General features: G+C 37.9%; 1 protein-coding gene and 2 long non-coding RNA genes across 5 annotated transcripts in view; 1 reads left to right on the top strand and 2 right to left on the bottom strand.

Annotated features, from left to right (window-relative positions):
- Positions 1-1,449, bottom strand: part of LOC104601491 (uncharacterized) — a 13,596-nt gene extending 12,147 nt beyond the window's left edge. The window contains exon 1 of the long non-coding RNA XR_016081915.1: positions 1,124-1,449. This is a non-coding gene — a long non-coding RNA (uncharacterized LOC104601491). The remainder of the gene's footprint in view (positions 1-1,123) is intronic.
- A 19,066-nt stretch (positions 1,450-20,515) lies between these two features.
- Positions 20,516-62,100, top strand: LOC104607728 (suppressor of mec-8 and unc-52 protein homolog 2-like). Of its 3 annotated transcripts, none has more exons than XR_016082046.1 (7): positions 20,516-20,687; positions 20,835-21,123; positions 22,457-22,571; positions 59,700-60,043; positions 60,311-60,688; positions 61,023-61,294; positions 61,549-62,097. XR_016082046.1 is itself a non-coding variant. In XM_088897089.1 (6 exons), exons 4-6 carry the CDS (start codon positions 59,939-59,941, stop codon positions 61,113-61,115), a joined length of 576 nt encoding a protein of 191 aa, XP_088753215.1. In that variant the 5' UTR covers positions 20,516-20,687; positions 20,835-21,123; positions 22,457-22,571; positions 59,700-59,938; the 3' UTR covers positions 61,116-62,100. The 3 variants fall into 3 exon arrangements, 1 of the variants encoding a protein (XP_088753215.1); XR_016082045.1 differs by having other exon boundaries at positions 61,023-61,377; positions 61,549-62,095; XM_088897089.1 differs by having other exon boundaries at positions 61,023-62,100.
- Positions 62,101-63,125: 1,025 nt separating this feature from the next.
- Positions 63,126-68,621, bottom strand: LOC148802285 (uncharacterized). The gene is made up of 3 exons (XR_016082813.1): positions 68,395-68,621; positions 64,812-65,558; positions 63,126-64,390 (listed from the first exon to the last, which is right to left on the bottom strand). It is a non-coding gene; the product is annotated as an uncharacterized LOC148802285 (long non-coding RNA).
- Positions 68,622-72,089: the final 3,468 nt, after the last annotated feature.

Raw genomic sequence — 72,089 nt, 5'->3', positions numbered from 1 at the left:
TCTTGGCTAAGGATAGCAGGTAGGCGGTAGCAAGAAAGCAAAGATAATGGAATGTAATACCTTTTGCAGTTTGATGATCTGTTTGCAAGGAAAGAAATAGATGTATTTTTGAAGATAAATGCAGATCTAGAAGGAAGCTGGTGGCTGATGTTTCAGACTTGGTCACTGATTGGATTCTTTTTGCATTGAGTTCAAAGATATGGGAAAGGAATATCTTGAGTGGAATCTTTTGTTGTATGTTGGGTTTAGATGCTGTACTGGTTTAAATTTTCAAAGATTTTTCTGTTTTCTGTTACACGTTCCTTATTTCTAGTGAGATCTCTTCACCTATCTGGATGTAGGCAAGATTTTATTGAAACAGCAACACCTATCTGGATATAACCCTTTTATTTTTAATATAATTCTCTTTTTATAATCTTCCAAGATCAATAAATTGAATGATAAAAAAGTTAACCATTTTATATAAGTTATTCAAAGAAGACATATATAGTGGCCGAAGACTGAAGAAGAGGTAATTTGTTGAAGTTCAAAGGTCTCTCTGAAGACATTGCAACTAGGATGAAAATAAAATTATCTCCCCGTCCCCCAATTAAATTTGTAAAACAGAGAATTGTAACAACAGCAGGTAGAAATTTAGCAATTTGTTTTATCCCTGTGTGGAAGCTCTACCACTATAAGGAATATTGCAAGGTTTTATATTTAATAATTTAAATTAATAAAAAATAAAAAAAAATGTAAAGATTCATACTTGTAGGGCTTCTGTCTGACACTTGGTTGTGCAACAACAATTGCAGACTATGATCCCAAAAGTCTGCTCTTCTTATTACAGTCAGAATGATATAGTAGAATTACAATGTTATAACAGGGCTTTTACTGTATGGACCATACAATCTTTCTTTTTTCTCTTTTTTTTTCTTTTTTTTTTCTTTTTGTTTTTTTTTTTTATCAGCAACACGTATGAACCATACTATCTTTGTTAGACTATTACAACAAAAATTTACATATGATTTAAGATCGACGTAATTGATTTCAAAACACATTGTACAGAAGGGCCTTAATTAAATCCAAAACAAATATTGTTGCGGAAAACAAAACAAAATATGAAACAGAGGACAAGTCTTACCTTGAGAGCTTGGCTTTCACTGGTTTCGGAAAATAGTGGAGCTCTGGAGGTCCCTGCTCTGCCACACGACTGTTCTCATCTATCCTTTCGATCCACAAGAAAAACTCCAATTTTAATAAACAGAAACCGCTACAAAGAAGAAGAGGAGGTAACTAATCTCTGTTGAAAACCCTCTCTCATTGAAATCCTTGTTCGATTTGGGTTGAACCATTTTTACCCAGAAATACCGCGGACATCTTTGAACCAGAAAGGTTGTCCATGCTCAAGAAGGATGCCATGCTTATTGCTTGTAGCGTTGTAGGGTGTGCAGAGTTTCTTGTTGCAGGAAATTCCGTCGCTAAAAAAATAAAAAAAAAAAAAACCGAAAAAACGAAAAACCGAACCGAACCGAAAATTTCGGTTAATCAATCGATTGGTTCAGTTTTGGTTTGATATTTGAAAAAAATTGGACATATCGGTTAACCAAACCGACTGTATGTTTATGTATAGATTATACATATATTTATGTATAGATTATCGGTTAACTAGAAAGAAAGGACATTCGCAGATAGTATAGATTATACATATATTTATGTATATTATATATTTTATATTATCTATATCTATATATTATAAATAAATACATATGTACTATATACCATAATATATTATTTTATATGTATTTCTAGTCTTTTTATAATGTAATATAATATTTAATATTTATTATATATAATATATAATATTATAAAAATAGAAAATTGAAAAGTCGATGAACTGAACCGATCAGTTTTGGTTGCTAGATTTTAAAAAACTGATATCATTAGTTTGGTTTAAAAAACTGATATCGTGAGCACCCCTAGTCGCTACTAATTTGGTTTTGAGTTAGGGGTGATCATGGCCCAGGCCCGACCCCGCCCATGATTCAGGCCTGGCCCTATATGGGTCCAGGCCAAGCCGGGCTGCGGTTTCAGGCCTCACAAAATTAAATGGTTGTACATTGTAACCATTAATAAACGTGTAACCTTAATATGAAGAAAAAAACGTGTAACCTATAAGAAATTAAATCTTTGTAACTTATAATATGTTATAATTGGTCACTAGTATTCTAAAAATAATAGTTGTAATAAGTTGATTCTTCTGTTGATTTTTCAAGCATTGGCAATCAAAGTGTATCTTTCCCTAATCTTGCCTATAACTTTTGTTGAAGACTAAAGAAAATTTTCGGCAATTGAGTTCCTTCTATTTTTGCTATATAAATAAAAAAGGGCAAATTTCTTAAAGTACTTTTATATAGGGGTGAGCAAAAAAAATCAAAAAATCGAATTGATCGAAAAAATTGATTGAAACTAAATAAAAAAATCAGTTAATCGAATTGATCGGTTCGGTATTTTTAAAAAACCAAGGGTATCGGTTCGGTTTCGGTTAACCAATATAAAAAACCGACGGTTAACCGAATCGACTGGTATACATATATTCTATATATTTTATATATATTTATGTATATTATATTACATATATATATATATTATATTATAAATTAATAAATATGCATTATATATACATATATATTTTTTTAATATATGATATATTATTTATTAATTAAAATATAATATTTTATATATATTTATAATTTTTATTATATATTATAAAAATTGAAAAACTAATTGGTTTTGATTCGGTTTCGGTTACTAGTTTTCCAAAATCCGATAGGACCGGTTTGGTCCTAAAAAAAGCCCATGGTTCAGTTAATCGAACCGTGAGAACCCTTACTTTTATGGTTTAAAAAATTGACTAGTACTACCCTTACTGCTTACATATTGTCTTAAAGCACCCTTAAGTTTTTTGATAATTTACTAGTTCTACCTCTACTATTAGCGTTTATTAATGTTTTGTCACAATCCGTACACATGTTACACCACATAACGTATAAAACTTTTTCAAAACCCAATATTACCCTCTGTCCCAATTAAGCCAAGTAGCTTAACCCAATACACCGGTCAGTCAAATACATAATCTCTGACGACCCAAATTGTTTTAATGGAAAACCCCGTCGTCAAGAAAGAGCGCAGAATTTGAAAAAGCAACTCTAGAGAGAGAGAAAGATCGTTTTGGATTTTCAGTTGAAGGAAACTGGTAAGACCGGATTGAGAGATGTCATATTAGAGAGTGTGAAGGAAGCCGATAACGCATCCAACTTGAGCTCCATGTCGTCATTGCTCAATAGATTAGGGATTTAGGGGCTAGGGTGTGTGTGCTGGAGTTGGAACTAGAAGCCCCAGTTTCAGTTATCTTCTCCCATCGGCGCACCACCCATTACAATTTACAGTGGAGGCTCCAATTTCGAAGATAAAAGTATTAGTAAAAGTCATATTGCCGTCAAGTCTCTCGTCTCTCTTGGCTCACGAGCTGCATTGCTGATATTGCTCATCACTAAACTTACCTGTCCTTCCATGTGTCGAGCACGTCTCAGACACCTAGTGCTGAAGTTGACCGGAGCTGCCTCTACAACACTCCAAATTGTTTCTCGTATGCCTACTCAATGCAATCTGTCACCCGTGACCTCTCTCTCTCTCTCGTTAAATGACTTGCCAATACGCTTTCACCAGAGTAGACAACTCCTTTATAGGTAGGTTTATTGTAGTTTTGAAAAATTTTCATTAGTGAGTTTTTTTTTTGAAATTTGATAAATAGTAAAGCGTAAATATGATATTTTATTTTTTCTATTAATACTTAACTGTGATGTCAATTGTCAGAAAATTTTAGGTTGCTAAATAATATGGGTAGAGTTAATCAATTTCCTGAACCATATGGGTAATATAAGAAATTTATCCAATAAAAATAGGGTAAAATACAAAAACCTCCCCTAAAGTTTCTAACAATCATAAAAACCTCCCTTATATTTTTACTTTAACAAAAGTCTCCCTTCTATTTTTTAAAAATTTAACAAATACCTTCCTTCCATCAATGACCAAGACGGAAAACGTTAAAGAGATGATCATTTTTTTTCAAAATACCTATTTTATCCTTTTACGAAGTAATGTGCATATGTTTTTTACTAAAATAGCCTTGTCACTCAAGCATTGTTCATCTTCTTCCTCACAAGCACTACTACAGAATGGCGGTGCACTCCATAATAATCCACTCAAACACTGCTCATCTTCTTCAACTACTTCACCATTAAAGCGTTCATGGAGTCTTGCACAAGAAATCTGTAGGTTCTTCTCACGGAGTCTTGCATAATAAATCTATAGGTCCTTCCTCTCCTCTGGATCCAAAGCAAAATTCGCCCACTAGCTATGGAAACAAAAATGGAGCACTTCTAGGTTTTTGCTCTCGCTACAAAATGCAATGCTTTCTCCTCCACTAATATCCTCCTCTTTACTCCTCTTGGGTTTAGCTTGTTTAATAGTGGCTCTTCTTTACTGAGCTTACTCGAGTGGACCCACCTGGGGAAGGTACTAGTGGAAGAAAGGAACCAGAACCAAGCCAATACCAAGGTCGAGAGGATTCCCTGTGTTTGGAAGCATGAATCTTATGGCTAGCCTCGTGCACCGCCGGCTGGCAGCTACGGCGGAGCAGTGTGGAGCTAGTCGGCTCATGGCTTTCAGTCTCGAAAAGACTCGTGTCATCGTCACTTGTAACCCTGATGTAGCGAAAGAGATCTTGAACAACTTTGTCTTTGCTAATCGTCTTGTGAAGGAGTCAGCTTATAGTCTGATGTTCAATCGAGCCATCAGATTCACTCCTTACGGCATTTATTGGAGAATGCTTCAAAAAATTGCTGCCACCCATCTTTTCTACCCAAAACAAATCAATGGGTCGGAAGAGCAGAGGTTCCAAATCGCTAGTCAGATGGTATCATCTCTTTAACGTTTTCCGTCTTGGTCATTAATAAAAGGGCGAAGCAGTTGAAGAACCTACAGATTTCTCGTGCGAGACTCTGTGAATACTTTAATGGCGAAGTAGTTGAAGAAGATGAGCAGTGTTCGAGCAGATTATGGAGTTGTCGAGATAGGGCTATTTTAGTAAAAATAGATGCACATTAATTTTTAAAGAGTAAAATAGGTATTTTGAAAAATGATAATCTCTTTAACGTTTTCCGTCTTCGTCATTGACGGAAGGGAGGTATTTATTGAATTTTTCAAAAACTGAGGGGAGGTTTTTGTTAAAGTGGAACTATAGGAGAGGTTTTTATGATTGTCAGAAACTTTAGGGGAGGTTTTTGTATTTTACCCTAAAAAATATAATATCCCACTCAGCTCATGTAGTTGCTTCGAGAACAAAGAACTCAAGCTATGACTTTTTTTTCACTTTACTATGTATCCACTATGGATTCCAAATGTTTTGTACTATGTAAATATTTGTGGCATTAAATATTGTTTATATATATAAAAAAGTCGATTGTTCTTTTTATTTTCTATTGGTAATAAATAAGAATATTTATTACAAATTGAAAATAGTTGTAATAAGCTTGTTATAGTGTTATGTGATAGAAAATTTTTATGTTTTTTCATGTAATCCTTTAAAGGCTTGTTAGTTGTTATGTTCAAATAAAGGATTTCAAGGGATCTTCACAAATCCAATACACTTATAATCTGTAAGTGTATGAAGTATAATCTATGATTTTTATCAAATACAAAATATGTACCATATAAAAATGTATTATCCATTAAAAAGAATCACTTTGTCATATCCATAAACATAACCTATATTAACATATCCATTAAAATGCAATATGTAATCTGTAACTTATAATTTATAATTTGTAATCTATGAATATATTTATCAACAAAAAATCAACCTATAACCCATAATATCTATAAAAGACAGTATCTAGAAATATTGCCTATAAGCTCACCTATAATATATATCAAAAAGGGAAATTGTCTAAAACTCACAATGACTTTGCAACATTTCTCTTAAATTCACCATAACTTTTTAAAATGTCCAAAAAACCCCATGTCAGTATTTTGACATTAAATAGGCCAACAGATGTTGGGAGATTACTATTTTACCCTTCATTATATTCACCATCATTGTATCTTCTAACATTTCCTGAGATGAAGAACATAATCACTACTGGAGAAGAAATGAATGTCGGTATCTGATGGTGGTGTCTGTTTTTGTATTGCTAATGAGATGAAAGTAGATTGCTTATTTGGTGGTTGTGACGATGGAATATTGTAAGATGGGTGCTTAAGCGCCCTCAAACTCAAAGTGGAACCCACCCAATAGAGGAGTTGGCAAGTGGAAACATGAGTAGAAGCCGCTTCTTTCACTTCTCCTTTTCTTCTCTCAAAAAACCCCAAGATTGAACTAAATCCATGTAAGAGAAACAGATAGAGGTGTAAATCGGGTCGTACTACTCGCGGCCTGGCACGATGGTCCGCGGGTTGTGCTAGGCCTGGCATGATCATGCGGGCTGTACTGGGCCTGGGGTTTTAGGTCCATGGGCCGGCATGGCCCATATATATTATTTATATATATATTTTATATATATTTATATAATATTATATAATAATATATAGTATATAATATATTGATAAAATAAATATATAAATAAATAGCTTTGGCTCGATGCACGACTTGACCTGGTCCAAAGCTCGGCCCATAGGCCAACTTGGCCCGTGGCATGGCACGAGCCCACACGGGCCTGAGTCGTGGGCCATGCCGTGCCGACCCCCAAATTTTTCACCGGGGAGGGCAGCACGGTCCATAACAACCTGTGGGCTAGCACTACATGACCCACACTTTGCGCGAGCCATGCCGTGCCAACCCGGCACGACCCATTTTACACCTCTAAAAATAGAAGAGTCGACAATCTAGATTCTCTCATCTCAAGACCCTTCTCTTCCTCATTATTTCTCCTCTTCCCTAGTTTAAGATTGGCTAGGATGTTTGCTTTTGTTTCTTTTTCATACACCTCCTATTCTATTTGAAAGAGAGTGGGAGGAAAAGAAAGGGAAGGATCTGTCTCCATTGTCGATTATAGCTTTAAAGATAGTGTTTTCTAAAATAGAGCCATTGATTAGTTTTCCTCTCACTATGGACCTTTTCTAGAAGATCTCTCTCGATTTACTTTCTAAAACAGAGTTGTCGTTGATCAGTTTTCCCTTACAACCTCTGCAATACACACTTTCTCATTTACACACTCAACCCTTCTTCTTCCTGCCATTTTCTTCTATTCTCTTTATTGCTCTCTTAAAACTCTCTAGAGCCATGGATTCTAGTAACAGTAGAAGTATTAATCATCAAGTGGTGGTGATGAGCAGTATGATTCATGGTTCAAGTCAAACCCCTCTTCTTGAACTCTTCTAGCCATGTTGGTCATCATGGCTAATACATCTTGACATGATGTGGCCTAGAAGTGTAAGATATAAAGCCAATTGCATCGAGATTAGCAGCATAATGGGGTTCATCATCCTCGACCCAACCCATCTTTGGTACTCAAGGGCCTAGTTGGGACTCATTGCCAAGTTCATCGTTGATGCAATTGCCATCAACCCAAAGAACAGTGTATGGCCTTCAGCTCCACCATCATCAGATCAAGCCAACACAGTTTGAAACTCAAAGAATAGGTCCATAGCTTATTGAAGAGCTCCCACTATTGTACTGACCACCGATACATCCAATTTCCGTGCGACAGTTTAAGAATTCATAGGTATATCTGCACCCACTACTGTACTATTATTTAGGGGCAGTTTGGTCATGAAAACCACATTTATGCTAACGTGGACAATTTCTATCAATGAACACTAACGGTGCTCTAACGGATGGTGAGTTTTGGAAAATAAAAGTCACTAACATGGGGTTTCTTGGACATTTTGAAAAGTTATGGTAAGTTTAAGAGAAATGTTGAAAAGTCATGGTGAGTTTTAGACATTTTCTCTATTATAAAAGAACTATCCAAACATCAAAAAGAGTCTATATGTTGTCATATAATATCCACAAAAATATATTTAAACATTCCGATTATAGAGTGCTCCATCTTCCCCTTAACTCTTACAAATAAAAAGTGAGATAAAAAATAATAGCAAATTAATTAATAAAAAGTAGTTCAAATAATGAAAATATTAAAAATAATTCAAGTTTATTTAAAACTTGCAACCACTCTAAACTTTAGATTTATTTTCATCATTAGAAGACTCATATTTTTTCTTCATGAATATCTACAAAAGATAATAAAATTAAATATTTATTGATGTATCAGAAGAGAATAAATACTTAAAAATTTAAAATTCAATTACCTTAAGATTGTTGTCCATGTAGCTAATCTTGGAGACAAATTAATGTTTGAGTAGTTTTTGGCATAAGTTAAGCTCGATATTATCCGACCACTCTTCCTCAAATACTAAATGTATACTTCAAAATTATAGTTGTTACTGGAATAGACAAAACATCATGTGTCAATATTGTAAGTTCTTAATATCTTAATGCACCCACCTTTGTTCATTCTAAAACATATATTTCCTCTATCATATTATGTATGATCTTCTAAGTAAATATTCAATATGGATTTCTTTACTTGCACATTAGACCTATGACTCTCAAAATTCAAGTACTCTTCTTAATCTACCATCCCCATTCATTTTTCATCATCATCACTAGTTGCAACATTAAAATTTTCAGTGACACTAGATGTTGAACTTGTGAAAATCATATATTCTCTAAACAAAGCATACAAAGCATCTATAACCTCATCCATGTATATCAACATTTGAACTATATATGTTTTTAAAGCAATACTCTACCAATTTTATTTTGAATGAGAATCCAAAATAACAACAATTAACTAAATTAAACTATAATTATCCTAATACTTTTCAAAACTTTCTAACATTGGTTTGACCTTGTTTGCCAAGAATGACTGTGATTTAGAAGTTTTTCTCAAACACATGTGTGTGTATAAACATATTGAAAATATAAATTGGCAATTAGATATTTGGATCTAGAAAATAGATTAGTAGAATCATTAAGATGCATTCAAAAAATCATATAAAAGTTCTGTTTTACACCATTCATCTTTAGATGGAGGAAACTAAAAATTTAAATTACAAGATGCCATGTAAAAAAAATACATGTCTAAAATACACAACAGATTGAACCATGTTATAATTTGAGTTTTATCTAGTAGAATAAACTAAGTGGATATGTCTCTTTGAATCTAAGCACAATTATGCAACAATATCATCAAATATTTTCTTTCTTGGACTTGAAATCTTCACCTATCTAATACTATCTCTTATTTTGGGAACAAGATCCATCAACTCATTCACTCCATTTTAAATAATCAACAATAATAAATATAAAAAAGTTTACCATCACATACAAGATGATTTTTATTTAGCAAATGACACTTTAAAGTATTTTTCACGATATCATTTACACTACATTTATCCATAATAATAAAAAATCTTTATTATCAATCTCCCATTCAAACAAACAAGATATAATAGCACCACAAATTGCTAAACTAGTATGTGGAGGAAGGATACAACAAAAGTACAAAGTTTTTTTATAACTTCTAAAAACTATTAACAAAGTATTTTCTCACAGTTAAATACGCATCACCTACCCTAGATTTCCGCATATCTATTATTAAATATGCTCTTACAAGGATTTATGGTAATAAATCATGCAAGTTTTTACTTTTCTATGCTGTATTGATCCATGATATCTCACTTGAAGGTATATCTAGATGTCCCTTTAAACTCTAGGCATGTAGTTTACATGTTTAATTTAAAATATAATGAATTGACAAAAACTAAATGGTAACTCCATCATCACCAATATATTACCAATTACTTTTCGTCACAAATCTTGATCAAATATAAAATTTGATAACTTCTTTGTGCCTTAAGATGCAAATATAATTTGTTTTACATCTTGATATTTGTGTTTGTTGCATAATTTCAAATACCTGTGCATATGGCCAATCACACTTTCATAATCAATTAACATAATCAGATTAGTAACCTTACATTTAGCCATTTGCTTAAAACTTGCAGAAGTTTTTTAAATTCTTTCTAAACAATTGATATACTCATTTTTTATGGTCTATTAATACTTGCTCCAACATCCACATCTATATCCTTAATGGTAGGATTAATATTGTCACCATTGTTTCCATTGGCCATTGATACAACTATATATAAATAAATAAATTATAATTAATATTTAATAAAAACCATCATAATCACTACAATTAGATTAAAACAAACATAAAGTAGGAGAAGATTAGTTAAGTGAATTAAAAAAAAAAACATGTTTATAAGACCAATATACATGAATAAAAGAACCATATGAAACCATATCAACAAACTATGGAACTACTTATGCTTGCCTTGGATGGTGTTTATACATTGTCATTGTCTTATTTATTGATTTTTAAGCATCAAATCATACATTTTCTTGTACTTCCCATTCTGAGTAATTACTACATACAATCTTAATCCCATGGGTAATACACTTTAGTCTATTGTATAAAATAGATTTGAACCTTATTTTTTTGTTCTTCCTGTTTTTCTTTTAAAGTTCCATATACCAATTTTTTAAGCACCAAGGTAGAAAATACAAAAGAAAAATATATTTGAACCTTATCTTTTTTTCTTCTCTTTTTTTTAAAAATAAATCTATATACCAATTTTTTAAGCACCAAAGTAGAAAATACAAGGGAATGAATTTAAATATACTAGGCTTCTTAAATTAACTTATTTGAATGATGAAATCATTCACTATTTTATTTTCTATATGTGTTTCAATGTACTAATTACCACTAATTAAATAATGAGACCAAATCCCATATGTGATGAACATATTTCATAAACATTCCAAATCCTATATGTGATGAACCTATTTTATAAACATTCCGAATCTAAATCTTCCAAAAGTACTTTAATTGGTGTATCTTCATGGGTCCATGGCATGGGTAGCTTATCAAGGCCATTGGAAAGGACACAATTTATTAAATCCACAAGAATAATACCTTAAAATAAGTTTTGTACTTCTATACTTTTTAAGTTTTTTATTGTTTTTTTTCTTTGTCTCAGCCCATATGAATGAAAAACAAAAGGCATGTAAATGTGTCATCTACAATCAAAATTAAGGAGTGTTTTCTGACACAAGAAGATAGAAATAGAACATTTATCAAGTGTACGTTGCACTCCATGCTCTTGTAGCTTGATGGGTGGTGACTTACAATTTAGTTTATGCAACTTGGAGGCAATAACAATCCTTTCTCTCAAAATAGTGTCATTTGACTCTAGGGTAGTAGGTTACTCCAAGTGTGCAGTAGATAAGGGTTTTGAGACTAAGAAATATCCAAATCTGATTGATGAGAGAGAGATTGGTGAAATTGGTAAGAGAGAGAAAGAGAGAGGAGACAAAATGAATGGCAAGTATTAGGGTTTAGTGGTTTACTTTTTTGCAATTTCAATGTTTCATTAAACATTATTAGATTGGAGTTTGTTAGGATCATAGGATTAAAAATTTCTCTTATTCATCTCTATTAATATATAAAAGTATCAACTATCAAATATATTTAAATAATTTATTATATATATATATATATTATAATATACTATTTGTAAATATTTGAGCTAGGCTTGAATAAAAAACTTAGGCCCAATCCTGACCACCACTACTTTGGGTCCTTGTAGGAAATGGACTAACTTTACCCCTACCCTGCTACTTAGAAATTACTTTGAAGTACCTCAAGTTTTCTAACAATTAACTATTCTTCAAAATTGGCGCTACCATTTCTTTTGTGTTCCTTGTCGATTTTTCCATCCATTATTCTTCAAAATTTCAAAATAAAACTTAACAACTCCAAATTTTATCACTTAGTTTCCAGTTCCTAAATTGTAGCTATAAAGCGAGAAGCAATCAAGATGTATTGATTCACCAATTTAGTTGCAAAAAAAGGGAGAAAAAAGGGGAAAAAGAAGAGGATGAGGAGGAAAAGCCTAAAAGGAGTATGGCTAATGAACAAATGAAATACACATCCAATCTCCTAGTAGGGGTTCTCAAGGTTTGTCTAACTGAACCATGAGCTATTTTTTAAAATCGAACCAATATCACTAGTTTTTGAAAAACCATGAGTTGAAATCTAACCAAAACCAATTGTTTAATCAGTTGATCGGTTTAGTTTTGGCCGATTCAGTTCTTTGATTTCATAACTTTTTACATATTCAATATATATTATAAAAATATAAAAATATAAAATATAACCAATATCTTATAAATAGATAATTAAAAAGTGTAATATATTTATTTTTTATATATAATATATACAAAATTTGTATATAATATAGAAAATATATATCATATATATAATTTATAAATACATATACCAGTTGGTTCAATTAACTATTAGTTTTTTCTTTAAGGTTAATAAAAAATAGAATTGGTACCACCAGTTTTTGCAAAACACCAAACCAATCGATTCGGTTAATCTTCAATTTGATTTTCTTAGTTTGGTTCGGTTTTGCAGTTTGTGTTGAGCACCCCTACTCCTAAGTATATTTCATTTGACAGTGTGGAATTTAAACTTGGGACGGGATTGAAGGTGGTGAACACCTCAAAAGAAAATTAGAGAAACTCTCAATAGAAAAGGTCATTCTCACTTTGACTGAGAGTGTTCAGAACTCGAAAGGAGTCAGGGCAAGACTACAATCAAGTCCTTATTTATCTAATTTTGGTTTTCCAAGAGAGAGGATATAGAAAGGATAAACAATGTCTTCACACTATTGAGAAATGACGCATAATCCCAATAGTTGGTATGCCTAGGATTGGAAAGATACTTGAGCACAATTTGTTTTCAATGTCAAGCAATAATTTAGCAGATTATGGGTATATATGCCCCAAGTATCTGATATAATTAGTCCAACCAAAACACTAGTGGAGTTTACACAACTTGTGAACTCACCTCACTCTATTTACTCCAAATGAACTAGAGGATAGAAAGTTAGAAACAAACTTTAATTGTTATTGTTGGCATTGAGCCAAACAACAATAAGTGGGATGTCCTATTGGCCTGTTCTCTTAAAGTACAACTATATTAATTACACAAATTGAATTTGCTTTGCTAGGAAGTGTACAAACACTTCCTCCCATCCAAGTGGAACCATTGTCTCATCATTAATGTTTGCATTTGTTTGAAAAAACATACTTGTTTATAAGCAAATTATGCTTAAAATTCTTACTTGAAACTATTGCAAATAAATTTGTTGAAAAATGCAATGGTCTATCTTTGGCAACAAAAACATTGAGAGACTAATTTTGCCTTTAGGCAGATGAAAGGAAGTGGACGAAAATTTGAAAAAGTGAAATTTGGAATACACACCACAAGAACTAGCTTTAATATTATGTTTTTGTAGTTGACTTACTGTCATCTCCCAACACATTTGAAGTGATGTTTTTTTTTTTTTTGCTTATTGCTTTATATTCCCAGAAGGCCATGAGTCTTAGGAAAGTTTAGTGATGTTATGGTTTGTGAAGAGTTTTATGCAACAAGAAGAAGGGAGACAAATGGAAGACATTGGTGGTGAGTATTTCGATGATCTACTTAAATGGAGGATTTTTCAACCATCGAAGCACAATACCTTAATGCTTGTGATGCTATAGAACTTCGAGTATGCATCAAGAGAAATCCCTTCTTCTGGTTGTGGTAGGTCAAATACCATTTTGGAAATCTAAAGAATGAAGGGTAAAATAGACATCCCTCATTGATTAGATAATTGCCTTTTACCCAGGGGCAAATACAACAATTCACCATGTCCATTGAAATTTAATGATGTTAATCGTCAAAAAACTTGGGGGATACTTTAAGGCAATTTCTAAACAATAGGGGTAGAGTTAGTCCATTTCCTAAAACTTGGGGGTACTTTAAGGGATTATTCAACTCAAACTCTAAATGGAATCTAATTGTTTGAATTCAAATCCAATGCCATTAAGTATGATCTGAGTTCGATTTGTTTTATAATTGGATCAAATATGGATCCAATTAAATACGTATGTTCATAAATACTTAAAATTTAGATAGTATTTAAATGTTATGCTTTTATAAGTATTTTTTGTGAAATATAATATCAAAATCATTTTTAATTCATTTTATTAATAATATATACGTATTATTTTGATAACTTTTTTGTTTAATTTATTTACACTATTCAATATTCAATTGCAATCAAAATTTGATTCAAATCTAATATAAATTCGATGGGTAAGGTCTTATTCAAATTTGAATATAAGCAAACCGAATTTGAATCTACTTATACATGATTCGATTTAATTTATTCACTATCTTAAATCTGACACTTTTTGGGCTTTAAGTAATTTAGGATGGGCTTAGACATTGCTCAAAGGATTTTTGAAGGAGAATTGAAAAGGTGCTTTCTTGGTTGGTTCGTAATTAGGATCAAAATTATAATCATAATCAAAATCCCCTGGGATAAACTAGAATCACCTATAATTACAACACCTATTTGGTTTAGACTAGAATTGTTGTCAAATACCAAGCATTCCTTTTTGATTCATTTGGAATTCGAAATTTGAATCAACCAGAATTTCCAATTTTGCCCCTAATAAAATACAACATTGAAGGTATGATTAGTTGTAGCCAAGGTTCAAAGTATTGGAAACACAAGATGTATCAGAAATACAATTTTAAGAGACATATCAGGATACGTTTTGGATACGAATGGATACAGACGCAAAATCAAGATACACATAAATACGTTAGGAAATTCAAATAAATCGTAACAAAATATATTATTAACAATACTTACAAGTTTTGTATGACTGTAAACAAGTCATTTAAATGTAAAAAATCATAATTTAATGTTTATATAAAATGTGACATATCGAGATATAATTAGTAACTTTTGAAAAATGATGGAATACTAAAATGTGAAAAAACAAAAAAAAATGTGAATGTATATACATCAATTTTCAAATAACCAATATAATTATCTTAATATTTATTAGTATATAAATTTTAATAATTAGTTTCAACATTTATTAATAAGCACCACTAAGAAAAGAGAAAATTGACTTAAAACTAAAAATGCATATAATTACAACAAATAAATTGGAGTGGTTTAGTGGCAAAATTATGGGCATTAAAATCTAATGACTAGAGTTCAAGTCTTGCTATGTTAATATTTGTAGTTTTTACACTAACAAAACAAAATTAATGAGAGAGAGAATCATTAATTAATAGAATTAATGAGTTAGGTGCTAAAATTCAAATTTAAATGTAAATTTGCCTTAAATATAGGAGTAATTAACTAACTAATGAAGAAGTTAGACTTAAACATAGGAGTAATAGACGATATTAATGAGATATTTGATATTAAAATTAATGAAATTAATGGAACAAGGGGAACCGATACAAATCCGAAACAGCTTGATACGGCCCCCTATTCGATACATACGAAAAGAAATGGAACACATGATTTTTCCATGTTCCGTGTATCAATTTGTTATCTGAATGGTACATATCGATCGATACGGCCCGATACGTTGCGATATTTTAAACCTTGGTTGTAGTAGCAAAAGAAGAAGAGGAAGAAAATTGACAACCGACGATCAATTTTACCTTGTCATTTCCTTATTCAATAATCTTAGTAGCAACATTGGCAAAGGGGAGAGAGAAGAAGGGAAGAAAGAAGAAAGAAGAGAGGAGGAAGAAGAGTGAGACAGAAAGAATAAGAGCTGACCATCGAATAGCGGTCTTACCTCGTCGTTGTACTATTGGTGGTTTAAATGGGAATCTCATTCCCATGGAGGCCTAGAATGACCATTCCCTTATATGGGTGAATCCTATTCTACCAAGAGTGGGAATTGGAATCCCATTTAAAGCAACCAAATGACTAAAATCTAAATGGGCCTTTCCAATTTTGATTACAAGCTTCTATTTTGGGGAACTAAATGGATCCTAAAAGAAACTAATAGAACATGATTTCCGTATTGGCTTTTCATTTTTACTCTTTATTTGGTCCATAATTACTAAGGTGCCATTCTCATATATTTTGAACTTTAAAATTACATAAATATATATTTTTAGGTATTAAATCACTAAATATTTATTGATTCTTGAGGCTTGCGCCTTAAACTAAGAAAGCGGATAAGTTGAATACAATGGTTGTCTCGCAAGCTATGAAACAACTGATAATGCCCCATGCAAGTCCTAAAATACATGTGACACTCAGCCAATCAATTCCCGAATTAGTATTTATGGTTAGCATTAGGGGTGATCATGAAAAACCGAAAAAACCCTGAAAGATCAAATCGATCTAACAAGATTGAATAAAAAATTATGGTTAACTGAATTGATTGGTTTGGTTTCGGTTAACCAATATAAAACCGATAGTTAACCGAACCAACCGTATACATATATTTATGTATATTATATATATTTTATATTATCTATATATTATAAATGAATATATGCATTATATAAATATATGTATATTTATAATATAATATATTAAATATTATTTATAATATAATATTTTTTATGTATTTCTAATTTTTTATTATATATTATATAGTTATTTATAATATATGTAATAAAAATAAAAAAATAAGAAACCAATCAACTGATTAATCAATCGGCTTCAATTCAATTTTAGTTACCAATTTTCCAAAAACTGGTTCTACCCGGTTTGGTTTGGAAAATAGACCCATGGTTCGGTTGACCAAACCGTGAGCACCCCTAGTTGGCATAGGGTGTTACCATTGATCCCACATCCCACTACACAACCATTGCATTTACCTAATTCGAATTATTAGGTTGTGCTTCATGCCTTAACACTTGAAGCATACACCTCTTTTTGACATGGGCCTAAGCCTCACATCAATGTGAGCTTTAAGCCTAAGGCAAAATTTGTACACCTTAAGCCATAAGGCAAAATTTGTACACCTGGCCTAAAGACATACACTATTAGAGTTCTACCGAAGTGGTTTATAGAGCACTATCTCCTGGTGTTTTTATTTTCAATAAAACTCTTAATCTAAGTAGAAGGCTAACTGTAAAAAAAAGTGTAATCTATTTGAAATAGTTCTCTACACTCTTTCATGGGTTAAGAGCCTGAAGAAGTCTATTTAAGGAATCCATCTCTTGGTCCCTCCTTTGGCCAGAAGACCCACAACTATTGAATTGAAGTTCCCATCACTCTATTGAAGGAAAGAAAAAAGAGAAAAAGTTTGAAGATAAGTAGAGAAGATGTTGCATATTCCAATATGAGGTCTAAGAGTGAAGGATGACCCAAACAATTTGGACATAAGTAAGTTTATTTTGTTTTGTTTCCTATCAGCCAATATTGTTGTGATTATTAGGGTGAATTTCCTGCTTGTTTTGGTTGCTCACATGTGGTATTAGATCTAGCTTAGTTGGAATCTAACTATTACTCATTAGAAAAAGGTTTGAAATGTTGTAGATATCCTAAAAATATCGAAAATTTTGGTTTAAACCTAAGTGCAACAGCAAAAATGTCTAGGAAGGTCTATGGGACCCCAATAAATAGTAATAAAGGTCTAAAACAAGATCAAATCACAAAATATGCATAAAATATTGAGAATTGGAAACTTCTAAGTTTCTTATAACCAATATACTATTGTTTTAATACCATCTCAAGGAACTATTCAACCTAAAAGTTTAGCTGTGGTCCTTCATGAATGGACTTTATTGCCTAACATGACCTATTGACGTGAAAGCCCATTGAGTTTGAAGTGTGGACAAACACAAGCCCACCTATACATTATGCTAAAATTTAATTAATTATAATGTGGGCAATGAGGATTGAACACTATACCACCTAGTCAAATAGGCTTTGATACTAGTACCGCATGTGAGTAACCAAAACGGTAATAAATTCCACTTAATAATCACAACAATACCAACTTATATGAAACAAAACAAAAATAAATTTACCTATATCCAAATTGTTTAGGTCATCCTTTGGTTTTAGATCTCACGCTGGAATCTGCAACATCTTCTTTGCTTTTCTTAGGACTTCTTGTTCTTTCCTTCAACAGAATGGGGACTCAATCCAATATTTACGACAAGAGGAGGGATGAAGAGTGGGGTTTCTTATATGATCCTCCTCACACTTCTAACTTCTCAAGGAGTACACAAGACTCCTATCCCAAATAAATTACACTTTTTTATAGAATATAGTTAGTCTCCTACTTGAGCTTGGAGTTAGAAAACAAAACACTAGGAGATAGTGTTCTACAAATCACCTTCACTAGACAAGTGATCACTTCTCAGGTTGAATGGTTTGATTGCTTGAGTCAACAATAGATTTAAAACCATTGGGGCCAATCATTTTGCTCTATATTAGCCATAGATGCAAGTAAGCTAATGAATGGTTCTATTCCATATATGCACTTTATGACTAGGGTGGAGCAAAATGAAATATTACACATGCTCCTGCACCAAATCCATGTTTCAATGCACCATCAAAAAGGATGACAATGTCTACACCATTAACCACGTAATACTTGAGTGTTCTACTTTAGAAATACCCACAATCTCCTGTGTTGAATCACGAATGCGTCTAACTATTCCATCTTTTGCCCTTGAAAAATACAAGCATTCCATTCTCTCCACAAGAACCTAAGCACAACTACCTTCATCTACAACAGTTGAAGCTCACTAAGACTATGTTTGGAAATGATGCAAATAAGTGTGAATGCAAATATGTAGAGTGTAAAACGGTCCATATAATAAATTGCAAAGTTGGGTTAGTTTTGCACTAACAAATTTAGCTTCTTACGAAACAGACTTTTAGTTTCAATGGATGCAAACACGAATTCCAATAAAGCATATGCCTTTTTTTTATCAAAAGCCCACTTGAATGCAAATTTACTTTCTTTTTCTATTGATGTACTATTACATCTTATTATCAATGTAAATATGCATTAGAAAATGTGTTTTCTGTCATTTATCAATGCATAAATGTAATGTTGCCAAACACAAGCAAAAGTGAACAAAAGTGCAAATTTACCCTAAACCAGGATTTACACTCCATTTGCATTGTTTCCAAATGCAGCCTAAGGTTTTTTAAATTATTGGAATTAATTAAACCAGTAAGCCAAGATCTCAGCGAATAAAAATATTGGATATACATCATCAGTTCACCACTCCAAAACGCCAAACCATACAACCTTAGAAAACTCACATTGCACAACTGTCTCCGTCTCTATAGCATCCTTATAAAATACACATCTACGGTCCTATCAATTTCTTCTCCCCACCAATAAAAAAATTTTTAGTTCATGAGCTTCCACGAGAAGAGATGAACTCTCCGATAGAGCCTCAACTTCCAATATGTTTTGCCACTCCACCATGTACCTGTTGCATTATTTAGCTATCGTAAGTCGACTTCACAGAAAATCTCCACCTTCTCTCTCTAACCCAAATTCAACTATCTTCTTGTTCATGTGCCCAAGATAATCCAATCCATAAAATAGCATGTTGAATAACTAATAATGCCATAAGCAGATTTGTATCCCAACTGTGATTTGCACCAACGCAATCTTTCACTAACTCCACCCCTTGTACATCCAAACATGAAACGTATGCATGCTTTATAGGTTTATGTGATTTTTAAATTTTAGGGTAAAATATAAAAACTTCCCTTAAGGTTTTTGACAATCATAAAATCTTCGCCTGAGGTTTTATCTTCACAAAACCTCCCTTGTAATATTAAAAACCATATAATTACCTCCTTTTTGTTATTGTCTTGGATAGAAAATGTTGGCTAAATGCATTAATTTTTCAAAGTTACCCATTTAACCTTTATATCTATCAACTCAGGTGAAAATTTATTAAAATACCTTCAAAATGTGTGGGCCATGTTGGGCTGGGGGTTTTAGGTTCGTGAGCCATCATAGCACATCACAAATAATCATGTCGTGCCGCCCGCAACCCACCCGCTGGCATGGCCCAGATATATAATATATTAATAAAATAAACAATTGTTTTTAATTTTATTTAATTATTATATATATAAACAATTTATATCAAAATTCATATAAAATAAAAAATTTAAGTTTTTTTTTCAAATCTTTTTAAATAAACTTTTCATAGCTTTGGCCCAACCTAGCCCAAGACTCGGCCCTTGAACTGGCTTGGCTCATGGCATGGCATGGCATAAATCCACATGGGCTCGGGCCGTAAGCCATGTCGGGCTGAGCCCAAAATATCACAAGGAAGGGAGGCACAGCTCAGGATGGCCCGTGGGCTGGCATGGCACTGCCTGCACTTTGCGCGGGCGGTGTCGTGCCGGCGCAGCCGTCCAGGCCCGTTTTACAGCTATTGAACGGTTCTAATCTGGTTTACTTTGGTTGAAATAGTGAACCAAAAGAAGTGGTTGGGACTTGATCTAAACGGCTCGACTCTTCGGCTCGTTGCGGTTTTTGAAACTTGGAGCGAACTCCCCCATCCTTCAACTTCAATTTGCGTTCTTTTTAATTGTGTGTAGATGTAGAATTGAATCTGTGATTTTCTGGATTAGTTGTAATTCTCTCCAATGGCTTCGGCAAGGAGGAATTACAAAGAGAAGATTCATCGCAAGTGAGCATTTTTCTTTTTTTCTTTGAATTTCTTTTTCTGTTCATAGATTTTGTTCTGGTTGTTGAATTCCATAATCTTTCAATCAAAGAAAGAAAATACTTACGAGTAGAAGAGATGTTCATGGTTTGCTTGTTCAACTGATGGCAGGGAAGAGAAACAGGAAGAACTAGAAGTACCAAACTATGGAGACCGAGCTAAGGAACAGAGAAAGGACCAAATTCCTGATTACGAGCCTACTGAATTAGGATCTTTCCATGCTGTAGCGCCTCCTGGAACTGTAGATTTACGGTGTACCTGGAATGTTATTCAAAGCTGGAACAGTTGCTTTAGTTCTTCACCTGCCCTGAAAATAATGTCTTAACTTGTTGTTATGCTGCTTCCTGTAGGTCAGCTCATGCACACATAATATCCATTGAGAACAGCAAGTATCTCGGAGGTTTGTGACCTTATTACGGAAGGCTTAATGAATCCATGCACACAAGTCTTGGACCCATAACATGTTCTCCCTATTTCATTTGATATAAACATAATCTTCTTTCACCTTCTATTATCGAAAAGGAAACTGTTTTCCTGCATGGTATCAGTACTACACCAAATTTGTATCGAAATGCAAAATTGCAAACTATTTTCCTATTAAAGATTTCAGTATGAATTCTAGACCTCAAAATGACTGGTTACAACTTGGCTTTCTGTTTTATACTAAACCAAGCTTGTATGACTCCCTAACTAAAACATTTAAAAACAATGTAATTTCAGAAATTTCAAAAATGATCAAGCCGTCCTTTTGCTAATGAAATTTTGAGATATTCATATAATTGAGGTCTTCATATCTAATCTCGTTTGAAAATTTTGTCAGACCAACGGTTGGACTAGGTTCAACTAAGACGCCACAAAATTTCAGTCTGATTTTTATTGAACACTAATTTTCCATAGTAGCAGTGGTTGGTTAAGCACCGACTGCTGCAGAACCAAGCTGACATATCAGTAGCTTTTAATTAAAACTGGGGTTAGGTTCTGTTCTACAAAAATTAGTATTAAACATTGAGAACTTTGTAATTATAAAAAAAACATGGAGAACTTGTGCAATGAGGAAGATTTGAACTCTGTAGTCTGGTGTCCACTAGGAAGTTAAGGCGTTTTACCACTGGACCACTGGAATTATATTTGCGAGAACTTTATTTAATCTCTTTATTTAACCATTATCACTAATTCTTAGTTGTGGTTATTAGGAACGAACTGACCAATCCAACCATGCTTGGACCCTGGTTGGACTTGGAACTACAAGTTAAAAACACTATTTTGATTGTTGGTCAAATTTTTAGAGCATTTATCCAGTGGGATCAAAATGGCCTGGGCAACCTCTGAACTTGTCTCAGCCCTGGTAGGGATAGTTAAGCTAGTAGCCTGGGAGAAGTTTTTGGGTCCACATTTGGCACCTGAGTTCTCATTAAATCACTTCTTTGTTATGCAACTTGAGTCATGTGACTGATTGAAAGAACCTTAAAATGCTCTTCATGCTTTAAAAGGTTTCTCTCTTTCTTTGTATCTGAGTAAAACATCATGCAGTCTGCAGCTTGCCCACCTCAATTATGTGGATGATATTAACTGTTTCCCTTTTTGATGAGATCATGAATATTCAGCCACTAAGGTTAACAGGAGGTGGGATGATGGGCACCTCTACCTAGCTTTGAGGATATAAAGGATTCCTTATGTATAGCATTTCCTGCATTTATGTGGTGGCTTTATCTTACTGAGTGTATGTCATTCAGGTGATGTGGAGCACATGCATTTGGTCAAAAGATTGGATTATGCCTTGCTTCACAAAGTAAGGAGTGAGTTTAACAAGAAGCCAGATGCTGGAGAGGAGGGGGATGGAAAGTATAGGTAAAGCGATTTGCTCTGCTTCTATCTGTCAAAGTGCTAGAAATATGGACTTTTATTGGTTGGCATTATTACCTTTGAATTAGACTTTAACAACTTGTTGGTAATTTCTCTTCATACTATTTACTTTTGGCCCTTGATGTGGAATTTTGTGTACCTTTTTTGAATATCTTTTCAGTCACCTTCATTTTTCCTTCTAATATAACTTTGTTGTTATTTGGTGACTATATTAAAAGATAGGTAGGATTTTTGTGGTCTTTATTCCTGTATTGTCCCCCAGCTGTGTGGTAGTTCTTGGTTGTGAATTTTATTTTTCTTGATTTTCTTCATTTGTGTGTTATGCTTTGATAAGTTGTTGGAAATTTTAGTTTATCTATTTTTTTTCTGTTATATATATTTTGTTCTTTGTTTTTTGTTTAAGACACTTATTGAGTGATGGGTTTTATATTTCTATCTGAAACTGGCAGGCGGCCTGTGCCATGACCTAAAAATTAATAGAGGTTAGGAAGAAGTAGTAGACATAATGTAAAAAGCAAACCATTTGGAAAGAGTTATACATTTATACTGTAAGAAGAACATGTAGATTATTGCCAATTGTCCTATGTCTAGAGAATTTGACCATTTAATGGAATCCACCATGTAGATTAGATGGGGAAAATTTTGCTCAAGGCTGATGCAGTGTTTTTAATGTGAATATTTGGACATTCGAGGAAAAGTTCTATTGTAACTCTTAGATCTGGAAGTAAGGCATAAATTACAAGGGAGCACTATTGCCACTCCACTATTTTTTTTTTCTCTAAGGGCTCCCACATTATTCTTTACAAGTCTTGAACTTTAATGTTTCTTATTAATAAATATAGGGGTGTAATCCCACTTGCCATAGAACATCATCTAATATGGTTTAAATCAATATTTAGACCATCACTATTAAAATAGTTTTTGTGGATCAACTGTATGATTTTTAACAGACCAAAACAAATACAAACAGATAAATAAGATTAAAAAAGCCCATAAAACCTGGTTTTTCCACCTTAATTTTCACTGCTTATCAAAATTAAAGATACCTAATTACAAATGATCAAGTGAATGATGCTAAGAGTATTTTGCCACATAGATATAGGATATTAAGATGAAACTTCCTTCACAAATAAAGGATGATGTGAGGATCAGATAAGCCCTCTAGGCTACCACTGATGCAGCTAAATGATGACCCCAGTAACAAATTCAATCTAATATATAACTTTATGTGGAACCCACACAATCTCTTAATGCAAATCCATCATGCTATAATAGGATGGCCTGTGCCACTATGAAAGGATGGGTAGGGGAAACTAGCCCCACTATAATGTGATGGAAAAGAGGAAGGAGATAATGGGTCTATGGGTGATAGAAGAAAGATTCCTCTTGGGATATGCTATTTAGACAATATGGTGTCTGTATTAGAAATTTAGAATAGAGGAATGTTTAGTTAATATTAAATGGAACGGACAGTAAAGCCTAGTTTTCATGGATAGCAAGCCTTAATGAGGTCAAACGGATAATACAGATGGAAAGAGTTTAGATTTGGGTGAGTAGACTGGGGTTTGATTTAGGTAGTAGCAAAGGTTTTGAGATGGCTTTAAACACCAGAGTCGAAGATGAGGGAGTTTCATCTTCTCATGGCAGAGTTGAGTATGAGGTGACTATCAGAAATGCCCGAAGTTATAGCCTGGTTCATATCAGTAGAGTTTTTTCTTTGCTAAAGAGTTGTTTATGCAGTTCAAGGTTGTCTAAGAATTTCAAAAAGATTTAAAAGAGAAATGGTGGTAAGGATAAAATTAAGAGAGCCTGCTGGAAAGCTGAGAGTATGAAGAAAGACCAAAGGTGGACTAAACACAGCAGTTACATAATGTTAACTTGTCAGGGTCAAAAGATGGTGACCTATTGTGAATAGAGAGGGAGAAAATTCCATGTCAAAGGAATTTGTGAACCTTTCGGAAGATGACACTGAGAAATTGTAGTGGGGCAACCCATTGCAATGTTAACTTTTCAGTGAAACCGCTTTACAAGTCTTTGCTGAGAGATGGAAGAGATTCAGACCAGATAAAAGGAGTGTGGGGCAATCCAGTACCCCCAAGAGTAGAAGCCTTTGCTTGGTTGGTGGCGCATGACAGCATTCTAACTGCCGATCGCCTGAAATCCAGAGATTTTCAGCTAGAAAACTACCGTCATATGTGCATTCAGGAGGAAGAAACAGTCATTCATCTGTTCTTCTCATGTAGTGTGGTATAGTCCATTTGGAAATTTTCCTCCTTTTTGTTTGGTGTGAATACCTTTCATCCTTTGGTCCCAGCAGAGATCTTCTCCAAATGGCCAAAAATTAGAGTAAGTAAGAAAGCTAAAATTCTTTGGAGCTGCACATCACTTGCTGTATGTTGGTCCATCTGGAAAGAGAGAAACAAAGGGTTTTTGAGGACAAGACAAAAAGTGTGGAATACTTAGTAGCAGTAGTGGGCAATTGGACCGCAGCCTGGGCTCTTAAACTTCCAGAGTTCAAGCAAGTGCATAAGTCTGATTTGTTGGAGAATTTCTAGAGCACTCTTGATTTGCATCCTTGTAACTGTGATTCCTTTTCAATTTAATTTTAGATATGTAATTGGTCTGTCAACTTGACAACCTTTATGTTTGAGATGTACTGCATTTTTTCAGTTTAATGAAATTCCTTTTTGATTCTTCAAAAAAAAAATTGTAGAAGAACTAAGGAAAGATATAAAGGAAGAATTAGAGTAGCAAATGGAATGTGATTAGGTTGTATTTGATCAAGCAAGACGGCTAGAGAAGATAGATTTGGAGGTGATCGAGAGAAGTCCAAGTTGGCAAGAAATTAGATCTATTCTTCTTGGAAGTCAAAGAGTTCACCATGAAAGTATTTTTGGAACAGGATGAAAGGAGCAAAATTCTTACCAAATGAGATTTATTAAAATCATGGTGTCTGGTAGGCATTGCACAGTTTGGTAATGTGTTTGCATGTGAAAGGAGAGTTGATAGCTGTTGGTTGAGTAGCAGTAGATGGGTGGGCAGTGGATTGAATAAAATGTGGAGTGTGGTTATGGGGATTAGTTGGGAGGTAATTGTTTTAGATGGTAGTGATAATAGGAGTGGATTTATGTATTAAGTGTGGTGGAATTTAATGTTTTTTTTTTTTTTTTTTTGGGGGGGGGGGAGGGATGTTGAGTTTGAGTTCAGTTTTTATGTGGGTGATATCTTGTAACCTCTCAGTTGTATTCCTCCTTTCTTTTCAATAAAATCTTCTTCCTATTCTTTATTACCAAAAAATCACTAAAATTTTAGTAAGGAGCACCTGGAGCAAAACGTAGAGTGGTAATAGTGCTTCCCAAATTATATGGTTAAAACTTAAAAGTCATGAATATGTTTCTCTTGAATCTCACTGTCCTAAATTATGAAGCATTCCTTTTCTTTTTCTTTTGGTAAATAGTAACATGTGTTTTTTTTTTTATGTATTAGGAATATTTGTTTAACCGGAATGGTGAAAACAGGATTCATGTAGCTGAACCCATAAAGTTGGGGCAAGGCTTAGATGATGAGAAATATTTGTTTAACGGTTCTTTCTTTCTGAGAGGACTAGCTGCATGTCTACAACAGAAGCTCTCTGAGGGAGGATTAGTCTGAGGCTTTGTTTTTATAGTTTGTCCTTGAATTTATATGTATTAATTCTGTGAACTTGTACTGGTCTATTGTGCTTCTCATGTGTATATTAATTTTATTCAATTATGGCCTTTTCTTATACTTATTACTAAGGGGTGTTGAGATGAATTTGATAACAGAGAGAAAATGAGAATAGTAAATTCTTCAGGTACCTTTTATCCCCTAAACTAAAGAAAAAGCAAAGGAAAGAATAGAGAAACTGTATACATAATGGAAGAATAGAGATAGTGGAGATCTTTCGCCTATGTGTTCAAATCAGATGGAAAAAAATGGAGCTTAACTTTATAGCAGATGCATTAGGTAGTTGAAAGACTTCGTATGGTGACAGTTCTAAGCCCCACAAAGTCTTATGGTAGGGGCTGGAGCTGTTTTTGTGTATATATATCAGTGCTCATCCTGCCATTTTTTCATGTATGCACCCTTCTATCCTTGTGTAATTCAAACCTTCTAAAAAAATAAAGTAACAGCAGGTCAGCCCAATGAATAACAATAATCAAAATTAAGCAAAAGGATCTGCTAGTAATCGCTTGGAGGAAATATAAATGCAGAGAATAGTACAGAATTTCTGATACTTATCAAAAGAAAAAGTACATGATTTTCTGATTACACTGTAGCCTTTTCTGCCCTAGTTATTAATGTTTAGTGATAGGACCTAATCAGTAGGGTTTGGCTGCCTCAATCAAAGAACGTGGTTAACACATGCACTGCATATTCTCTCTACTAATTGGTTAAAGAGGAAGAATGCTAATACTTGGTCTACTATACCTCCTCCACTCCATAACCTGGTCAAGAGAGAAAAAAAGAAGAGATATTTAATTTTGGATACTTCGAAAAATATCTTGAAAATTCCTTGCTGCCACTTCAGAAGCAGAGAAGACAATGGATTTCTATGATTCTATCTTCTTTAGTGTTTTAGAAGGCATGCTTCATGTAGGTAGAATGACTCACAAACAAGGCTTATTTTGTGGGGTGTGCGTCACCTATTTTTTTTGTTGTCTTTGTGAACTAACCTTGAATGTGATGTTAAGTAGGTAATTTACTATAATGTAGGTTATACCTATTCTATTTAGAGTTTAAACAGTTTAGCCTATGTAAGACTGGGACAGACAAGGCAACAAGCTGCATGTTGATTATGTGATGCTCTAATCAATTGAGCTAATAGGCTTATCAAATGTTCATTTCTTTCAGAATTTGATTTATATATTAATTATTTGTTTTGATTTTTTTCCTGCAAAAGTGGTGCCTCAGCTTGTTCAAGCAAGGCTTTGTGCTTTGTGCTTCAGACTCTAGGAATTCCTTGCACTTAATTGTGCTTCTTTTCTTAAATGCTGAAATTTAGGAATTTATAAGTAAGTCAATAGCTTTTTCTTGATTAATTTCTTGATAGGGACATTGATAGCATATTGTATTCAGTGTAATTAATGTGGTGAAGTAATGGCTAATTTCTTTACTCTCTCTAGTTAATGCAATGACTAATTGGTGCCTACTGCCTAGGCATTGACTAGTTGACTAGAAAAAGATATCTTCTAAATTTTAGATTTGATAATATCCCATAAGTTGACTAGATTGCAAACATGCAATAAAAGAATGATAGTAAACATTTAGGCCTTGTTTCATTGTACTTTTTAAAGCACTTTCATACTTTTGAAGGTACACAGGTACATAAAACACCACTTTGTGTTTGTTTTACATGTTTTTCTACTTCAAAAAAATACAAAGTAAAAGAACAAAAAACACAAAAAAGCGTGAAGCCCGCTTTTGATATTTCATGCTTTTTGGCTCTTTGACATGCTTTATACTTTTTAAAACGTGTGCACCAACTACACATATGGTACTTATATACCCCACCACGTGGTAGTATATGTGGATGCCACATTGAAGCACAGGTACATCAATGTATTTAGTGACATGTGTGCCATGTGGTATCATATATGGATGCCACATTGTCACAGGGCTAGTTGTTGGGGCCCCATGTGGCATCCAAATGCGTCGAGTAAGCCTAAGCGACAAGCAACAACACAAGAAAAAGGCAACAAGATGGCATACAAATTAGTTAAAAGACAGTTTGTATTGCATTAAATGATGGCAAGCACAAGCACATAAGTTTGTATCAAGGGGACCTCGTGCTTAACCTTTACATGGTATTGGCACTACTCAACTACCTACCTTTCCTCAAAGAGTAGCTTAAGCTCTTGGTGCTTTGACAAAAAGATACATCAAAATGTTGAAAAATCATACTAGTAATTACAATAATGCCATTGGCATTCCCCCTTACAAAATACATGTGTAGCCCCACCCAAGGCACACTTGATGGCACTCTGATGGCGTGTTGTGAGCACGGTGATGGCACTTGAAGGTGCGGTGAAGTGGTCACTTGTGACAGTCTCCCCCACTCAATTCGGTCTTCGTCTTCGAAGACCAACTCCCGCTTACTGCTTTGATCTGCTGTTGATGGAGGATTCTTTAGCTGTTCCACGAACTTCAGCTCTTCCGAGGCCTAGGCTTAAGGTTGAATGGCAGGTTTGAAGGTGTTCATTGTGTAAGGGAATCCTATGGCTATGTTCTTGGTTAAGTCCCTTCCTGGCCACTTCAAGGTAGGACAAAAGGATGGTCTAGCCTGGTCGAAGGGAAAGTTGGGGCCAAGTTCAGGACAAAATGGGTTTTTGGATTGTTGGGGCATGTTGGAAGGTTATTATTCTGTATGTTTAGTACCGCAGGGGTACTTTGGTACTTTCAACACCTTTTAATTTTAAGTTGTGTCGCCCTAGTATAAATAATAAAAAGCTGGCGCTGCCAGCACCTTTTTGTGACTCCAAATCTGTCTTTCTTCTTTCTTCTCCTTTCTCTCTTCCTTTCTTCCTTCTTCTCTTCTGGATAACATGGTATGAGAGCGGGACAATCAGATTTGAAAGAAGAGATCTAGCAAACCATTTCTGTCTTATCCCTTTGCCAGCTACAGTGAGATTTATTGAAGATCCAGATCTAGATTCAGATCGGAATGAAGTACTCTCTCTCCCTTTCTCCTTTTTTTTTACTTTTTTGGTCGTGTGCTAGAGCAGAACCTGTAATAGGTTCAATTTGTTAATGTGAGGCGAGCAGTGCCCTCTTCTTTCCTTTTTTGTGGGATTGGCTGATCCCTGTAACAGACTGTAGGTCAGTGATGACCTTTATATGTTGCGACAACAACCTTCTGGTGAATTTGTAGGTCAGGGGATGACCTGTATATGCTGCAATATCAGCCACACTTGATTTGTAGGTCAAGAGAGGACTTGTACATGCTGCTACAGCAGCCATACCTGATTTATGGTAGGCCAGTGATGACTTGTGAGTTCGGTAACAACAATTGATTTTGTTGAAGAACTAAGATTTAAAAGAGGGGAGTGGTTGTCTCTAACTCCCTGGTGCAAGTTTTTTTTTTTTTTTTTTTTTTTTTTATTGTGTTCGGCTGCTTCTATTTGGTCTTTTTGTGTTCAGTTGGAGTGTAACCTGATGTTGTCATTATGAGTGGTGAAGACTCTGCCACATCTGGAGTCTCCTCAATGTAGAACGGAACAAGTGGGGGTATAGATTTATCCTTCCCTATGGCTGTTATACCCCTGGGTGGTTTGAATTCTTTAGAATGGTTGAGGGGGATCATGTTATACATTACTACAAGGGGAAAAATAGGGTATATAAATAGGAGAATTAAAGAACCGAATTCCGGGAGTGCTGAGTATGATAGACGGAACCAAGAAAACATCATGGTTATGTCCTGGCTTTTGGTGTCTATGCAACCTTAGGTGAGAAGGAACTTTATGTGGGCTGAAGCGGCTTATGAGATTTGGGAGCAGGAAAACTCGACCTATTCTGAATTGCGTCACTATGCAAAAATCTATCAGTTACAGGCAGAATCATCCACTTGTAAACAGGGGGAGAGGAACCTTTCTGCATACTATTCAGATTTGACCTCTGTCTGGAAGGAGTTAGATCACTATCAAAGTGTAGATTAGAAGTTTGATGAAGATGCAAAAGCATGCAAGAAGCTTGCTTCCCAACAAAGAGTGTTTGCATTTCTCCATGGTTTGAATCCAATATATGAATCCATCAGAGTCCATATCCTAGGCAGCAAGGATCTTCCATCTATCCAGGAGGTTTATGCATTAGTACAGTTGGAAGAAAGTACAAGAAATTTAATGAATAGCTCTGGGGATGCAGTTGTGTTGGCAGCAAAAGGGAATGTTACTGTAGGTGGGGGAATTTTTTTTAAGAAAGGGGACCCTCAAAAGAGGGTGGAAGACAAAGACAAACTATGGTGCACCCATTGCCAGAAACCCTGACACACCCGAGAAACATGCTGGGATCTTCATGGGAAGCTTAAATGGGCCCAGGACTTAAACAAGAAGGAAGGTTCAAACCTGAATAAGAAGTCAGGACAGCAAGGTCCAAGAAAGTTCACCACAGAAAATATGGCTTCTTAGGAGAATCAGCCCCCTACTACTACTATGACTTAGACACACACTTTTGGTTATGACCCGAGGGAGGATATTATCAATTCCTTCCGTGACCATTTGGCACTCTATGGTAGACAATTCGTCAAATGGATTCTTCTCCTCCTTCAACTTCATTTGCGTCTACATCAGCTAACTCTGCCATAGCTTTCCGTGTATCGTCTCATCCCCCCGACTCTCCTTGGATAATTGATTCTGGAGCATCAAAACATATGACTGGTAAGTCCACTTATTTCTAGACCTACCACCTCCTCTTTGGAAGAGACAAGGTGAGACTAGCTGATGTTTCGTATTCTACCATAGTTGGTCAAGGAACCATTTCTCTTCCCTTTGGCCTCACCCTAACTAATGTCTTACATGTTTCAAAATTCCCTATTAATTTGTTCTCCATTAGTAGTATCACTAATTCTTTAAACTGCTCAGTAACCTTTTTCCCTTCTTATTGTGTACTCTAGGATTTGGCCTCGGGGAAGATGATTGGTAGAGGACATATAGTGGATGGACTCTACATGTTGGAGAATAAGGCTGGCCTTATAGTCACAGAGTCTAAGAGTCAATCTAGTACAAGTCAGGTCTATTTATGGCATAGTCGTCTCGGTCATTTGTCCTTTGAGTCTTTAAAATTGGTGTTTCCAGAGTTATTTAAGTCAGTGTCAGTGTCACAGTTTACATGTCAAACTTGGCAATTGAGTAAGCATTGTAGAACTCATTTTTCTCCAAAGAATAATAAATCTGAATTTCCTTTTCATATGATTCATTCTAATGTTTGGGGCCTTGTTACTTTACCGTCCGAGAGTAGCTACAAATATTTTATTATCTTTATTGATGATTACTCTAGATACACATGGATATATCCCATGCGAACTAGGGATGCAGTACCAAAAATTATCCAAGATTTCCACCGAATGATATTCACCCAATTTCAAACTGAGATCCAAATTTTCCAATCCGATAATGCCAAAGAATATTTTCATAATGATCTCACGGAATTCTTTGCTTCACATGGATCACTTCACTGTAGCTCCTGTGCCCAAACACCATGTTGAGCAGGAGAAGAAGGAGAAGAAGAAAGGAGGAAGGAAGGAAGAAGAAGAAGAAGAAGAAGAAGAAGAAGAAGAAGAAGAAGAAGAAGAGGCAACTGTGTTAAGGCCTCAAAAGTACTGCTTCAGTCGAGTGAAGCATTGTATTTATACTATACTGGCCGTACAACTCAATAGGTCTACAAAATTATAAAAATACCCCTGCGGGTACTAAACCTGTGTACAGTACATATAATACACCTGTCAACACTCCCCCTTAAGTTGGGGCATAGATATCAATCATGCCCAACTTGTCACAAAGACCTTGGTGTCTGGGATGGTTTAGCCCTTTTGTAAAGATGTTTTCTAGTTGGCCTTCAGAGCTGATGTATGGAGTGCATACTTCGCCTGTGATGATTTTCTCTCTGATAAAGTGCTTGTCAACTTCAATGTGCTTTGTTCTATCATGTAGTACCGGGTTGGCAGCGATACTTATAGCTGCCTTGTTGTCATAGAGTAGAGTCATGGGTTTATCAACTGGAAAACCCAACTCTCCCAATAAATTCTTTATCCACGTACCTTTGGCTACTCCGTGTGCCATTGCACGGTACTCTGCTTCAGCACTGGATCTAGCTACCACGTTTTGCTTCTTACTCCTCCAAGTAACAAGGTTCCCTCCTACAAAGGTGCAGTAACCACTAGTAGACCTTCTATCACTTTGAGATCCAACCCAATTCGCATCTGTGTAAATTTCAACTCTCAAATGTCCATGTTTCTGGAATAATAAGCCAGCACCCGGGAACTTCTTAAGATACTGCAGTATTCTCTCTGCTGCTTCAAGATGAGTGGACCTAGGTGCATGCATGAACTGGCCGAGGACACCAACAACATATGCTATGTCTGGACGAGTCATAGAGAGATACAACAATCTCCCTACAAGCCTCTGAAATTGCTTCACATCCTTAAGAGGTTCACCTTGGCTATCACCTAAACTTATGGTTGGGGTCAATGGGAGAGTCAACTGGTTTAGCCCCAATCTTTCCAGTGTCCTTAAGCAAATCTAGGACATATTTCCTTTGGGAGATGAAGATACCCTTTTTTGATCGGGCAACCTCAATTCCAAGGAAGTATTTGGCGGGTCCTAAATCTTTCACTTCGAACTGAGTGGCAAGGAAGTACTTCAAACTTTGAATTTCATCCTTCCAGTCATCAGTAACAATTATGTCATCCACATATACTATTAGGGCAGCCATTTTACCTTCTACTCTTTTTACAAACAGTGTGTAATCTGACTGACATTGCTTGTATCCCCTCTGCTGAACTGCAGTATGAAATCTGCTGAACCAAACTCTTGGAGATTGCTTCAGCCCATATAAAGACTTCTTCAACTTGCACACCTTTTGTTCACTTCCTTGAGCCAAAAAACCGGGGGGTTGAACCATATAAACTTCCTCTTCAAGGTCACCATTCAAGAAGGCATTCTTGATGTCAAGCTGATGTAGATCCCAATTCAGATTGGCAGCAAGAGAAAAAAGGACTCTAATAGAGTTCATTTTGGCAACAGGGGCAAAGATTTCTGCATAATCAACCCCATATACTTGAGTAAAACCCTTTGCCACTAAACGAGCTTTACACCTCTCCACGGTTCCATCAGCCCCATGCTTAACAGTGAACACCCATTTACATCCAACTGGATCCTTTCCCTTAGGGAGATCAACAAGTTCCCACGTGCCATTCTTATGAAGAGCATCAATTTCTTCCTTCATGGCCTTCGTTCATTCTGGTACTGAGAGAACTTCTGCCACATTCTTGGGAATAGGGATACTGTCAATGGAGGTAAGAAAAGCACGAAATGAAGGTGAGATGTTCTCATAGGAAACTAAGTTGGAAATGGGGTGACCTTGAAGAGGATCAGAAGGAGGAGTAGGAAAAGGAGGAAGTTGAACCAGTTTCTCCTCATGCCTACACTCCCCCTGAGGAGAAACAGGAAAGAAGGGCTCATCCTCAAAGAAGGTAACATTCATGGAGACAGAGAATTTTCGAGAAACAAGATCAAAGCAACGATACCCTTTCTGAGAGAATGAGTAGCCAAGAAATATGCATGGGATAGCACGAGAGTCCAATTTCCCTCGGGTGGGAGATAGGTTTTGGACAAAGCACCGACAACCAAAAACACGAGGAGGAATAGTAAGAAGAGGGGCCTTAGGAAAGAGAAGCTGATGTGGGGCTTTGTACTCTAACCAATGAGAGGGCATTCGGTTAATGAGGTATGTAGAACAAAGGATTACCTCAAGCCAAAATCGTTTGGGAATATTCATGTGGAGTAGTAAGCCCCGTGCCACTTCAAGAAGGTGTCGGTTCTTCCGTTCAGCCACACCATTTTGTTGTGGTGTGCGGGCACAAGATCTCCGGTGAAATGAGCCATGTGAAGCAAAGAACTCCGTGAGGTCACTATGAAAAAATTCTCTTGCATTGTCTGACTGAAATATTTGGATTTCGGTCTGAAATTGGGTGAAGACCATCCGTTGAAAAATCTTGGATAATTTTTGGTACTTCCTCACGGGTTTGCATTGGATATACCCAAGTGTATCTGGAATAATCGTCAATGAAGGTAATGAAGTACTTGTAGCCACTCTCAGAAGGTAAAGTAACGGGCCCTACACATCAGAATGCACAATGTGAAAATGAAACTCATATTTACTATTTCTTTGAGGAAATTGAGTTCTACAATGCTTGTTCAACTGACACGTTTGACAAGAAAAATTAGAAACAGACACAGACTTACACAGTTCTGGGAAAACAACTTTCAAGGACTCAAAAGACAAATGACCCAGACGACAATGCCACAAATACATTTTACTCTTTTTGAACTGACTCATAGACTCTGTAACATGAAGGCCAGCCGTATTCTCCAGCATATAGAGTCCATCAACCATACGTCCCCTACCAATCGTCCTCCCCGAGGCTAGATCCTGAATCACACAATAGGAAGGGAAAAAGGTCACCGAACAGTTTAAGGAATTTGTAACACTACTGACTGAAAACAAATTCATAGGGAATTTTGGAACATGAAGAACATTAGAATGAGTAAGGCCGAGGGGAAGAGAGAGAGTTCCTTGACCAGCTATGGAAGTGTATGATCCATTAGCTAGTCTCACTTTATCTCTTTCGGAAAGAGGGTGATAAGTTTGAAAGTAAGAGGACATACCAGTCATGTGTTTTGACGCTCCAAAATCAATGATCCATGGAGAGTCAAGGTCGTGAGAAGCAACATGGAAAGCTGTGGCAGGATTACCTGATGTGGATGCAAAAGAGGTAGTGGGAGGAGCATCCATCTAGCGAATTGCTTTACCATAAAGTTCCAAATGGTCACGGAAGGAGTTTACAATATCCTCCCTTGGGTCAGATCCAGAGTAGCTATGTTGGCCATGTGGTGTTTGAGTCACAGTAGAAGTGGAGGGCTGATTCTCCCGAGTAACCATATTGGCCATGTGGTGTTTCTTGGTACCTTGTTGCTCGGATCTTCTAATTACATCTGAGCCTTGCTTCTTAGGTAAATCCTGAGCCCACTTTGGTTTCCCATGGAGATCCCAACAAGTATCTTTGGTGTGCCGGGGCTTCTGACAATTAGTGCACCACAATTTTTCCTTATCTTCTGGTTATCCCCTCTCTTGGAAGAAGGTCCACCACTAGTAGAGGAACCCCCCTTTGCCGCCAACACAATTGCATCCCCTCCGGTGCTGTTCATCAAGTTTCTTTTGCTCTCTTCAGACTGGAAGAGCATAGACCTCCTGAATTGAAGGAAGATCCTTAGAACTTAGAATTTGTACTCTAATGGATTCATAGATAGGATTGAGACCATGTAAAAAGGCAAACACCCTTTGCTGTGAGACAAGTTTCTTGTACAATTTTGCATCTTCATCACACTTCCAATCAACATTCTGGTAATGGTCCAACTCCTTCCAAACAGTTGTCAAGTCAGAGTAATAAACTGATAAACTCCTCTCCCCCTGTTTACAAGTAGATGAAGCTGCTTGCAGTTGATAAATCTTGGCATAGTGTCGAAGTTCAGAATATGTGGATTTTGCCTGTTCCCAGATCTCATTTGCAGTTTCAGCCCACATGAAGTTCTTCCTTATTTGCGGTTGCATGGAGATCAAAAGCCAAGACATAACCATACTGTTCTCTTCTAGAAGGTGGTTCTTTGATTCTTCCATTTATGTAGCCTATTTTTCCCCTTGCAGTTATGTATAGCTTGATCCCTCTTGACCACTCTAGGTAGTTTAACCCATCAAGAGGAACAACAGCCATAGGGAAGGATAGGTCACTGTTCCCACTCATTCCATTCAGCATTGTGGAGATTCCGGATGTAGCTGAATCTTCACTATTCATGATTCTAGGTTTAGAAGTACACAAAACCAAAGGCACACTGCCTTATAGAGCTGCTACAGTCCACAACTAGGCACTTGCAGTACAAGGTTGTATGACCTACACTGTGTAGGAGTGCACAGAACAATATACGAACTGCACTTGCAGTGTAACCAGGTCTGAATGACCTACAGTTTTACAACTTTAATACAGCTTCTCAGCTAAAAAAAAAAAACTCAGTAGGAACAGCAATACGAGTGGTGGTTCACCACACCTAATCGGCTGATATCCACTTTCCAGGGCAGCTGAACAGTCACTTAGGGTCTAGGGTTCATCAACAGTCCCTTAGAGAGCTGAATAGAGCAACACACAATCGGAGGAAGGGGGACAGTCCCTACTCAGATTTTGGGACATCAATAGTCGTACAAGAAGAGAACCATAAACAGAAAAAAAATCAGTTCAGTACCTAGGTCACCCGAACTGTGAATAGGCAGTATAGTCATGGACTCAAACTTCTCTTCAGATCAGAACCTTCCTTCATACATCTGGGATGGTTTTCTACAGTCTTCTTAGCCGAGCAACTCCAGTTACCAGCACTTAAGGCTGAAGAAGAAAAAAACTTGTAGCAGAACCCTTTTCTGCGCTAGGAAGTTGAACAGTCAGCCTTCTTGTAGCAGAACCCTAGTCGGCAGTGGAGACTAGCAGCAGCACTAGAGAATGCTTCCTCTTCCTTGTCTTCGAGCATCAGGACTATAGCTTCTACGCAGCAGTGGAGAGAGACCTCAGCTGGTTGTTTTCCAGGCCTGGACGGTCCTGCTCTGATACCATGTTGAGCAGGAGAAGAAGGAGAAGAAGAAAGGAGGAAGGAAGAAAAAGAAGAAGAAGAAGAAGAAGAAGAGGCAACTGTGTTAAGGCCTCAAAAGTACTGTTTCAGTCGAGTGAAGCATTGTATTTATACTATACTGGCCGTACAACTCAATAGGTCTACAAAATTACAAAAATACCCCTGTGGGTACTAAACCTGTGTACAATACATATAATACACTTGTCAACACACCACAACAAAATGGTGTTGTTGAAAGAAAGAACCGACACCTTCTTGAAGTGGCTAGGGGTTTACTCATTCATATGAATGTCCCAAAACGTTTTTGGCTTGAGGCGGTCCTTTGTGCTACCTATCTCATTAACCATATGCCCTTTCGCTGGTTAGAGTGCAAAGCCCCACATTAGCTTTTTTTTCCCAAGGCTCCTCTTATTTCTATTCCTCCTCATGTGTTTGGTTGTCGTTGCTTTGTTCAAAATCTGGCTCCCACCCGTGGGAAATTGGATCCTCATGCTATTCCTTGCATCTTCTTGGGGTACTCCCTCACTCAAAAGGGGTACCGATTCTTTGATCCCGTCTCTCGGAGATATTATGTTTCTATGGATGCCTCTTTCTTTGAGAGTGAGCCTTTCTTCCCTGTTTCTCCTCAGGGGGAGTGTAGAAATGAGGAGAAACTGGTTTAGCTGCCTCCTCTTCCTGATCCTCCTCCCTTTCGTGTTTTCTTTCGACGTCACAAAGGCCAGCCAAGTTCAAGAGTTGTGGAGCATCCAGAAGCTGTACCACCAATACCATCAAACTCTTCAAGGGTGGGTCCTTCCCAACCAGGTACCTTGGTTCCCATTGATGTTCCTGACTCTATTGCCATTGATACCTCTATTGCTGATGACCTTAACCTTCCTATTGCTCACCGGAAAGGTGTTAGGTCTTGCATCACTAAACACCCCATGTCCCACTTTGTTTCCTTTGAGAACATTTCACCTTCCGTTCGGGCCTTTCTCTCTTCTATTGACAGTGTTCCTATTCTTTTGATACCTGAATGGACATATGCTATGAAGGAAGAGATTAATGCTTTACATAAAAATGGTATAGGGGAACTTGTGGATCTTCCTGAGGGGAAGGAATCAGTTGGGTGTAAATGGGTTTTCACAGTAAAACATAGGGCTGATGGCATAGTGGAGCGGTATAAAGCTTGTTTAGTAGCAAAGGGGGTTTACACAAGTGTATGGAATGGATTATGCAGAAATTTTTGCACCTGTTGCTAAAATGGACTCCATTAGAGTTCTTTTCTCCTTGGCTGCTAATCTTGACTGGGACCTTCATCAACTTGGCATCAAGAATGCATTCTTAAATGGTGACTGTTAAAGTCGAATAAACAAAGGTAATTTAGTCTTTGTATGTCTCTTACATAGATAGGGGCATTTCTGTCTTTGTATGCCTATTTTCTAATTCAAAAATGAATGGTTGATTGTGTAGGACTTTTGACTACTCAGTTCGACTCTGTTCTTCTTCCTCCTCTCCTCCCTCTCTTCTTTCTTCTAAGTTCGGCTGTATACAAACATGGTATCAGAGCGCCACTGATAAAGGTCGATTGCAGCCTTCTTCGTTCTCCCTGTAGAGAACAGTGATGTGGGCCCCACAGCTGTGGTCCCACTCTGTCCGTAGGGTAGAATGTATCTAGTCACAGCTGTGGTTATTTTGCTGTTCTGTTATTTCTAGTTTCAGTTTTATATTGTTTGTTATTTGTTAGTAGTTATGATGTAAACACCAAGGGCAGATATGTCCTTTCATGTAACTAGCATAACCTATATATATTAACTTAAAGTGGCGGCGGCAGAATATTGACATTCTGTTCTTCTCCTCAAAATCTGTGTTCTATTGCTCTTCCATCACTCTTTCTTCTACATCTTCTTCACTTTCTCTTCTCATCGAACCTGAAATCTCTTAGTGATCAAGACTGAATAGCAGTCTTGAAAACCTACATGGTATCAGAGCCAAGTTAGGGTTTTCATGTGAGTCTAATACCAGCCGACCACATGAGAATCTCCTAGGACTGAAAGCTGAAAAGGAGGAGTTCGCAGACTGATTCTTGGAGATCGCCAGAGGTACTAGCAGCTGTTGGAAACTTGCTAGGGTTGCAGAGTGTTGGTGGTTAGGAAGGATCAGAGAAGACTAGGGTTCAGGTAACCCTAGAAGGCAACGAACTATTTTTTCCTTGTAAGTTGTTATTTTTTTAATAGAAGTTCTTTCAGAGAAGATAGGTTGGATGTTATGGACGCCTTCCTCGGGAAGATGTACCATCGCCGCCGGCAGCAACAGGCCCCGGGCCCACCGCCAGCAGCAGCAAGGATTCAGTGATGCTCATCCTACCCAGCTCGGCAACAACAACCTTATCTAGATTAGATTAGATTAGCTCATTTTGCTTGTTCTTATCTTATCTTGTTAATAGCTTATCAGATTAGGATTAGCTTAGCTTATCTTATCTTGTTAGTAGCTTATCAGATTAGGATTAGCTTAGCTTATCCTTAGCAAGATAAAACTGGAAGTCTCCCTATTCAGCAAGGAGACTCCCTTTGATTAGGACTCTTGTAATCTCCTATTTAAGGAGACCCCATTATTGAATGAGACATCAAATTATTCAGTCAAGAGTGAGTTAGGAGAGTTGGTGATCTCTTGGACAAATCACCGAAGGTGCCAAGATAGGTTCATCACGAGCAGGAAGGAACAAGGGAAAGCAGGAGGTTTTCCCCGTGGACCGACCCGTGACGAGATCCTATTCCCGGGCCCTCAACAACTTGGTATCAGAGCAAGGCGTCATGGGAGATCTGGAGCAGCTACCTTCCAGGGTCCACGACCTCGAGCACCAACTCGTGGAGACCAGCTCCGAAGTTCGTGAGATCAAAGGTGAAGTGCTAGAACTGCAACGACTAATGGAGATGTTTCTTTCCAGCAGGGAAAGGAACTCTGACGGAGGGACAGCAGCTAACGACTGCCAGCCAGATCTGCCAGAGTCTTCCGGCGAACAGCAGTCCGTCGGCCATGGAGCAACCATCATCCCCAAGTACAACAGGCTGGAGTTCCCATCGTACAATGGCAACGGAGACCCCCTAGGCTGGCTGTATCGCTGCGAGTAGTTCTTCCGGAATCAACGGACAAATGACCAGGACAAGGTAAGCCTAGCCGCCTTTCATTTAACAGAAGAAGCACAGCTTTGGTTTTATCGGTTAGAGCAAGAAGAACCCGGGCTCAGTTGGCCCCAGTTTAAATCCTATTGCCTTCTTCGGTTCGGACCCCCATTGACCAGCAACCCACTGGGTGAGCTAATTAACCTTAAACAGACCGGAACAGTTGCTGAATACCAGCGACAGTTCCAAACCCTCCTTGCGAGGGCATCCTCTGTGCGACCAGACCAGCAAGTCGATATGTTCACAGCAGGGTTAGCAGAACCCCTACGAGTGGATGTCAAGATGCAGAATCCCCCAAATTTGGTCACAGCCATGAACTTAGCCCGCGCATTTGAGCGCAAGCTGCAGCTCAGCCGCGGAATTTTTAATGTGGGTCGTCCACCGAACTCGTGGGTGCCCCCAAGACCAGCAGCAACGACCCCCTCTTCTGCTACCAGCCGGGAAATGAAGCCTCCCACGACCACCACCTCTAGAGCAGTGACAAGTGACAAGTACAGGCAGTAACATGGTCACTCCTCCCATCAAGCGCTTGACTAGGGCAGAAATGGCAGAGCGCCGAGCGAGAGGTCAATGTTTCAACTGTGATGACCTCTACTCGGCAGGACATAGATGCAAGAGGCTTTTTTGCCTTCTCATAGATGAGCAAGAGGAGGAGGAGGGGGAACCCGTCACTTTCGAATCAGAGATCTCTCTCCATGCGATCACCGGTATTAAAACCTCTTAGACCATGCAGTTACAGGCACAGATCGCAGGTCAGCCGGTGCGCATTCTCGTCAATTCAGGGAGCACACACAACTTCATAAGTGAACATGCAGCCCTGCAGTTAAAACTACCAATGGAACTCCGGCCGCGACTACAGGTAGCCGTCGCAAATGGTGAAAAAGTTCACAGTCCAGGGATTTGTAAGGACGTCCCAGTACAGGTCAATTCTGAACTAATTCTTGTTGATTTATTTGTACTCTCATTGGATGGGTTCGATATTGTTCTTGGGGTCAAATGGTTAATTACCCTAGGCCCGATTTTGTGGGACTTCAGCACACTCACCATGACCTTCCACCTGAATGGCAAGCAAGTTTCATGGCACGGTTGCAGGGTTAAAGAAAAGACACCGCAGGTTCATGCACTCCAGACAGAACCAGCAGCCATGGAAAAACTTCTCGCCGAGTTTTCAGATCTATTCCAGGAACCGAAGGGCCTTCCCCCTTCCCAAGCTTGCGACCATCGTATTACTTTGATGGCGGGTTCAGCACCAGTCGTTGTCAGGCCTTATCGCTACCCTCACTTACAGAAGGATGAGATAGAAAAACAATGTACAGCGATGCTGAACCAAGGGATCATATGCAAAAGTCACTCCCCTTCTCTTCGCCGGTTCTGTTGGTGGCAAAGCAGGATGGAACGTGGAGGTTCTGTGTTGACTATAGAGAATTCAATGACCGGACGATCAAAGATAAGTTCCCTATTCCCGTTGTTGACGAACTGCTGGACGAGTTGCATGGTGCCCAGTATTTCTCTAAGTTGGACCTCAGGTCCGGATATTTCCAAGTTCGCATGGCTCCCGGTGACGTGAAGAAGACTGCTTTTCGCACCCACCATGGCCACTTCGAATTTTTAGTCATGCCATTCGAACTCTCCAATGCACCATCTACATTTCAGTCACTAATGAACGAGGTATTCCAGCCCCATCTGCACAAATTTGTTTTAGTTTTCTTTGATGATATCCTCGTTTACAGCAAATCATGGGTAGAGCATGTCCACCATCTGAGGACCGTTTTTGTACTCCTACGCCAACACAGCTTATTCTTGAAACGGTCCAAGTGCTCCTTCGGGGAGCGACAGGTTCTTTACCTTGGCCACATCATCCATGGGCAGGGTGTAACAGTTGATAGTTCCAAGATTCAGGCTATAACAGATTGGCCCAAACCTCAATCCGCCAAGACCTTACGCGGGTTCCTCGGTTTAACGGGTTACTACCGCAAATTTGTATAGAACTATGGAGTGTTGGCAGCCCCGTTAACCAACCTGTTGAAGAGAAACTCCTTCCGGTGGGACGACGCAGCTGATGAAGCTTTTCTGTCATTGTGAAATGCACTGTCTTCAACCCTTGTCTTGCAATTACCTAATTTCGCCCTCGAATTTACAGTCGAGTGCGATGCTTCCGGAGTGGGTATCGGGGCCGTACTACAGCAGCAAGGGCACCCGATCGCTTTCTTCAGCCGCAGATTGGCTGACCGGCATCTGAAGCTTCCAGCCTATGACCGCGAACTAATCGGCCTTGCTTGAGCCATCCAGCACTGGAGGCCGTATTTGTGGGGGCGGTCGTTCATCGTCAAAACTGATCATTACAGCCTCAAATACCTATTAGAGCAGCGTCTCACCACTTCCTCTCAGCAGCATTGGGTTAGCAAACTACTCGGGTTTGACTTCCGGGTGGAATATAAGGCGGGATCCTCTAATCGCGTAGCTGATGCCTTGTCTAGGCGAGAAGAAGACGTGATGGTTCTATGTAGCATTTCCCAACCTCGGATCTCTCTGTTTGACGACATTAAGAAGGCAACACCACAGTCCCCAGAATGTCGCTCTTACTGCAGAAGATCCAGACCGGCACAACCGACCCCGATTGGTCACTTCACGACGGGTTGGTACTGTATAAGGGACGAGTCCATCTCCCAGCAGACTGCTCGTTGATTCCCACCATCATCACCAGCATCCATAACTCCACCCACGAGGGCATTCAAAAAACACTATACCGCGTTCGGACTGATTTCCATTGGCGAGGTATGAAGACTTCTATTCGAGATTTTGTTCAGAATTGCTCCACATGCCAACAACACAAATGGGAAAACCTACACCCGGCAGGCCTCCTTCAGCCCCTTTCCATCCCATCGCAGAACTGGGCCGACATCTCCATGGACTTCATTGAGGGACTTCCCAAGGTAGGGGGCAAATCAGTTCTCTTTGTGGTAGTCGACCGCTTCTCTAAATACGCGCACTTCATTCCTCTATCACACCCGTACAGTGCCACTTCGGTTTCCCTCGCCTTCTTTACACATATCTTTCGCTTACATGGGTTGCCGGAATCCATCGTTAGCGATAGAGACCCGGTCTTCACTAGTGCCTTCTGGAAAGAGTTATTTCGACTACACGGCACCACCCTGGCCTACTCATCAGCTTACCGGCCACAAACCGATGGTCAGACGGAAGTGGTTAACCGCACTATTGAGATGTATCTCCGCTGTTTCGTAGGCGATCAACCTCGACGGTGGTTGGAATGGCTTCCTTGGGCCGAGTACTGCTACAACACAGCCTACCATTCCTCCCTCGGCATGACTCCCTTTCGCGTCGTTTATGGCAGGGATCCTCTCCGCTTGCTGTCCTACGAGCCTGGATCTACTCGCTTGGATGCAATTGATCACTCCTTACAGGACCGCGACGCCCTCCTCGCCGACGTCCGCATTCGCTTACAGCAGGCCCAGCTCTGCATGAAGCTCCACTATGATAAGCACCACCGGGAACTGTCGTTCGATCCAGGACAATTTGTTTAGTTGAAGCTCCAGCCCTACCAGCAGCGCTCCTTGCGCCACAAGGCTGCCCCGAAGCTGGCCCCTAAGTACTATGGGCCCTACAAGGTTCTACGACAGATTGGCAGTGTGGCCTACTAGCTAGAATTGCCAGAGACTAGCCGAATTCATGATGTCTTCCACATCTCCTTGCTGAAACCATTTACGGGTGTTCCCCCGGACCAAGTTCCCTCCCTACCACCCTTGAAAGATGGCAAACTGATCCCCCAGCCTAAAACTGTCACCCGCTCTCGTTTTAATCGTGGAATCCTTGAAGTCTTGGTGGAATGGTGTGATCTACCACCAACAGAAGCCACATGGATCCCATTGGTAGAGTTCCAAGCTACATATCCAGCTTTCGAGCTTGAGGACAAACTCGTAGTCCAGGAGGGGAGTAATGTTATGGACACCCTCCTCGGGAAGACGTACCATCGCCGCCGGCAGCAACAGGCCCCGGGCCCACCGCCAGCAGCAGCAAGGATTCAGTGATGCTCATCCTACCCAGCTCGGCAACAACAGCCTTATCTAGATTAGATTAGATTAGCTCATTTTGCTTGTTCTTATCTTATTGTTCTTATCTCTTATCTTATCTTGTTAATAGCTTATTAGATTAGGATTAGCTTAGCTTATCTTATCTTGTTAGTAGCTTATCAGATTAGGATTAGCTTAGCTTATCCTTAGCAAGATAAAACTGGAAGTCTCCCTATTCAGCAAGGAGACTCCCTTTGATTAGGACTCTTGTAATCTCCTATTTAAGGAGACCCCATTATTGAATGAGACATCAAATTATTTAGTCAAGAGTGAGTTAGGAGAGTTGGTGATCTCTTGGACAAATCACCGAAGGTGCCAAGATAGGTTCATCACGAGCAGGAAGGAACAAGGGAAAACAGGAGGTTTTCCCCGTGGACCGACCTGTGACGAGATCCTATTCCCGGGCCCTCAACATTGGACCTATCTGGAGGGGAAGGCCGAACCATTCTAGCTCTTTCTCTCTTCGATTTCCTAGGGTTTTACAGCAAACCCTGGACCGAACTGTGTTTCTCCCTACTCTAGGGTTTGAAAGTGATCTGCGGCCAGCCCTAGTGGTTGACTGAACCCTGTGATCTACCTAGAGCTACTCTTAAGTTGATTGGTAGGTCTGATCAGATTCTAGGGTTTCTTATTAACCCTACTGCAAGCTCATTTATACAGTTTGGACTGTGCGACTGAATTGCTTCCTTTCAAGACTGGTTAAAACCCTAACTTTCCCTAGCATATCAGTTTTGTTTTAAAGCTGTTCTCAGAGTTCTAAGGGGGTTAGAGATCTACGGACAGCTACTGCTGTGTTGGTTAGTTGGTTTCAGATCAGAATTACTTCGGTTTTGTGCACATACACTGAGAATACAGATCAGGCCTATACTGTTTTGATTGTGATTGGTGATTCAAGTACTGTTTTGAGATTTGACTGAAATGGAGTCTAAAATTCATGCAGAAGGCAGTCTTGGGAACATCAGTTATGGTGGTATTTCTGAGATGGGTGGTCAGATTACGATCGTAAAGTTTGATGGATCAAACTATTTGGAATGGGCCCAATCAGCCATGATGGCTATTGGTGGAAGAGGTAAATTAGGGTACCTCCTGGGAGATATGAAAGAACCTTCCAAGGGAGACCCGACATATACCAAGTGGATGCAAGAAAACTACTTGGTTATGACATGGCTGTGTAATTCTATGCAGCCTCATATTAGCCGAAATTATTTGTGGGCAAAGACAGCTAAGGAGATATGGGATGTTATGAAAGAAACTTACTCCCACCCCCTTAATGTTGCCAGAGCATATGAATTGAAATGTGAAGTGAACACCCTTAAACAAGGAGAGAAACCAGTATCAGTCTACTTCTCTACCTTGAAGTCCCTCTGGCATGAGATTGATCACTTAGAGACTCTTGAGTGGGAGAGTCCCAAAGATGCTCAGACCCATAGAAAGCACATCGAGACAAACAGAGTGTTTGAGTTCCTAGCGGGACTCATTTGTACACAGTGAAGAAACCAGAAGGAAGGTTATGATGCAACCCATATCAGCCTTTGTAGCGGCTACACCCAAATCAGGGGGTGATTCAGAGAAGGACAGGAGGAAGGAAGACAAGAAGGATGTAGTATGTGAACATTGTAAGAAACCCAAACATACAAAAGAGACATGTTGGAAACTGCATCCCCACTTGGTTCCTGCGAAGTTAAGAAACAAGAAGGGCACTGCTCATGTAGCCATGAACACTGATTCAGCATCCTCATCTTGCACAAAAGGAACATCTTTGGAGAACTTAGCTGCAGTTCGGGCTGCCCTAATATAGCTAGAAAAGGAGGTTGGAAATTCAGCTCAGCCACCACAGCCTCCATTAGCCCCTGTCACATCTGCCTTTGCCCATTCAGGTACTCAAGCTTCAGCCTATCATGCCTCAGCTCCAGGTACTACTGAACCTTGTTGGGTAATAGACTCAGGTGCATCTGATCACATGACTAGCTTGCCTTCACTATTTACTACCTACCATTTGTCTTCTGGTAGAGATAAGGTATCTATTGCTGATGGCTCCCTGGTTCCTATTTTTGGGAAGGGTGACATCAAGCTTTCAAATACTATGTCCCTATCATCTGTTTTGCATGTGCCTAAGCTTGATACTAACCTTCTTTCAGTCAGTAGTATTACCAAGCATATGAACTGCTCAGTAACCTTCTTCCCTGACCGATGTGTTTTTCAGGACTTGGAGACGCAGAAGGTGATTGGGATTGGCCGTGAGACGAATGGGATCTATCTGCTCGGGGAGCGGTTCCGTCAGGGAGAGTCAGTAGAGAAGTTGTCTTTTGTTTCTCAGAGTGTGAGTCCGATTATGCTTTGGCATAACTGATTAGGTCATTTGTCTTTTCGATCTTTAAAGAGTCTGTTTCCTACTTTATTTGAGTCTATTTAGTTGTCTCAGCTACAGTGTGAAAGTTGTGAGTTTGCTAAGCATTGTAGAAAGCCTTATTTATTGAGTAATAAAAAGAGTGATAATTCTTTTGATATTGTGCATACTGACGTTTGGGGGCCTTATCATATCCCTTCCATGGGTGGGTACAAATATTTTTTGTTATTTGTTGATGACCATACCCGCTTTTCTTGGGTTTATCTCATGCGTTCATGAGATGAGGTACCTTCCCTGACCCAAAATTTTCACCAAATGATCCTAACTCAGTTTGATGCCAAGATCAAAGTTCTCCGATCTGATAACGCAAAGGAATACTTTGCTAAATCATTGACATCTTATCTTCTTCATCGTGGGTTTATCCACCAGAGCTCTTGCCCTCATACACTTCAGCAGAATGGAGTTGCCGAGGGGAAGAATAGTTACATTTTGGAAGTGGCTAGAAGCCTCATGTTTACTTCCAATGTCCCTATTCGCTTCTGGGGGGATGCTATCCTCACGGCGGTATACCTTATTAATCGGGTCCCTTCCAGGGTCCTTGATATGCAATCTCTTTTTTCGCTTCTACACCCACGTGAGGACTTGTTTTCTATTCCCCTTAAGACATTTGGTTGCACTTTCTTTGTTCAGCTTCTCGGACCCCATCCCTCCAAGTTCGAACCCAAAGCCTCCAAATGCATCTTCCTTGGTTATGCACAAACTCAAAAGGGTTATTGCCATTATGATCCTGTCTCCGGGAGGAAGTTTGTCTCCATGGATGTCACTTTCTTTGAGGGGACACCCTATTATCCTCGGGTTGCCCCTCAGGGGGAGAGTAGTGAGAGTGGGGGTTTGAGTTCTTGTCTTTAGGGGGAGAGTAGTGAGAGTGGGGCAGTTCCTTTACCTATTCCATTGGGTGATGAGAACTGCAATGGTGAGGGTGGTCAGAGGGATCAGGAGTTGAGGGAAAGCTGCAATGGTGAAGGTGGTTAGAGGGATCAGGAGTTGAGGGTTTATCACAAGCGGTGCAGGCAGGTTGATCCTGATCATCAGCAGTCCAGATCAGCTCCAATCTCATCTGCAACTCCAGGTTCAGATACTTCAGTTCCAGAGCCCATAGAGACTTCCCCTACGGATGATCTTGACCTTCCAATTACAGTCCGTAAAGGGAAACGACATTGTACCACATCCACAACCCACTGTATTTCCCATTTTTTATCCTATGATCGCCTATCTCCTACCTACAGGTCCTACCTTAGCTCCATTTCCAATGTCCCTATTCCAAGAACAATGCAAGAAGCCCTATCCGTCCCTGAATGGAAAGATGCAATGCAAGTTGAGATGGATGCTCTGTTGAAGAACAACACCTGGGAGGTAGTTGATTTGCCAAAAGGAAAGAAACCAGTTGGATGCAGATGGGTATTTACGGTGAAGCATAATGCAAATGGATCTATTGAGAGGTATAAAGCTCGGTTAGTTGCAAGAGGGTTTACACAGACTTATGGCATAGATTACTTGGAGACATTTGCACCGGTAGCCAAGATGACTACTATTCGAGTTCTCTTGTCCCTTGCAGCAAGTCACACCTGGCCTTTATACCAAATGGACGTGAAAAATGCCTTTCTAAATGGAGATCTGCAGGAAGAAGTTTACATGCGTTTGCCTCCTGGATTCTATGATGCAGAAGTAGGTAAGAAGGTCTGCCGGCTCAACAAGGCTTTGTATGGTTTGAAACAGTCACCTAGGGCTTGGTTCGATAGATTCAGACTAGCACTTGTGAAGTTTGGATATGTACAGGCCCAGTCAGATCATACCCTATTCATCAAGAGGGTGGAGTCCTCTTTGACACTGTTGGCAGTATATGTTGATGATATTAGTGCCGAGAGTGGGGAGCTTCTTGAAGACAAAGTTATGTTCCAGCAACTGGTAGGAAAGCTCCTATATCTCTGCCTCACTCGGCCAGGTATTACTTATGCTGTTAGTGTTGTCAGCTAGTACATGCATTCTCCTAGAACCACACATCTTCTTGCGGCAGAAAGATTCTTAGCTTACTTGAAGAGATGCCCAGGTAGGGGTATACTTTTCAAGAACAACAATCACATGAAGGTGGAGGTTTATACTATGCAGATTGGGCTGGGAGTGTTGATGACAGAAGGTCTACCTCGGGATATTGTGCCCTTGTGGGAGGAAACCTTGTCTCCTGGAGAAGTAAGAAACAAAGTGTTGTCTCCCGGTCAAGTGCTGAAGCAGAATACAGGTCCATGGCCAATGGAGTGGCTGAAATCCTATGGCTAAGATCTCTGCTTGAGGAGTTGGGTATTGAGTATGAGAAGCCCCTGATGCTGTACTGTGATAATCAAGCCGCCATTAATATAGCACATAATCTGGTACAGCATGACAGAACCAAACACATTGAAGTTGACCGCCATTTTGTGCATGAGAGGGTCTCATCTCAAGAAGTATGCCTCCCTTACATCACATCCAGTATGCAACTAGCAGACATTCTTACTAAAACCGTATCAAGAAAGAAGCTAGAGGTGGATCTATCCAAGTTGGGAATGATGAACATATACTCCCAACTTGAGGGGGAATGTAGAGAACAGTGATGTGGGCCCCACAGCTGTAGTCCCACTCTGTCCGTAGGGTAGAATGTATCTAGTCACAGCTGTGGTTATTTTGCTGTTCTGTTATTTCTAGTTGCAGTTTTATATTGTTTGTTATTTGTTAGCAATTATGATGTAAACACCAAGGGCAGATATGTCCTTTCATGTAACTAGCATAACCTATATATATTAACTTAAAGTGGCGGCGGCAGAATATTGACATTCTGTTCTTCTCCTCAAAATCTGTGTTCTATTGCTCTTCCATCACTTTTTCTTCTACATCTTCTTCACTTTCTCTTCTCATCGAACCTGAAATCTCTTAGTGATCAAGACTGAATAGCAGTCTTGAAAACCTACACTCCCTTCTCCTTTCTTCGTTTTTTTTCTTCTTTTCTTCTGGTTTGCGAAATCTGGGTTAGAAGTCTGTGACAAACCCAGGTTTTTGCTACAACTTCTAGGGTTTTGGTGGGTTGACCTCTAGTGATAGTGGATAAGTGCAACAATTGGGTGAATAGAGAAAAAAAAGAGTTTTTTTTTTTTTCGTGTGGACTGCTGTCACCATGCATAACAGCTGTGATGGTTGAGTAGGTGCAGTGGTGGTGGTTTGAACCTTCGAATGAGTTGTTTCAAGGGGGATTTTCTGTGTTTTTTTTTTAATCTGCCTGTTCCTAGTATAGTAGTGTTCAAAGTGGCTGAGTGCATGTTTGGGCAAACTCGTGGTGACTGTTAGTGTGCTGGTGTGGTTGTTGAAGAACAGTAGTGCTATGGTTGGAACCTCTTTTTCTTGTGTGTGTGATGGGTAGAACCAGTTTCGCAGACTGCAATGGCATTAGTAGGTGATTCGAGTGGTGACCAGAAATCGAGTGTGATGATCTCTGATTTTTTGAGTGTCCAGATGGCATCCATCAAACTCAATGGTGAAAACTATGTTCCATGGGCCAAGTCGGTGGAAGTGTTTTTGAAGGCTAAGAAGAAAGTGAAACATGTACGAGAGGAGAAACTGAGTGCTGAATCCTCGGGTTTTAGTGATTGGGAGCAAGAGGATGCTCAGATCATGATGTGGTTGTGGAATAGTACCTAAAATCAGTATTAATTTCATGTTTTTAGATACAACAAGGGATATATGGGAACATGCCAAGAAACTCTATTCTGGACAAGACAACACTACAAGGGTTTATCAGCTTTATCAGGAATACTTCAGAGATTGTAGTAGGGAAATCAGACTCTTGAAGAATATTATGCCAGTATGAAAAATCTTTGGAATGAACTTAATGTCTATCATCCCTCAACTCCGGACGTCAAAGTTCAGCAGCAACAAAGGGAACAATTAGATGTTACACGGTTCTTGGTGGGACTCAAAGCAGAATATGAACCTGTCAGAGCACAAATATTGGGGGGATTTGCTCTCCCTACTCTAGAGGAAGTGTTTGCTCGTCTTCACAGAATATCTCTTAGCCCCATAGAGAGTAACATAATTTCTGACAGATCAGCACTTGTTAGCCCTCGAGTGGTTCTTATGGGCACAGAGGAGGTGGCCGTATAGTTAAGGGAGGCCGTGGTAGCCCTATGGGTGGTCGTAGTAGTGGAGGAGGTCATGATTCAGGAGGAGGCCGTGGTAGAGGAAGGGGGAGCACAACTAGGAAGTGCACACATTGTGGGAGAGAAGGGCACACAGTTAACTTCTGCTATGATCTACATGGCCCACAATCCACATGGGCTAATCATGCAGCTGTTGGTGGTAGTGAAGTTAGTGATACTCAACCAGTTGATCCAGTATCTTCTACAGTTACAACTACTTCTGGGAAGGATATGATGAGTATCCCAAGAGAGGAGTATGAGAGATTCCTTCAGGCCACTTCACATTAGAACACTGCCACCCTCGCTCATTCAGGTATAACTTGCCTAGCATCCAAACCCTCACCCTGGATAATTGACTCTGGAGCCTTTGATCACATGACCGGGACTCTAGGTGTGTTTTCCTCTCTTTTACCAATCTCTACATCAAATAATGTTACCTTTGCCAATGGATCTACTTCCCCCATTTACGGTGTTGGTAATGTGACCATAGCATCTCTTTCTTTATCTTCTGTTTTATATGTTCCCAAGTTTCCTTTTAATCTTATGTCTGTTAGTAAACTAACCAAATCCCTCAATTGTTCTATCACATTTTACCCTTCCTCTTATGTTTTTCAGGATCTAACGACGGGGAAGAAGATTGGTGGAGGGCATGAAGCTAGCGAATTGTATTATCTTGATGGGGGTTGATCTACGGTTGCACTTCAAACCTCTTTGAGTCCTCTTCAGTGGCATTATAGACTCGGCCATCCATCTCTTAAAGCTCTCAAGCTTCTTGTTCCGTCATTTAGTCGTCTGTTGTCTTTACAGTGTGAGTCGTGTCAGTATGGGAAAGACCATCGGGTTTCCTTCCATCCTAGAGTTGATAGTTGTATGTTGAGTCCTTTTGAGTTAGTTCATTAAGATGTTTGGGGTCCAATTAAAATTGAATCGTACAATGGTTACAAATATTTTGTTATCTTTGTTGATGACTGTTCAAGAATGACATGGCTTTATTTAATGGAAGAAAGAAGTGAATTATTTTCCATTTTCCAAAAATTTCATGTTGAAGTGTGTACACAATTTGGTGTTTCACTTAAACTTCTTCGTTCTGACAATGGCAGAGAGTATCTTCTTTCTTTATTTCAGAAATACTTGGAACAACATGGTATTATTCATCAGACATCTTGTGCCCACACCCCTCAGCAAAATGGGGTGGCTGAGAGGAAGAACCGACATCTACTTGAAACCGCTCGGTCTCTTCTTCATCATATGAATGTTCTTAAACAGTTCTGAAGTGATGCATTACTTACTGCTTGTTTTCTTATTAATCGCATGCCCACATTCATTCTTGATGGTCGTTTTCCATTCTTTACCTTATATCCCACTTTGTCTCCATATCCCCTGACTCCCAGGATCTTCGGGTGTGTGTACTTTGTTCAGAATCTTGGTCCTAGTTTAGACAAGTTGGATGCTCGCTCCATTAAATGCATCTTCCTTGGCTACTCTAGGACTTAGAAAGGGTATAAATGTTACAATCCTATTACTCGAAAATCCTTTGTTTGTCCTGATGTTACATTTTTTGAATTCGTGCCATACTTCTCGAGTTCTGTTATCTCTCCTTCACTTACAGAGGTTCCTCTTCCTCTTCCGGTTGATACTTCGCTTCCGGTGGTTTCCATTATGCCTGAGTCTCCACCTGTCCCAATGCGGGAGCGTACTGAAAGACCACCAATTCGTCAAGTGTATACTCATTGACAGAGACCAGCACTCCACCATCTTCTACTCCGACGACAGATCCAGCTTCTTCCACAACCGGATTGCCTTCTGATCTTGACATTCCTATTGCATTGCAAAAAGGTAAACGTAGTTGCACGCTACATCCCATATCCAATTATGTTTTTGTATCTAACCTTTCTGCTTCCCATCGCAAGTTTATTACCTTGTTGTCCTCTGCATCCATACCTAAGGATGTTCAGGAGGCTCTTACCTCGCCAGGGTGGCGAAAAGCTACGGAAGAGGAAATCTCTGCTTTTCATCACAATCATACATGGCAACTCACCAATCTTCCCCCAAGTAAGCATGTTGTTGGTTGTAAATGGGTGTATGTTGTTAAGTATTTACTAGATGGGAGAGTGGAACGTCTGAAAGCCCGTTTAGTTGCAAAAGGGTACTCTCAACTTTATGGTGTAGACTATGTTGAAACCTTTTCTCCAGTTGCAAAGATTGGCTTAGTACATGTGTTGATTTCCATAGCTGTTATGCATGATTGGCCTCTATTTCAGCTTGATATTAAAAATGTCTTTCTCCATGGTGATCTCCTAAAGGAAGTGTACATGGAGCAACCACCTGGGTTTGTTGCTCAGGGGGAGGATGGTAAGGTGTGTAAGCTCAAGAAGGCGATCTATGGGCTCAAACAGTCTCCCCGTGCTTGTTTTGGAAAATTTAGTGAAGTAGTGAAGGGGTTTGGAATGAGACAATGTCTGCTTGACCATTCAGTATTTAGCTATGACTCTGTGGCCGGGAAGATCTTGCCATGGCACATATTGCATGTGAACTAGTGTGGTTGAAGAATCTATTGCAAGAAATCGGGTTCTCAATAAGCAAACCCATGAAGCTATACTATGACAACCAAGCTGCAATTCACATCTCATCCAATTCAGTGTTTCACGAGAGAACCAAGCACATAGAGGTAGATTGCCACTTTGTAAGGGAAAAGGTCATCAACGGTGTGATAAGAATAGAGCATGTGAGAACAGGTGATCAATGGGCAAATCTATTCACAAAAGGGTTAAGTTCGGGAAGAGTGAGCTATATATGTAACAAGCTGGGATTATATGATATATACCCTCCAACTTGAGGGGGAGTGTTAAGAGTCGAATAAACAGGGGTAATTTAGTCTTTGTATGTCTCTTACATAGATAGGGGCATTTCTGCCTTTGTATGCCTATTTACTAATTCAAAAATGAATGGTTGACTGTGTAGGACTTTTGACTACTTAGTTCAACACTGTTCTTCTCTCCCTCTCTTCTTTCTTCTTAGTTCGGTTGTATACAAACAGTGACCTTGAAGAGGAAGTATACATGGTGCAACCCCCTGGTTTCCAGGCTCAAGGTAATGAATAGAAAGTGTGTAGGTTAAAAAAATCATTATATGGCCTGAAACAATCATCTAGAGCCTGGTTCAGTAGGTTCCATGTAGCATCTCGGCAAAGAGGATACAAACAGTGTCAATCTGATCACACACTGTTTGTGAAAAGAGGGGAAGGAAGGATTGCGGCACTGATAGTATATGTTGATGATATAGTTATCACTGGTGATTGGAATGATGAAATTCAAAAGTTGAAGAGTTTCCTTGCTACCCAGTTTGAAGTGAAGGATCTAGGTCCTCTAAGGTACTTCCTTGGGATTGAAGTGGCCTGCTCACAAAAGGGTATCTTCACTGAGGATGTGAAACAGTTTCAAAGACTTGTAGGAAGACTGCTATATCTTTCTATGACTCGACCAGGCATTGCTTATGCAGTGGATGTTCTTAGCCAGTTCATGCATGCCCCTAAGACTACCCACCTTGAAGCAGCAGAAAGAGTTCTCAGATATCTTAAGAAGTTCCCAGGTGCAGGCTTGTTGTTTCAAAAGCATGGGCATTTGAAAGTTGAAGTGTATACCGGTGCAGATTGGGCAGGTTCCTTGTATGATTGGAAGTCAACAAGTGGCTATTGTACCTTTATAGGAGGGAACCTAGTTACCTAGAGAAGCAAAAAGCAGATTGTGGTAGATAGGTCTAGTGCTAAAGCTGTATATTGGACAATTCTCATGGAGTCACTGAAATTATGTGGCTAAAGAATTTGTTGAGTGAGTTGGGCTTTCCAGTTGATGGACCTTTGATGGACCTATGACTCTTTACTGTGATAACAAAGTTGCCATAAACATCGCCGCTAATCCTGTGCTGCATGATAGAACTAAGCATATTGAAGTTGACACAAATTTCATCAGAGACAAGGTTGTTACAGGGGAAGTGTGTACTCCCTATGTCAGTTTTGAAGACCAACTTGCAGACATCTTCACAAAAGGGTTACATCACTTGTGACATTATGATTTATGTGACAAGTTGGGCATGACTGATATCTATGTCCCAACATGAGGGGGAGTGTTGAAAGGTTATTATTCTGTATGTTTAGTACCGTAGGGGTACTTTGGTACTTTCATCACCTTTTAATTTTAAGTTGTGTCGCCCTAGTATAAATAATAAAAAGCTGGCACCGTCAGCAACTTTTTGTGACTCCAAATCTCTGTCTTTCTTCTCTCTTCTCTCTTCCTTTCTTCCTTCTTCTTTTCTGCATAACAGGGCATTGGTTTTCATGATGATTTATCCCTCAAGGATGGCTCCTCACAAGGTTCCTATAAGGATTGGCATGAGGAAAGTTGTGGAAAGGGTACCTATGTGGATAGGGTGGCACTTGCTCTCCCCGACGGTGATTGTAGTGGAAATTGTTGTGGCTGGAGACAGCCTTGGCCTTCCGGGCATCTTTTGTTTTGGATGCTTGCGATGCTGATGCTGATGCTGATGCTGGTGTTGGTGCTGATGTTGAGGCTAGCACTGATGCTGGGGTTGCTTTGGTGTAGACTGCTTTGTGATGACTTCCCCACCCTCCTTCATTGATGTTAGGTGTTGATGTGGGGGTCTTCTCTGTTGCTACCTTGGCATTGGCTCTATGAGTGTTTGCTTCTTGGTACAACTACAAGGCTGAAATCTGCTTCCCATGTACCTTGAGGGTTGTTGTCACTGGGATCATGCATGGGGAATGCTCGTCCAAGATGAGTAAGTTGTCGATGTGTGGCATGAGGGCTGCTTCCGCCTATGTGAGGAACTTCATTCCTAGGAAAACCTGAAAAGCATCCAAGGGCACCATAGATAGGTTGTTGTTTCCCTTCCATGGTCCAACTTGGATCTCTATCCGACGAGCCATGGCTTCTATTGCCTTGGCCCCTGAGTTGACAGCCTTGATCCAACCTGTTTGTTTAGTAGTGATCAAGCTGAGTTGTTTCGCCTTGGCAAGGGAGATGAAGTTGTAGGTTGCACCGATGTCTACCAAGGCTTGTGTCGGCCTCCTGTAGAGGGTGATGTTCATATATTTCAGCCCCTTGCGGGCTTTGCTAGGCCGTTTAGCTATTATGGCCTCTTTCTTGACCATGGCATTTATGAGTTGTAGGGCGCCTACCCTAGGTGCCTGTGTGGGTTTCTCCTCATCACTCTCTTCATCATCACTGAGCTTCGCGATGAGGGCATTAACCTTCTTCTGCATGGGGCATTAATTTGTCCAATGCATTTCATTGTAGATGAAGCATGGTGAAGGAGGTGTGGTGGGTCTCTCCTATTGTACTGGTAACGTTGGGAGTTATAAGGTCCTTATGGCTTCTTCCCTTGTTGCCAATTGATTGGCTTGTTGGAGGATGGTTGTTTTTCTCGAGTGGAAGTTGACTGCAAGCCTCCCCCACTCAAGCTAGTGGTATGTGGGTTGTGTGGCTGGTTGTCTACTTCATCAAGCTTCTTTAGATCAACAAGTTGCTTGGCCACCGCCATGGCTATTGCTAGGTTCTTTACCCTTCGCCGTTGAAGTTCAAGCTCAGCCCATGGTTTGAGAGCATCCATGAAGTTGAACAAGAGGTCCTTGTCAAACATGTCAGAGATCTCAACTGTCAAGGCTAAGAATTCTTGGGCGTAGTCATGCAACGGGTCCTTGTGCTTCAAGTTTTTCATCTTTCTTCGTGCAAGATGAAAAACTATTGCTTGATCTCTCGCTTGAAGTTGGCCCAAGTTATGAGGGTATGTGTGCCCCGTTCAATGTCCTGACAACAAGGTTTGAAATTTCGACCTTAAACCGACCCCTCTAAACCAAATTTGAAAAAAACTAAAAAAAAAAATAAAAAAGAAGCTATCGATATTGCCCGATACATCTCTACTGGCGTATCGGGCGTATCGATATTTTGAACCTTGCTTGACAACACCTATGCCACCATAACATTGCAATATCATTTAAATACATTGCAGCCGTACATACCTGAATTTGGTCATCATGGATGCCAGTCGTAAAGACATATTGTTCAAGTTGCCACAAGAAGTTTTCAAGCTCTCGTGCATCCTGAGCACCCAAGTGTGGTGTCGGTTGTCGTATTTTGATGTGTGTGGTTGGAGCAGATGAGGCATTAGCAAAATTCGCCATTGCCCTTTTTAGGAGTGTCAGCTCACCCCTCATCTCATCCAATTGTGCTTGGAAACCATCCAGCATGCCTTGAAGGATGCTTTGGGAAGAGTTGGCTTGTGAATGTTGTAAGGTGTCGTGGATATCTCTAAGGGCTCCATTGAAGCGGCTTTCTAGCTCCACCACGACATTCTCGACAGTCTCCATGTTGAGGTGGAGTTCATTAACCTGGTCTCGGGTTTCACCAATAGTTGCCTTGCAACGCAAGATGCGCATGTCAATGCTCGCCAATTGATCAACGGATTTGTCCCGCTTGGTTGTTTTGGTTGTGCGGCCCTTTGGGACTTGATTTTTTGATGGATCGTCGATTGGTGCCTTGTTAGTAGGGGTGTAAATGGATCGAATTCGAATCGGATCAGGCAATATCCGAATTTGATTCGATATCCGACGGATATTGAAAATTAATATCCGAATTTGAATCCGATTAAATATTCGAATATTCGATTCGAATTCGATTAATTAGTTATTTTAGATAATTAATAAATATATAAAATAAATATTTTATTGATATAAAGTATATAAATATATAAATTATTTATATAACTTAATTATTATATATAAATTATATAAATATTTTATACATTATATATAAAAATTAAATAATTGGTCGAAATTCGGATATTTATCGAATCAAATCAGGTCATATCCGAATTTGAATCCGATTAATTATTTGGTATGAATAGGATATCCGAATTCGATCGATTAGATATTCGAATTATCTGAATTCGATTTGATTATGTCGAATATCGAATTCAAAATTGGATTTTCGAATACCGTTACCCCTACTTGTTAGTGTCATGGGCGTGAGATAGCCCATGAAGTCTGTCATCAGTGATGTTGCGGTTGCTCTTCATTGTTTGTGCTGAATGTGGGTTGATTGACAGGGTCCAATCTGTGGAGGAGCTCCTGCTCTGATACCAACTACCATGGTGATAGTCGTTGGGGCCCCGTACGGCACTCAAATGCGTTGAGTAAGCCTAAGCGACAAGCAACAACACAAGAAAGGCAACAAGATGGCAGACGAATTAGTCGAAAGACACTTTGTATTGCATTAAATGATGGTGAACACAAGCACACAAGTTTGTGTCAAAGAGGACCTCATGCTTAACCTTTACACGGTATTGGCACTACTTAACTACCTACCTCCCCTCAAAGAGTAGCTTAAGCTTTTGGTGCTTTGACAAAAGGATACATCAAAATGTTGAAAAATCATACTAGTAATTACAGTAATGCCATTAGTATTCTCCCTTTACAAAATACATGTGTAGCCCCACCCAAGACACACTTGATGGCACTTTGATGGTGTGTCGTGAGCACGGTGATGGCACTTGAAGGCACAGTGAAGTGGTCACTTGTGATAACGTGACATTTGAACATATTCAATGATGTGTGTTCCATGTGATGGCATTTTGGATGCCATGTGGCACCATATATGGATGCCACATGGCATTTGAATGTAGTCAATGATGTATGTCCCACATGGTAGCATACATGGATACCACATGGCATTTGAACATAGTAACAAATGTATGCCATAAGTCATTTAAGCATAAGTCAATGACAAGTGTATGCCATGTGGTGGCATATATGGATGTCATGTGGCACTTGTATGTAATTAATGACATGCTTGTGCCATGTGGTAGCATATATAGATGCCACATGGCAGCATTATGGATGCTATGGGGCATTTGAAGGTATTTAATGACATGTATATGACACATGGTGGCATATGCATATTCTGTGTGGCATTCACACATCTACAACATCTTGTATCCAAATGCCATTATTTACTTCTACTTTGAAAAATATGTTTTTGAAAATTTTTATTCAAATGGTTTTCGAAGTATTTCTTACGTCTTTTTCTTATTTTCTCTATTAATCTAAGAGGTTTAAGTGAAAATACATTAGGAAAGAAATAAATAGATTGAAAGTTTCATATACTTGCATTTTTGAGTGCTTGAATATGTTTCATATGTTGAAATAGTAGGCTTTTTAAAACATTCAGTTTTAAGTTTAAGTATGCATTTTTAATTAATATTATTTTATTTTATTTTTTTGCATTTTTGTACAGTTTTTGAAAACTTTACACCTTCAAAAAGATGCACACCTTGCCTTGTGCCTTCCACTTCTAAAACACTGAACACTTCCAATTTTGAAATGGAAATTATTTCACTACTTTTTTCAATTATCCCATTTGTTATCTCCATGAAAAGAATATTTTACTTTCTCAAGAAAGGAAAAGAAAAGATAGAAAAGAATATTTGAAGAAAAGTTAATGTTGGGGTCCTGCGAAGCCATGTTGGAAATGATGTCCCTCTAACTGGTTGGTCCAGGGATATGCTCCTTTCAAATGTCTTGAAGTTTATTCTTGTTGGTCAAACGTTTCAAAGTCTGAAAGTGGAATAATGTATAATATTGTCCAATTTTAAAATGGGAGTGGGATCATTCATGAAAAGTGCTTTGGTTTGACCTATGATTTTGTCTATATGTCCTATTCAGTATGTTGTTCAGTGGGTATAGTACCAAGACACTACCTTCCATGGTGGTCTGGTGGGGCTTCCAATGATATATTTCTTCCTCTATTGATGATTATCTAAACACGGAAGCTACTTCGGCTGTTGTCTTTTCCTATGTAATATATATTTTTTCTGTTCCAGGAAAAATTTCTGTTGTTGGCAATGAATATGATAAGCTGCAGCATGATGGTGGAAAGCCAAAGAATCAAGGTGAAAGTGAAACCATACCAGCACCACCACCACGCAAAAACCATCCTGATTGAAGAGAGAAACAAGTTCCTATTGTTGCCAGAGCTGAAGCGGATGACATATTTGTGGGGGGATGGCAGTGACTATGCTGTTCCTAGTAAAGGCATGAGCCAGAGTCCATTTCAGAAGATATGGAAGAGTCTCCTAGGAATAGGGGAAGGATGTCATCATATTTCAGTGAACCTGGTTATGGCCCAGTCCCACTTTCCAAACCCACACAAGATTGGCAACAAACGGTGAGTTCGTTATTCTGTTTATTTAATAATCATTATTGTCAAGGACTTGGTTTCCTTGTTCCAAATTTTTGGAAACCAAGGCTTGTTTTGTGATGTTTCTTTTTCCTTCCTTTTTTTTTGGGGTGGGGGTGGGGGAGGGGGGTTGATTTTTGAATATTAAATTTCCTAACCCTTGTGGGATGGTTGGGTTTAGGTCATTATTATTTGGCCAAAGTACACCTTGAGTGAATTATTTGATTTTATTCATTTTAACATATTTGTTTGCAGAATGGATATGATGCTGTTCAGGCACAAGTAATTGCAGGTGGATACCCAGTAGAGTGCCAGGACTATCAGCACACTGAACAATTAGCTTATTCTGAACAATATCTTCAGCAAAACTTGCCAATCTATGATGTTCAGGCAAGGTTGAATATTCCTCAAGATCCACGTTTCATGACTCAAGAAGAGGATTGCAGCCTTGGGTCTGTTTGCAAGAGAGATGATCAGAAGCTTGAGCAATTAAGAGAGAAGGATGCTCAGGAGAAAGATCCAAATTTCATATCTGAGATTTACTCTGAATGCTACACTGGGTATCAAAAGTACAACCGTGAAGTTGTCGACAGTGATGAAGATGACTTGTCAAAAATGGATATGGGCAACTGGGTAAAGACATATCCTTCTAGCATAATATTGTTTGAAGATACAAAGAGCATGTTTGATTCTTTTGTCCAAATAATGCTATTTTCATTCTGCTTTGAATTGCATGCATGGACTCCTTCAAGATATATTATGTGCACTAAAGGAAATTTGATAGAGTAGCATTTCTAATTTCATAGTTGGTTCAATGATTTTATTGAAGCGTAACACTATTTCTTTCTTCTCTATCCTTGAAATAATCTTGAAATATCTCTTCACAGTGGATATGCTTTGATGCTTATAATTAGGGGAATTTATGAAAACCATGGCTGAATATTTCTTGAGTTAAACTTTTGAACAGGTGAAGGGTTGTCTTCATTGGTGGGATTTTGAGACAGAGGAATGGGCAGCATACAATGAGCAGAAGGAAGCATTGCCTAAAGCAGCATTCTAGTTTGGTGTGAACATGCAAGATGGTAGGAAGACACGGAAGCAAAACAAGGACCAAAACCACCAATGAGCTGCACAAGATTAACAAGATCCTTGCAAGGAAGAAAATGGAGAAGGGTGAGATCCATGATGATGGCGAGCAGTACAATGATGTGCAACCTGGGAAGAAGCTTCAGATATGAGGTCAGGATCACGTTGGCTGAGCTTTTGTAATGTTTTATCGAAGATATTCATATGTGCTACTTGATTGCACAAGATGGAGAACGGTAAGTATGATAATCATGTGCTATCCAGTAAGAAGCTTCCTATACGAATCATCTGTAACTTTCCAGTGTTTTGCTGAGTGGAACCCAATTCTTTTGTGAATAAACCAACTTTTGTCTGGTGCAATTATTGAGAATTCTAGAATTCAACCCTCACAAAGTTTGATTTTGCAGATTTCTCTCAGGAAATATGATATTTCTGTTTGGCTATTTTCTCCCTGGCTTATGGAGAGTTTGTAATGTGCTGAGATGCAAGAATTCATAATGGTTTAAATGAGAGTTGTCTCCTGCAGCCTTCACGACTGAAGATGGCTTTGTTAGCAGGCAAGTAACTAAGCAACAATTTACTATGGGGTACCTGTTGTGTGCAAGGCAGATACGAGATGATCAATGTTAGAAGGAAATCATGTAGCATTCCTTTTAACTCATCAGCTTTTATATGGTTGACCGAATAAAAAGGAAGAAAAGATAGCAACCAAATAGTAGAAAACTTGTAAGTTGTAACCGTCCAAGATAAGGGCATAGGGTGTTGGTTATTTTGGATGAATGGGTGAATGGTAATTCCCATTATGTTTTCAAATTATTTCATTGAATGGGTGAATAGTATCTTAACATTTAATCCAACAAATTACGTTTCTATGTTCAGTAATGGCTTTTTGAAGTTCTATAATCTTTAATATGGTTCTTTGATGGACGTGGAGATCTTCAGCATTCAAGGAGTTTCATGAAAGTGATTTCTCAGTTCATCATCTTCGCCATAGATGAAATGTAACAATGTTTTGATTTGTCTTTTGATGAATGAATAGTGCTTTCCCATTTCAGTAATGTAGGTGTCTCAAAAAACATTATAATTTTTCAGCCAATATTCTTTCATGGTTCTGTTTTTGAGAACTTTCCTTCCATAGGATTTTATGAAGATGGGGGGCGGGGGGGGGCGGGTAAAAAAAAACAGTTTTTGAAACTTAAAATTTGGAGATAATCACCTTGCATTTTTTGAAACTAAGGCACTTAGTTAGATTGATGGTGTTATATTAATGTTTTTCTTTTCTTTTTGAAAATTTTGTGCCCTGGGGGTGTGAGTAGGGAGCGTATATCAAATCCTATTAACAGAAGAATATATACACTTGTTGCAGAACATTTTTTTTTTGGGTAGGGTGGGGATGTCACGTCCTTTCCATCCTACACTCTCCACACTTTTCAATGGAATATTTAGGGGTTGTTCACTAAATATTCGATAAAAAAAAAACAGTTTTTGATAAAATTTGGAGATAATCACCTTGCATTTTCTGAAACTAAGGCACTTAGTTAGATTGACGGTGTTATATTAATGTTTTTCTTTTCTTTTTGAAAATTTTGTGCCCTGGGGGTGTGAGTAGGGAGCGTATATCAAATCCTATTAACAGAAGAATCTATATACACTTGTTGCAGAACATATTTTTTTGGGTAGGGTGGGGATGTCACGTCCTTTCCATCCTACACTTTCCACACTTTTCAATGGAATATTTAGGGGTTGTTCACTAATGTGTATGGTTTTGTTTTTCAATATTTTTGCTGATGTGGCAATCAATTTGGTTTTAAAAAATAAATGTGTTAAATGCCAAAAATAATAAACAGGCTTTAAATGCTTTACCACTTGATACAAAAAAAAAAAACGCTTGCCTTTGTTTTTGGATTTCCTGTAAAGAAAAGGATTTATTTTTTGGTTTCATATAAGGGCAACTTTTTGTCTTTAATATCAATAAAAAATATTATTTTTATATAATAATTAAAATAGGATAGCTTTTTAGCAATAATATCAAAAAAGGACACTTGCTCGTCTTCCTCCTCTCCCTCTGTATTCGTGGTAGTTTAAAGTCGCCAGCGACAACTATGACCGGAAGAGCAGTGGACAGTCGTCTCTGAGAAGTGAGAACTCAGAAGTAGAGCTCTATGGCCATGGTGGATGAGACAACAAAGACCCGAAATAATGCTAGGCTGGCCATACTGGAGCTCGCCAACATGATCAGCATCCTAATGTCCCTCAATGCCATCATCCGCCTCAAGGTCCCCAACACCATCTGGCAAGGTGGTTCCAGGATCCCTCTCTCCACCTTCGAGATCCTAGCACGTGTCCTCCCAACCGGTCCGAATGCTCATTAGCTACGACGTCTTCTCAAGCACATCACCAATGGCTACTCGGAGTGCAAGTACTCCCTAACGAAGGTGTGGCCCATCTTGCACGAGGTGATGGTGGACCCAAAAGAGGAGCCGTTCATGAAGGCGAAAGGTGAGCCGACGTATTTGTACTACGGAGACAAGTCGGAGATGAACGAGCTAGTGTACAAGGCCATGTTGGGGGTATTCATGCCGTTCATGAAGGCAATTTTGGAGGGCTATGGGGTGGAGCGCCTGGTGGATGTGGGTGGAAGCGTCGGAGATTGCCGCAGAAGCACTGAAGATTTGTATTCACATGAATATAGAGGCAGAGGAGAATAAGAGTGTCCTTTCTTGATATTTTTTCAAAAAAGAAAAAACTATCATATTTTAGTTATTATATAAAAATGTTATTTTTTATTGATATTAAGGGCAAAAAGTTGCCCTTATCTACAAGAAACCCTTTATTTTTTAATTGAGGGCCCTTCTAGAGAGCAATTTCAAATTTCAAGCCCATTTGTAGGAATAAAAAACACGAAATAAAAGAACTGATTGGATTTTAATAATAAACTAGCGGGGATCCATGCAATGCACAAGATTTGGTAAAAAAAGTGAAATAATGCATTTATAAATACTTTTAATTAAATACTATAATTAATAATGTTAATTAATTAATACTGTATTTTTTAAAATAATGTCAATTATTAAAAATTAAGAATAATAATGCAATTGTAAATACTTCTAATTAAATCATTTATAGCTTGTAATTTTCTGCTATTTATAACATAATAGATATCACTAATGTATTTTACATTAAGCTTTCAAAGGCCAGAACCAACTTGAATGAAGAGTTTCTTGGTGGAAAGTGCGCCTGAAAACCAACCTGAAATGGAGAAGAGTTACCGAAGTCGCATTTCAAAATCCAAGGAAGAAGAAAAACGAAAGACAAAGAAAAACCACCCTAAAATGAAAAAACGATGCATTTCAAAAGAAAAACGAAAAACAAAGAAGAATAAAACTTATCTCTCCAATTTACTATAAGATGAAAAACAGAAAACAAAGAAAAAATTACTAACCTAAAACTTATCTCCAACATTCTCATTACCAATCTATAAAACTCATCAAAACTTTATTTCCAACGTACTTGAAACTATTGAAATATGATTATCTCCAAAGTTGTCACAGAGTTTACTTTCTGTGAACACAATACAGAATGATAAAAAACTAAAGAACGATACAGAGTTTACTTTCAAAAAATAGGATTTAACACTCCAGAAAAATAGAAAACATAATCTAAAATATACCTAATATGTGTTCGTTGAAGAACAATAAAAAACTGGAGGATGTGGCTTTATTCTTCTGTGTTCACCAATCTCAGATTTTTAATGTCTGAGGTGGCTTTATAACTTTGAGTGAGATGCATTGGAAGATAGAGAAGAGTTTGGAATATCCTTGAAATAAAAGCCTGTGGTAGGAGATGCATTGGAAGCCCACACGCCTCCTGCAAAACATCTCACTGCAAACTCATTTTATTGGTTTAAGTGATATTATGTAGATTAAGAAAATAGAAAATTCAAAATTCTGAGAAATTAGGAAAAGGGTGGGAGAGAAAGGAGAGACATGTTGACATGGCAGATCCCTAACTTCATATCCTAAACCATTTATCTTCTCATCTTCCTTATCGACCACACGCTTGATCCTGCCTCTACCTTATTTAGATCTCTGGTGACTAGTAGACATCCTAGAACCTTTGGCTAGAACCCAAAGATTATAGCTTCTTCGGAGATATCATTGGACTAAAACCCCAGTTAGACAACTTAGACACCTATCGATTTTACCATGGCTAGAACCCTTGAGCCAAGGTCGTAGTCGCGTTGTAGGCCGAAGAGAGTGAAGGCCGTGAAAGTTGACTGACCGCATTTGGTGAAGTAAAAGGATAAGATGAAGAAGTTATTTCGGTCCTCCTCTAGTACCTTGGAAGACTTTGGTGAGTGTAATAGCAGCACGTCCTTGCAGCACGTCCTTAGCCACGTCCTTAGCCAAGTCCATATCTATAAAAAATATGGAAGCAGTAAATTATGATAATATAGAAAAATCCTTGCACAACTGGACCATCCCAAAGATTGCACCATCTGAGATATATAAAAAAGGAATATTCAGTTTAAAAACATATTAGAATATTAGAACTATAGAAAGAACAATTGCCCTAGGAAACGAAGCAGAAAGCTTCTCCCTAGTAGATAAGAAGATAATAGAAACTTATAAGAAAAGAAGTAACTGTAATTTTATACATTTTGGCTTAATACAAGTCACCATTAAACCATTGACCAGAACAGGTCTATAGATAGTAGCTCTAGTTTGTCTGACCGATTCAAGACATAATAGATCCAGTGACTCCTTATTAGGAGTAATAGAAGGAAGCCTCCATCAAGGGCCAATTTATTTCAATGCTCGTCCAAATTTTTTTGTATCACTAACAGATCCGGGTATCCATGAAGCCTTAACCCTTAGGATTCAGACCCAAGGTTTCGATATGAAACCAGGATCCAAAAATATAGCATTGGTATATAGGGTCTACTTTAAGACCATGAATACTATCTGTCATAATACTAGGATCACAGGAAGTAGGGAAATGACTGCCCTCTTCTTGACCAACGCTAGGAATAATGTTACGATTCCTAGGCAGATTACTTGGAATGAAATGAAGATGCCGGAAAGTTGGTCACTTGCTAAAGTAGAGCCCCCGAGTCCTATCGAATCCACTAAACTAGCTTCTATAATTAATGAACAAGATGGGTCTATAGAACTTAGGTTTAGAAGAGCTTCGACCTCCTCATGACCTTCGTATGCCGAATCAATGGATATAAGGTCTAGAAGAGACGTCGATTTAATGGACACTAGTTCTAGGAGATCGGTAGACCTGACACGACCTCCCCCAGGAATTATTTATGCCACTTATGAGACACCCATAACCAATAGTTCACCATCGGACTATTATACAGTCCGAAGAGAAAACCCATCGATAAAGTCTTATGAGCCTACAGAGGCAGACTTTGAGATTAATGTGATAGAAACAGAAGATGAGTTCCAAATAGATAAAGACCTTATTAGGTTAGATTTTAACTCACAACCTTTAAAGAAAATGTGGTTTTTCAAGAAATTTACCAAGGAAGAAAGAGATCGTATCAAAGAAGCATGGTACGATGACATGATGGAAGTTAAGGAGAATATCCCCTTTAGGATTGGTTTGTGAAACAAAACCAGTTCCTACAACCTCCCACTAAGGAGTTAGAATTATGTGTTACAGAAAAGTTGTTTAAAGCTTGGAAGATAGCAGCAACTAGAAAGATTGTGGAATCTATACATCCACCCTTAGAAGCACTAAAAATAGGGAAGGACAATCTAATAGCTAGCCCCATAAAAAATTCAACAATAATAAAAGAATATGAGAAAATTGAGCCAGAACATTGTTCTCAAATAATAGAACAGAACAATTACACGAACATATGCTTAAATGTCTTAGGAAAACAAACTAACAGAATAGAATCTTTATTAAGCTCACTAGAAGTCTCTAAATCCAGAGCAATAATCAAAAAGGAAAGACCAATGGCGATTATGCCAAGTTTTCCTGAAAATATGAAAATTAAAACAAACCCAATAGATCTATCAAAAATAAGTTATCAAGAATTATCGGCAAGATTAATATCCCCCTCAATCTGGGAAAAGGGAGAAACTTCTAAATCTAGTAAAGGCAAGAGAGTCTAGATCAAAAAATCTCTTGGGAGAAGATTCAAATAATGAATCCATGGCAGGAAACAAATCCATCCAAAATTTGGAGATAAATAAACCTTCCTATCAGAGTAAAAAGCCTTATTACTCTAGGCACACCCTAGTGGATCTTCTATTCGAAGAGCCAATGAAATCTCAAGTCGGGTATAATTGGAATACCTTCTATGAATGGAACCTAAATGGGAAATCTGAATATCAGATTCATGACATAATAGCACACATGACCATGTATGCTTGTGCCAACAAATTGGCTAGTAATGATGAAAAGGTGATAGCCACTGTTATCACTAAATCCTTCATAAGACAATTAAAATGTTGGTGGAATAATTATCTTACAGAAAGAGAAAAAGACTACATCCTTAATGCAGTAAAAAGAGATGAAGATGGAAAAAGAATCCTCATTCAAGGATCCCTAGTATCCGATGTAGTTATGACCTTAATCCTAAACATCCTAAGTCAGTTCATAGGAAATTCATCAAATATGTGGGAAAGAATATGAGAACAATTGATAAACCTTAGATGTAAAACCCTATCTGATTTTAGATGGTACAAAAATGTATTTCTATCCAAAGTACATAGATTAACAAATTCTAAACAAGATTTCTAGAAAGAACAATTTATTTCGGGTCTCCCGCCAGTATTTGCGGAAAATGTTAGAAATTACCTTAGGCAAATAAGAGGTGGTAGAATCCTGAACTCCAATTACTCTTACGGCTACTTAATCCAAATAGTGAATCAAATAGGATTGGAAGTATGTAATGACATGAAACTAAAGAGACAAGTTAAAAAAGAAAAATTTAATTCTAAAAGAGAATTAGGAGATTTTTGCTACCAATTTGGAATGGTTCCTAAACCTCCCGCTTCGCGGATGGTTCAAAAGAAAAAGAAAATAAACTTCTACAAAAGGGAAAAGAAGCCCCATAAGAACCCTAAAAGGTTTTCTAAAATCAGAAAACCAACAACCCCAACTTGTTTTAAATGTGGAAAAATAGGCCACTATGCTAATAAATGCTTTAAAAATAAAACCACCACTAAGAAACTTAATGAGCTGGAAGAAGAAGAAGGTGAGCCAGAGGCCTCAACAAGAGAATCTTCTACCTCTTCAGAAGAATGCTGTGTTAATGACATATGCACCTGCAAAAGTGAAACAGATACTTTTGGAGAAGAGTCAGGAGAACTTAACGTATTAACCTTGGAGGAAGAATATCTTTTAGAGATACTTAATGAAATTCCTAATGAGGAATGAAAGAAAAAAAATATTTGCTAATAGCTCTACAAGATAGAACTGAAAAGGCCAACAAGGAGAAACCAGGACAGCTATTGGATTAAAAGAATATAATTTCTTATAGAGAATTGATTAGAAGGTCTCAATTAGAGACTTCCCGACCTCCTACCATACAGGATTTATGGGAAGAAGTCAATCTACTAAAAAGAGAGCTAAAAACCCTCAAATTAAGGGTTGACCAATTGGAAGCCGAAAAATTCTGGAGAAATCATCAGAACAGGTTTCCGTTGAGTTTGTCGGAAACGATGAAGAGTTCATATACTCTATAGAAGAAGTTAAATACCAAAAATGGTATTCTATGATTACCATTAGAATTAAAGATTTTCAATCTCTCAGTGATAGTCTTAATAAACTCAGGTGTGGACATTAATTGTATTAAAGAAGGAATTGTGCCTTCTAGATATTTTGAGAAAACGACCCAACAAGTTAATGCAACGGATGGAAGAAAACTTGAGAAAAAATATAAGATCCTTATAGCCCACATCTGCAACCAAGGAATTTGTCTAAAGTCCACTTTCCTTATAATAAAAGACCTAAGACAAGAAGTCATTTTGGGAACCCCATTCTTGTTATCCATCCTCCCTTGCCAAATTGATCCTTCGGGAATCACAACAACAATAGGAGAAATTTCGGTAACTTATAAGTTTTGCCAAAAAACTTTAACTATCAATACTCTGAAAAAAATGCAAAAGGTAAAGTAAAGCTTATAGCAGAATTACAATCTGAAATAAAAGAAAGACAACTAATTAAGCAACTGAAAGAGCCTAAGATGCAATTAGAAATTGAAAATTTTCAAACAAAGATAACACAAGAAATTTGTGCTGAAACACCTAACGCCTTCTGGCATAGGAAGAAGCATATGGTAGAACTACCATATGAAGAGGATTTTAGAGAATCAAAGATTCCTACAAAAGCCAAACCAATCCAAATGAATAATAGATTATTGGAAATATGTAAGAAAGAAATCCGAGATTTACTAGAAAAAGGTCTAATTAGACCAAGTAAATCCCCTTGGAGCTGCCATGCTTTCTATGTAGAAAACGCAGTAGAAATAGAGAGAGGAGTATCGAGACTCATTATAAATTACAAACCTCTCAACAAAGCTTTGAGATGGATTAGATACCTTATTCCTAATAAGTATGATCTAATAAACCGATTATATGACGTAGAAATATTCTCAAAATTTGACCTAAAATCAGGTTATTGGCAGATTATAATAGAAGAAATCTGAATTTCAAAGGATTATGAATGAAATATTCACACCCTATACTCAATTCATAATAGTATATATTGATGATGTATTGATCTACTCTTCGTCATTAAAGCCCACTAGAAACATTTGAACATATTCCTTAGTGATAATTATGTGTAATTTTATGCTATTTATAGCTTAGATTATAATTATTGTTTAATACTGTGAATTATACTATTGTTAATTAATAATCAATGTTGATTAAATAAATGCAATTTTCTGGTAATTATAAGTTATAGCTTAACTTATAATTACGGTTAACTATAATAATTAGTGTTAAGTACTTTTAATTAAAAATATATCATTTTTTTTAAATAATCTATTTATTAAATAGTGTAAAAAAAATAATGTATTTATTAATATTGTAATTATTTATATGTAAATAAATGTAATTTTTTGAAAATAATTATTGTTTATTAGAATTAATGTTAATTATTAAAGTACCATATGCTGATTTTTGTTAATTATACAAAATAATTACGGTTAATTTTGTGATAATCACTTATTATTATAATTAAATAGTGTAATTTAAATACTGTTAATTAATAGATATAGTATTTTTTAGAATACTGTTAATTATAAAAATAATTACTGTTAATTTTCTTTTTTTGAAAATACTGTTATTTAATAAATATATTTTTATTAAATTACTGTTAATTAATAAATACATTATTTTAGTAAATACAGTAATATTAAAAGTTGTAATTAATAAATACCGTATTTATTAAAACATTGTAATTATTTAAATGTCATTAAATGTATTTTATTAAAAATTCTGAAAAATACTGTAATTACAAAAAATATTGTAATTATTAAATTACTCTAATTGTAAATACTGTTAATATTAACAGTAATTAATTATTGTTAATGTTAATCAACCTAATTGATTACTGTTAATTACTTTTAAAAATATATTATTTTTTAAAAATAATGTATTTATTAAATAGTGTAAATTAAATACTGTTAATTACATAGTTTTTGGTTGTTTTTTTGAAAATACTGTTATTTAATAAATACATTGTTTTAAAATAAATAATGTAATTAATAAAATACTATAATTATTAAAATTACTGTTAATTAATTTAATATTGTAATTAATACTGTTAATTAAGAAATACTGTATTTTTTAAATAATGTTAATTATTAAAATGTAGAAAAATACTGTAATTATGAAAAGTGTTGTAATTAAAATAATACTGTAATTATTAACGCCAACCAATAAATAATACTGTAATTACAGTTAATTACAGTATTTATTAACGTTTGGACGTTAATTATCTCACAACCAATCACGTAATCAACATTAAAATTCTTGACGTTAATACGGTATTTATTAACGTTTGGTCGTTAATTATCTCACAACCAATCCACGTAATCAACATTAAATTTAATGACGTCAATTATTGTTAATGTTAATCAACATTAATTATTGTAATTAACCGTGCAATGGACGATTGGTGCGAACCGTCCTAAAACGGTTCGGATTCGGACGTACCCGATATTCTATCGAAAACGGATCTCGAAAAACCCGTTTTCATTGTCTTCTTCGCCCAACCGTTGGAACGGGTTCTACGACGACCCGGTTAACTTTTTTTCATTTTTTATTGCTTCTTCTTGCTGTTTTCTCTACTTTTTAATGAGTCGATTTTATTTTTGATAGTCGAAAAACACTTAATAATTCACCCAATAATGCAAAAAAAAAAAAATACATACCTAGTCTAAGCAAGCAAATTAGAGAATCTCTGAGAAGCTAAATCACGTCTGCTCGAGTGAATTCGAATCTGATACTTGAATAAAGTAAGACTGAAAAAAAGAAAGAAAAGAGAAAACATGCATGAGAGTCCAACGGTTTTTGTAGAAAAGTTTGGAAGTCCAAAGTTCCTAGGCTTCCTATAAGATAAGATTTAATGGCAGACGTGGGTGGGAGGGGGTTTGGAAGTCCAAACGTTCCCAGGCTTCCTAAAGATTGGTTGTGAAATAATTATATGGATTAAAAAATTAAAAAAAAAACAGAAAAATAGAATAGAGGGTTTTTTCAGGAAGACATTTCATATATATATATATAGATTACCAAATGACTAAAATTGCTGTCACAGGACCACCAAGAGGAAGATGCAAATGCTTGGAACCACCTCATCCACTCTTCATTTGCAATAACACTAAACCCTAATTAAGTAGGATTTAGACTAGCCAAATAAAAACATGGTATGAACTAATGGGCTGGCCCATTTTAAGTTATTTCTTCCAGTTAGCTCT

Source organism: Nelumbo nucifera, chromosome 2, assembly GCF_055504915.1.
Source record: "Nelumbo nucifera cultivar China Antique chromosome 2, China Antique-T2T, whole genome shotgun sequence".
NCBI lineage: Eukaryota > Viridiplantae > Streptophyta > Magnoliopsida > Proteales > Nelumbonaceae > Nelumbo > Nelumbo nucifera.
Note: the sequence above shows the minus strand (reverse complement) of the source record. Positions and strands in the feature narration are given on the sequence as shown.

Bases quoted from the DNA above. Each gene is read 5' to 3' on its own strand.
- LOC104607728 (XM_088897089.1), top strand. From the start codon at position 59,939: ATGGAAGAGTCTCCTAGGAATAGGGGAAGGATGTCATCATATTTCAGT. The intron at 60,044-60,310 runs GTGAGTTCGTTA...ATTTGTTTGCAG, and splicing joins CACAAGATTGGCAACAAACG to AATGGATATGATGCTGTTCA. The intron at 60,689-61,022 runs GTAAAGACATAT...ACTTTTGAACAG, and splicing joins AAATGGATATGGGCAACTGG to GTGAAGGGTTGTCTTCATTG.